The sequence below is a fragment of the Arachis hypogaea genome, chromosome 6 (genome assembly GCF_003086295.3).
Source record: "Arachis hypogaea cultivar Tifrunner chromosome 6, arahy.Tifrunner.gnm2.J5K5, whole genome shotgun sequence".
Lineage (NCBI taxonomy): Eukaryota > Viridiplantae > Streptophyta > Magnoliopsida > Fabales > Fabaceae > Arachis > Arachis hypogaea.
In genome coordinates this window covers 110,254,460-110,326,548 of record NC_092041.1, presented here as the reverse complement: position 1 = coordinate 110,326,548, position 72,089 = coordinate 110,254,460, and the positions used below count along the sequence as shown (strand labels likewise).

The 72,089-nt window shown below is 31.2% G+C and overlaps 4 protein-coding genes, 1 long non-coding RNA gene and 1 pseudogene across 10 annotated transcripts; 4 read left to right on the top strand and 2 right to left on the bottom strand.

The window, feature by feature from the left end:
* Positions 1 to 6,379: 6,379 nt before the first annotated feature.
* On the top strand, positions 6,380 to 11,234 carry LOC112755658 (E3 ubiquitin-protein ligase At1g12760). Its single transcript, XM_025803891.3, has 5 exons — positions 6,380 to 6,767; positions 7,204 to 8,066; positions 9,592 to 9,717; positions 9,804 to 10,089; positions 10,732 to 11,234. Exons 2-5 carry the CDS (start codon positions 7,354 to 7,356, stop codon positions 10,915 to 10,917), a joined length of 1,311 nt encoding a protein of 436 aa, XP_025659676.1. The 5' UTR covers positions 6,380 to 6,767; positions 7,204 to 7,353; the 3' UTR covers positions 10,918 to 11,234.
* Positions 11,235 to 13,204: 1,970 nt separating this feature from the next.
* LOC112755657 (molybdate transporter 1) lies at positions 13,205 to 15,264 on the bottom strand. The gene has a single exon (XM_025803890.3). The coding sequence runs from the start codon at positions 15,006 to 15,008 to the stop codon at positions 13,533 to 13,535; it is 1,476 nt and encodes a 491-aa protein (XP_025659675.1). The 5' UTR covers positions 15,009 to 15,264; the 3' UTR covers positions 13,205 to 13,532.
* A 21,056-nt stretch (positions 15,265 to 36,320) lies between these two features.
* Positions 36,321 to 38,670, top strand: LOC112754165 (uncharacterized). The gene is made up of 5 exons (XR_003178409.2): positions 36,321 to 36,460; positions 36,575 to 36,773; positions 36,871 to 37,007; positions 38,125 to 38,216; positions 38,417 to 38,670. It is a non-coding gene; the product is annotated as an uncharacterized lncRNA (long non-coding RNA).
* A 7,213-nt stretch (positions 38,671 to 45,883) lies between these two features.
* On the top strand, positions 45,884 to 52,450 carry LOC112755656 (sulfite oxidase). 6 transcript variants are annotated; one of them, XM_072197629.1, is made up of 13 exons: positions 45,884 to 46,023; positions 47,459 to 47,732; positions 47,837 to 47,952; positions 48,055 to 48,117; positions 48,190 to 48,226; positions 48,343 to 48,424; positions 49,230 to 49,343; positions 49,458 to 49,553; positions 50,363 to 50,473; positions 50,557 to 50,658; positions 50,815 to 50,862; positions 50,976 to 51,191; positions 52,079 to 52,450. In XM_072197629.1, the coding sequence occupies exons 7-13, from the start codon at positions 49,317 to 49,319 to the stop codon at positions 52,193 to 52,195; spliced, it is 717 nt and encodes a 238-aa protein (XP_072053730.1). In that variant the 5' UTR covers positions 45,884 to 46,023; positions 47,459 to 47,732; positions 47,837 to 47,952; positions 48,055 to 48,117; positions 48,190 to 48,226; positions 48,343 to 48,424; positions 49,230 to 49,316; the 3' UTR covers positions 52,196 to 52,450. The 6 variants fall into 6 exon arrangements, with proteins under 6 accessions (XP_072053730.1, XP_025659673.1, XP_072053729.1 ...); XM_025803888.3 differs by having other exon boundaries at positions 45,885 to 46,023; positions 49,230 to 49,348; XM_072197628.1 differs by having other exon boundaries at positions 45,886 to 46,023; positions 47,401 to 47,732.
* A 4,612-nt stretch (positions 52,451 to 57,062) lies between these two features.
* On the bottom strand, positions 57,063 to 58,214 carry LOC112757781 (pentatricopeptide repeat-containing protein At1g31790-like; annotated as a pseudogene).
* Positions 58,214 to 62,159, top strand: LOC112755655 (uncharacterized). Its single transcript, XM_025803886.2, has 2 exons — positions 58,214 to 59,883; positions 60,231 to 62,159. Exons 1-2 carry the CDS (start codon positions 59,808 to 59,810, stop codon positions 60,716 to 60,718), a joined length of 564 nt encoding a protein of 187 aa, XP_025659671.1. The 5' UTR covers positions 58,214 to 59,807; the 3' UTR covers positions 60,719 to 62,159.
* The last annotated feature ends 9,930 nt before the right edge of the window (positions 62,160 to 72,089 follow it).

Here is a 72,089-nt window from a genome sequence, read left to right as displayed (position 1 = left end):
GCTTGCCTAACTAAGCTTATCACTCAATAACTGTTGCTTAATCCATCAATCCTCGTGGAATCGACCCTTACTCACGTAAGGTATTACTTGGCACAACCCGGTGCACTTGCCGGTTAGTAAGTGTGGGTTATAAATACCGCACCAGCCGCACACGTTCTGTTTCTCAAATTTACTTGTTTTTCAACTATTTTACCTTCCCAACAAGGTTATAAGCTTCTATAACACCATTTTAAGACTTTTGGGCTTGGTTTTGAGTATTAGCAAATGGAGGCCTAGGTTTCTAGCGTACTAAGGATGGTTTGACGTTATGTGATGAATGGTTGATGTATGAGATGAGGATTGAGGAATTATTGAGTTCGGAACTGAGATGTGAAATTACAGTGGTTGAGATGAGTCGAGGACTCCGATTGAGATGATGGATTTTGTATACTGAAAATGCTTTTTGAAAACCACTGAAATAATGTTTTTACTGAGATTATGAGACGCTATGCGCCCGGCAGGGACGATGGTTAATCCCGCCTGTCGAGGTAGCGGCGGAGGCGTAAGAACGGTGGTTAATCCCGCCTGTTGAGATGTGAGGTCTGAGGCAAGAGTATTCCGCTCGCATCCCTTCGGATCTATAGGGCGTGCAGGCGCCGATACCTGGACAATGATTCGGGCACTATATCTCGGGGTTCCCATATGAGAAATCCGAAAGGCGACGTCTCCATGGAGATGTGTCGGGTTGGCAGTTAAACCGACAATGTGATATCACAGCCAGTAGGGCAGGCATTCATCATATGCATCTTCTATCTGATTGTATGCTTTGTTTACTTGAAATGGCTTGCCTAGTTGAATAACATGCTTACTTGCTATCTGAATTATTTTCCTTATATGCTTCTACTTGTGCTTTACTTGCATTGTATATTACCTGTGTTTTCTGCTGGGATTGAGGAGGTTCGGAAGGCAGTGGCGATGGAATCGCATGGAGGATAGGTTGGTGAAGGCTGTGGGACAGCGGTGTTTGGTTAGAGTAGAAATTCCCTAAGATAGATGACATAGTTTATTAAAGTTAATGTGGGTATATTATGCTTATCTGTTTTAGAATGCTTTAAGGTTGAATCTCGTGATGGATATGGAGCTTAGGATTGCCTTTGGCGTCCCGATGTCTTATATCCTACATCACTAGGCACTGTTACCATACTGAGAAACTCCGGTTCTCATACCATATTTCTGTTGTATTTTTCAGATGCAGGTCGCAACCCACCTCAGTGAGTTGTTGGATGGTGACAGAAGCAGAGGATCTTGGATTCTTTTGGAGTCTTTTGTTTATTTTGTTTATACATCTCTCACTTTTGTATTATGTCTTTGCCTAGAGGCTTGTATATGAGAGAACAAAACTTATATAAGCTGTTTTCAAACTGTCAGGTTTCTGTACGGTCTGTATATGGCTAGCCGGCTTAAACTCTGCGAGCCGTGGCTAGTTTCTTATCATATTATACACTTACTTTTTGTTATATTACCTTTATATCTTGTGCGTTAAGTTAGTAGCTTCGATAGTACGTTTGCGCTTTTGAAATCCTATTTTTGAGCTATATCTTTCATCGGACTTCTAGACTATACTATTCTTCTTATATATATATATATATATATATATATATGAGTTTAGAACTGTCGTAATCTCTGGTTAATCTTTACTTTACGACGCGAGGTAAAACTTAGACTAATTAGGGTGTTACAAATAATATTAATTATAATTTAATATAATTATTTAAATAATTAGTATAATTATTAATTAATTAATTATATGTTATATTTGTTAATTTATTTTTTTAATTAATTTGTCATGTGTCAACATTTTATTGGATTGCAAGAATTCTATTTTTATACCATTGAAGTTGCTCTTAGTGGAGTTAATATTTAAATTGATTCTTGAAATTTGATATTAAACTCAATTTGAACATTGAAATTCCAATAAACTCAAATTAGACACCAAAATTTATAATTATAACTTGCATTAACTCTGGTCAAGTTAGATTATGTTAAAGATGAGAATGCACTACAAAAAATTCACTGGATATCATCAAATTTATTGGCGAATTTACTTAAAAATTTTGCCACTAACTTAATTACCGTCAGAATAAATCTAATAGTATAAATTTTATTGGTAATTATTTACTAGTAAATTTTTTTTGCTGATAATTTTTACCGTCAAATTTGTTCTGACGGTAATATAATATTTATTAATAATTAAATTAAAAACTACAAACATATTTAATCCACCGATAAACTTAAATTTTATTTTATTTTTTTATAAATTTATACGCATCATCTTTTTCCTAAAACAGAAGAAAACAAAAGAATAATTCATACCAATCAAGTAAACAAATAAAAAAGATAAAATTAAAATAAAAAAATATAATAACCAACTGCACTATATAAAATAGTAACCCCATATTCTGCAAACAAATGACCACGACATTAAGATAAAATTAAGTTTCATAACCATTTTTCAATAACACCCTTGAGAAATTAAGATAATTCCTGTAGTAACACATTAACAATAATAAATGACCAAGGTATTATGACTGAAAATTTATAGAAAATATTCAATAAAAAATAACCCATTAAGATTTTAAAAGAACTGAAAATGGAATATAGAATTTAGAGACAATGTTCACTATATTAATGTTTGGTATCATTGCATGTGGCTTTGATTTTTTTTGAAAATAAGATATGAACATTAGTTTTATAGGCATAAACAACTACAAAAATGAACAAAAAAAGCAAAAAAAAAGGTAAAAAGAGAAAAGAACTAAAGTAAAATAGGCATAATCAACCAAAGATCTGTATCTTTAACCGGGACCTAAAAAGTTCAAGGATTAGTATTACATTATGTAGGGTATCTGACCATCAGGACTAAGGAGACATTATAAGGTAAAGCACTCTCATACTGTGATCAGTTAGAGTTGCAACCTAATAATCAGAATTTTAATACTTGAAATTTTTCACTACCATAAATTAAGTAAAATGTTACCTTTGCTAATGATGGATATTTCTGTACCATGATTGCACCATGATCTAATTCTTGGAGTATTCATGAGTGCTTACTAGCTAAACAATTTAAAAGATATAGATGAACTAAATCTGAAAAATAGTTAAATTTTTAATATAAACATTTTAATTATAAATTTTTTAATACGTAATAAATTAAAATTAAATAAATTAGAGTTTAAATTTAATTACTCAAAATTAATTAGTGAGTTACATAGAGTGACAGCGCAAAAGATTTTTTAGCGTGGTGGCAATACGAATAGCGAAGTGGCAGCGCCAATGACCAATCGGCACAGCTGCAGTAGAATTTTTTTTAAATAAATTGAAAAAAAAAGAAGACAACATACTTGGAAATAGGAAGAAGGCAGCTCTTACGATATAAGGAGTAACAACGACAACAGTGACGAGAGCGACAAAAACACAAGCGATAGAGTAACCAACGCAATGCAAAAGAGTCCACGTAGTCTTTTAACGCTGTTGGTGGTGGCTGATGTTGGTGGAGAGGCTGCCAGAGGTGGTTTGGGAGAGAGAGGGAGAGAGAGAGAGAGAGAGAGAGAGAGAGAGAGAGTAGGTCAAAAATGAGGGAGGAGAGGGTTCGCGATTCGAATTTAGGACAAGATTACAGTTAGATTTACCAGCAGATAAATCCGATGGTAACACTTTGTGAGTGAGTAAAACACAGTGTTGCACTAATTCAAATTATTAGCGGATTTATCCGTCGGTAATAATCGCGCCAATTTTTTTCTCCAATTATTACCAACTAATTTACCATTGAAAAACTAAATATAACGGTAATTTTTTACCCGACAAATTTATTGGCAAAGCCGTCGGTAAATTGATGGAGGGCAATCGTCGGTCTAAAATTTGCCAATGAGAATCACGTCGAAGTATAGTTCCAAACCGACAACTAGCTCTCAATCAAAGTTTAATTTGATTGTCATAAGTTCAACTCAATAAAATTTAACCGAAAGTATTACTCCCGGATCGTCCTCAAGAGAATAGACTATAGTGTGTATCAAAGTTGGTTAGAAATCCAAGGTTGAAAGACATAAGCATGAATTTAAACTAGCAAAACTTAACATGCAAGAAACTTAAATTGCAATAAATTAAATAGACTATAGTGTGTATCAAAGTTGGTTAGAAATTCAGGGTTGAAAGACATAAGCATGAATTTAAACTAGCAAAGCTTAACATGCAAGAAACTTAAATGGTAAGAAATTAAATCAAGACAATTAAAACAATATCTAAGTAAATGGCAATCTAACAAGACAATATATGAATCTAATTCTATTCTAGAACTAATTAAACAACTAAAACTAACTAAAGCAAGAACTGAGTAATTAGAAATTGGATTTTCAAATGTGGATTGTAAAAGAACTCTTGGCTAAGGCATAAGAATTGAGATCACTATTCTTGTCTAATAACCATATATTGACAATTGTGAGGGACCAATCCATCAAGCCTACTTCTATGCTTGAAGTATGTCAAATAAACTTGATCAATATCAACCCATAAATCTCAACCTAGCTACCAATTAACTTAGTATTAGACTAGTGTTAATGGGTATCAACTTGACCAATAAGAGTTCCCAAATCATCAATCCAATTAAACCTAATGACTCAAGATCACTCAATTCCTTTAGCCTAGGCCAAGACTATAGGAAACTACTCCATAACTAGTAAAAATAATTCATTAAACACTTGATGTATAATAGTCCAAGACATTACTAAATTACAAAATTAAATAGAAATTAAAACTACCAACTAACAATTATCAACAATATCAACTCAACTAAAATTATAACACATAAAAATCTCAATGTATCAATGAGAATTCAAAATTAACAAGATTCACAAAATGAGAAATAAGAGAAAACCAAGGAGAAAAACACAATACTAACAAAGGAATTAAGTAAAATTAGAACTAGAGAAACTAAAATTAAGACAATAAAATTAGAATTAACAAGCTCCAGAAATTCAAACAAAAGATTATCAAAAGGCACTAAATCTAGAGGGAAGTGAGAGTTTCTCTCTCTAAAAAACAAAGAACAAAAACTAGCTAAATTAAGTCTAATTGTGTGTATGCTTTATTGCCTCCTTTTTCCTTCAATTCTTGGCCTTTCTCCATTCAGAATTGAGTTGATTTGGGTCCAAGAAGGTCCAAAAATCGCTGACACGTGTAATTCTGATGAGATCACACGCTGCATGTCATGTGTACGCGTATGCATCGGTTGAACTTTGAAAATGTCACGCGTACACGGAAGCGACGTGTACGCGCGAGAACCAGCTTCTCAAAACTTCTATTTTTCATGTTCCTTCCATTTTTGCATGCTTTCTGTCCATCGTCTAAGTCATTCTTTTCCTATAAATCCTGAAATCACTTAACAAACATATCACGACATCGAATGGTAATAGGAGAGGATTAAAAATTAGTATTTTTAAGGTCTTGGAAGCATGTTTTTAACTATAAAACATAATTAGGAAGAAATCATAAAAGCATGCAATTTATATGAATAAGTGTGAAAAGAATTGATGAAACCCACCAAATTAAACACAAAATAAACTCTAAAATTGGAGTTTATCATAAATCCATCGCTAATATCTGACGTTAAATTCGACGGTATTCATCATTTTTCTTGTAGTGGTAGAAGAGTGTATTAAGAGACGTTGCTACTATAAATGATGATGACGATGAGATGAGATTAAGGACAAAAACAAAAACATATCTGACTACTTACAATTAACAAAGTTAAAATTAAAATTTATTTAAAAATGTTAAAAATAAAATTTAATCAAATTAAATATTATAAATACTTTTGAAATTTTTTTAAAAAATTTAAAGATAAAAAATATATTTTTATATATCTAATATATCATATATTAGAACTTAAATATTTAATTTAGAATATAATATAAAAAATCCTCTAATTAAAAAGTCAATTTTTTCTGACTACTATCAAGTATCAAGTATCTAACTAATTTTTTAAAATGATTATTTTATTATAAATTTTAAAGTCTAATAAATTTTAAATTCTAAATTTTAAATCTTAAACTCTCCAAAAAAAAATAGAGTTAAAACAATTTATCATAAATAAAAAATAAATTTATATTAACTAATTACAAATTAATTTTTTATACTTATATTTTTCTTAAAAAATTTACTATATTATACAAAAAAATATTAGATTCTCTATTTTTTCAATACATTATTTATCTTTTTTAACTAAAAAGAGAATAATAATAAACATATAAAGATTCACAAATAATTATTTTTATATAAAATTTATAATTAAAAATTATTAAATAATTTAATATATTTAATTAAATTATATTTAACAATTTTCATCAATCAACTTAACACAACAATAACATGCGCTAATAATGTAGGGAGAAGATACGGTGAGGCATGACCTGGAAGGGAAGCAGTGGAGGTGCGCTTGGCACCCTTTTGATTACGACACCTTCCCCTCTTTTCTTCCGTCACCACCTCTTACTTTATACGGCGCCGTTTAGCCCTTTTCTCTCTGTCGTTTCCAATCTCCATTTCTTGGTCCTCTACTCTCCGACGCGCTTTTCCCATCTCATTATACGCAGTCGTTTTGCACTCTAATTCGCTCCTAGTCAACGCCGCTTCTATCCCTCTCTTCCATCTCACTCTTCTCTCTCGAGTTTCACCGATTCATAAGTAAAAAAATTCAAGCACCGGATTCACCGCTTCCTTCACTTCTTCCTCAGGTATCGCCTTTTAATTTTTAATTTTTGTTACTGAATTTTGCTTAATTCTTCAACAAGATGAAAGACACGTCGACGATGATGAAAATTAGCGGTGGTATTTTGTTGAAAGAAATTCCTGTGTCCAATTTTGTTAATTTGATTTAATTTATTTTTTTAGGTTTTTGAGATGCAGAGAGGGTTTAGTATCATCTTTGTTATAAGATATTTATGAACTTTATGATATTTATATATAGCTGGGAAACATTAATTCGGGAATGTGCCTTTCTCCTTTTGTAAGCAACCATTAGATGCTTTATATTGTTATCTTATACTGTTTTAATTTAAATATCTTTTTTATGTGGACAGATGTTAATATTGTTAGTGTATATGTTATGTGTTGTGATAACAGAAGGCAACTATGGCTTTGGAAATTGACAATTTAATATTTGCTTAACAGATGGAAGTCTCAGAGTTGTGCTAATCAGAACGGTTCACCATTTGTTTCCACACAGCTCAGAGATTGTATTTGAAAGGTTCTGTACTTTGTTTCCTGGTTTTTGAAGTTTGATGCTTCATTGGCGGCTTCTTGTGTTGGTGCTGGAGTTAGATGCACGTTCTCGCACCAGAAGTGCATATTGAAGGTCCACCTGACACATCTCCGTTGTTGATGGAGCGGCTGGGTAGCTTGAACAGCAATCAGCATATGATCGTGCAGCCGGAGAGGTTGAATGACAATCAGCATATCATAGACATTAACATAGCTGGAAACGGTGATGCTTCCACTTCAGGCTCAGCTCATGATAGACATTCTAATGGTGTGGATACATCACAGCATGTAGAGAGAGCGGGCAGTGTGAGAGTACCTGTTTCGCAGCCTTCGGTTTTATCCAACAATGGATCCAATGGATCAAACTCCAGGAATTCTTCCTTCATCAGACGTGGAGATTCACGCCGGAGTAGGAGTCCAGTGCATTCGGGGTTGTGGATATCTGTAGAACTAGCACTCTTAGTAAGTCAAATTGTTGCATCAATTGTTGTATTGTCTTTGTCAAGGCACGAGCATCCACGTTCCCCATTGTTTGCGTGGATTGTGGGTTATGCAAGTGGTTGTCTTGCTACCCTACCTCTGCTTTATTGGCGGTATTATCATCATAACCAAAGTCGAGATCAAGATTCACCCCAAACTCGTCAAACATCTCCTCGGGTTAATGATCCTTCAGGGACATTTCATTCCAGTTCCAGAAGTAATGGAGGAGCAGATGGTCAAGGTGCTGCTTCAATGTCCAGAGGCAATCAAGCTTCACCATTGACAAACAGAAGGTAGTGAGTTAGTTATCGTTGCTCATCGTTTATGAGAACGTTATTTCATATCATCATAGAAAAATCACTAACTCAGAAATGAATCAGCAAAATAAATGGTCCTGCAATATTCTAGTCATGATAGTAAAAATGGATGTTTAAACAAAGGAGGGAAGGGAATTTGTAATAATATCTTTACCCACATCTCCATACATCTCCTTTAACCCCTTTTCAAATGTAGCTAATCTGATGTCCTGTTAGAGACTTAGTGAATGCATATGCTATATAATGATTGCAGTTGACACATGTAGTAACCAGATATTCAGGCAAAGTCTTCTCTGATGAAATATTGAAGTGAGAATTTTGTTATTTATTATTATTCCACATATTAAACACCAGACTTTAGGCAATGTGTTTTAAGTACCTAAAGTGGAAACCACACCTTAAAAGCTAGCTATTAAGGGGGAAGAACCAATCTCTTTAAATAAAAAATCAAGTATCCATATTACTTGATGGGGGACTTGGGGCACCTCATATTACCCAAGTCCCTAACAATACACTGGCCGAGAGCCGACGTCCATGGAGGTTTCACTCTTTCGACTTTGACCAGCGGTAGCCACTTGCTATTGACTACTAGTATTTAGTATTCACCTTAATCTAGCCTATAGGTAGTCCTTCGTGCTACCAACAACCTAGCCTCTATGCCATTGTTAGGTATCTAGGAAAAGTAGGAAGCCACACCTTAAAAGCTAGATATTAAACAGGAAGAACCATTTTTCTTAAATGCAACATCAAGCATCCCATATTACACGATATGGGACATTGGGCACCCCATATTACCCAAGTTGCTAACAATGTGCAAGGTTTTCCTATTATGTCAAAGCACTTGCATTTTCTTAACTTCTCAGTGACTCAATCTCAATTTAGGGGGGAAACGTTTCAGTAGTTTAAGTTCACGTGTTACTCACCATTGCCATGACCCAGTACTCTACTTTTGCACTGGTTCTTGAAATTGTTTCTCTTCCAAATAAACTCAGTTGCGTCCATTCCAATCATTATGCAGTATCCTAAAGTGCATTGTCTATGTGAGGGTCACATAGCCTCATTTGTGTCCAAAAACCAATTTAGAAATGTCTTGCACCTCGTAATTCTTTCTACCTAATTATTCAAATTGTATAACCTCAATGGGTATCACATGGAGAAAGTAGGACGTAACTAAATGCAGTTAAAACAAAGGAATATTTTGTCCAGTAATGGTAAGGTAGTATAGCTTTCCAACAAGTCTCCAACTTAACAGGTTGATCTACTTACGGTTATGTGTTTTGAATAAATCTTGACGTTTTGTTTCATTTAAGATTTAAGAGTTTCTGAATGTTGGCAACCTGATGGATCAATTTGACAATCTTTCTTAATTTAAGTAGTTGTTTTCCTCTATCATGCTTGTCATTGTTTACTCCTCCCCTATTTTTCTATGCTTGTAACTAAACCATGTAACTTGTAAGTAGTTTATGAAACTCCTAAACCTGTATTAATACTTGTTCTGCAGAATGAAGACACTAGTGGAATACTTCAAAATATCTTTAGATTGCTTTTTTGCTATATGGTTCGTTGTTGGAAATGTATGGATCTTTGGAGGACGTTCGTCTGCTGATGAAGCTCCTAACTTGTATAGGTTAGGCGTATAACCTTCCATTAGCTCTTGATTTCATCTGATTTTTAAGAGATTTCTCAACTAATTTCTGCTTCCTTTTGTTGCAGGTTATGTATAGTGTTTCTCGCCTTTAGCTGTATTGGTTATGCTATGCCCTTCATTCTCTGTTCAACAATCTGCTGTTGTCTCCCTTGTATTATCTCCATCCTTGGCGTTAGAGAGGATATGTCACAAAACAGAGGGGCAACTTCTGAATCCATAAATGCCCTGCCAACTTACAAGTTCAAGATGAAGAAAAATAAAAGAAGTGGCGACAGTAACTCAGCTGCTGTTGATGGGGGAGTTGTGGCTGCAGGAACTGAAAAGGAGCGAGTGATATCTGGAGATGATGCAGTAAGTACTGTACTACTATCTAATCTTTAATTATTTGGGAGTACTTCATGAAAATTCTGGCATGCTAGCTCTTTTTGTCTAGTTACACCATGTCCCTCTATGCGCGAAGATTTTATTCTTTAACAGATCTGTGTGTGTATATATATATGGAGGGAAGGCTAACATTTTCCTTGGGGTAAAGTTTATCAAGGTTCACTCTTTTATTGGACAAAAAGATACTTGCAACCTTTATTCCTTAACTTCGATGCAATGTCCATGATAGTAATTTACATATACTATAATTTGGCATGGTGTAATTTTTTAGTTTTATAAATATAAATAATAAGCTTGATATTGTTAAAAAATAATGAGCTTGAAAATTATATATATATATATATATATATATATATATATATATATATATATATATATATATATATATGTCACAATTCACAATTATCATACCTTAGCTTCTACACCTCTTCCCATTTATAAATCTTGTCTTATTTATTTATTTTTTATGGTATAAATGTTTGAGCGTTCATGAAATCAGGTAATCTACACTTGGTTTGGTTTGATGCTGTTGTTGAATTCTTCTTCATGTTATCCTGCCTTATCCCTTTTGGATCTGCTGCACCTTACCGGCTCTGTTGATGTCTGCAGGTTTGCTGCATCTGCCTGGCAAAGTATGAAAATAATGATGAGCTGCGAGAATTGCCTTGTTCTCATCTTTTTCACAAAGAGTGTGTAGACAAGTGGTTAAAGATAAATGCATTGTGCCCTCTTTGCAAGAGTGAGGTTGGTGAGAACTTAACCGGATCGGGTGCCGCAGAAGGTGCCAGCCAATAGAGCGAGCTCAGGGTTTAAAACCGATTCAAATGTCGGAGATTAATCTACTTGTATTCAATTTTGGGTCTCTCATTTTCCTTGTGAACTGGATAATCTCTTCCCTAATGAGTTTGGAAAAGGGAGACAAAAAATGCATATCTATAAAATTGGTGGACCCTGCAAAGGTAATGGTAGGTCCCTCCCCAATAAATTGTGTTTTCCTCTCATAATACAAGTTTTCAAGGGCACTGAAAGAATTCGAGCATTCGAGTCTCTTATATATGTATACATATTCACACTTTTATTTTTGTAAAGCTTCTTGTATGCTTTCAGCATCATCAGTTTCTCTCTTTTTTTTTTTTCTTACTACTTATTTTGAGGGATGTTTGATTCTGACTTCATCCTCATTGATGTATCCTTTTTTATATTTTTTTCCCGTCTTGTTATAACTGTAAGTTGGTTGATACATTTCATCGCATTCGTAGTCTTGTGAGTTGATTGTTCAAAGGATGCTCATCACTGGCCATATGCTGCGTGGTGCTGCCAATTAGAAGTAAAAAACACATCATTTCATGTAAATGGATCAATCTCAGAAATATATTAAGTGAAATTTCTGCGAGTTTCATTATGTGTCTTGGGAGATATTTTGGTAGGTATCTCACTATGGAATGGATACTATCATTTGGCCCCCTTTTTTTTATATATAAAAAATGCTATTTCTATAAAAAAAAAATCAACCATCAAATCAGGTACATTGTGTGTATAAATATATGTATTTGTTTAACTCATTGTCAAATATATATTTTATACTAATGACCGATTTCGTAGTTTATTTTTGGTGTGCAAGTAGCATAGTTGTTTTATTTATGTTAGTTATGTTAGATGATTATTAAAATTTCAAAGAGATTAGTTAATAATTAACACCGATAATTGAGGGTTTTAAAATCACATTTTTATTCTAACTATTAAGTTGCAATTTTGCAACTAGTAGTTGTTTTTTTTGCTATGCACAATTTTAACAAAGTGCTTAAAATCTATTTTCTAAAGTCTTTCTCTAGTAATGTATTTTGTGAGTTTGAGGGAATTAATTAGGAAAGTGAGAGCTTTAGAGAAAAAGAAAAGTGAACAAGAAGTTCAGACTTTATATTGATTAGAACTTTTTCTAGTTGCCAATAAAATAGACAAGAGGAAAAAGGAAATAAATTCTTTTTGCTATATTTTTTTATATTTTATGTTTTATTAGATGGTGTGAAGTTACCATAATTTGACAAAAATAGAATTGTACTAATTTTGTGAATCTTATTAAAATACCACCAATTTTAGAAACTAGAAAATGTATGCTTAGAAGAATTCTGAAGGGTTGAAAAAGTTCTTCCAAATAACAAAAAACATAAATAAGGTTCAATTTTGAAAGACTTTGCATTTCTCTTTTTCTCTTATAAATCAAATTCATGGAGACACCTTGATAATAGCAGAAAGAAAAATAATGAAAAGGACAAAGAAATTAACTCTGCTAAGTGCTAACAATGGGATGACAAGTTCTTTCCCGGTTGTTGGGCATATTATAAATGTTGGAATGGAGTCACACCACAATTTAATGTTGGATAAAGCTATGCACATTATCAAACAGATTACTCTTCTGGAAAGCCTTTGTCAAACTACACTCAATTATGTAACCAAAAAATAAAATACACCCTTTAATCAGGCTTTTAAATCTGCAATTTTTAGTGGAAAAAGTCTTATCAGATTACCTCAGAGAGGAACTGTTTGCTTTTTTGACTATTTGTTCTTCTTTGATCCTATCATGGCAAAAATCTACCCTTAGACAACATGCACATAATTAAACATGGTGAACCCATTGAACATAGACACAAATAAGTTCATATAACACAAAAGAAAAGAGACAAGATTTTTAAGTGATACCTCATATGCAGTCATCTTCATATGAAGTTGATAGTTGAGAATCATTTGAGGACTAAATTATCTAAAAAAAATTTTAACTATCAACTTCACACAAAAACCAAAGTGTATGTAAGTTTTTACTATATTTTTAATTGTTATAACTGCACTCTTACATAATTTTGTGAAATAAAATAAAGAAAATTTTTTATACATACAAATACATATATGAATTTAGTATGATTTATACTCACGTTACACACAATTTGCATTAAGTACAGAAAATTGTGCGTGTGAATCATCATATTTTGTACCTTTTATATAAGTGTTGATTACACGGCTTAAAATATGTTGTTCTAGGATGAATCTTGATATGAAATACTATGATTTGGCTATTTAAAGAATATCATACATTAATCAAGCATCTTTATTCTCTTATATTGATTGTACAATAACCACGCATACACTATGATGTACGCTAGGATTGGAACTACCACTATGCTTACAATCTTAGAATCTTGATACAAAGAAAAGAACAAAACAGAAAACTGAAATCCATACAAATTAAACACACCAAGTAGTATTTACACCTAAATAATAGCACCGGATAAGCAACATCAAGCAATCAAATCTCGTCACACTTTTTTTTTCTTAAAAAAAATGTTACGTGCACACTCAAACGACCGTAAATTATTGTCTAAATTGCCAATTTTAGTGTGCAAATAACATTACATACTTCAGAGTTGGTCGTCATGTTTTTGCATCCAAATGGTAGAAAGTGGTTTATCCTTAGTCCAATTCCTTAGCCTAAGAATAACATAAACAATCATCCCAACCAAGAATCCAAGTGCAGCACTAGATCCAACCAAAGACACTGCAGTGCACATAAGCATCACAAAAGAATCTTCTTTTGTGTTCATGTCTCTAGAACACATAGCCAATTCAATCCCAGCAAACAACAACAACACTCCCAAGATTCCAACCGGAAACTGGTTCAATACATGTGCCAAAGAAGTCCCCAACACCAAACCCAACACCAATTTCGCGGCGCCGAGAAGCGCCACGCACCCGCCACTCCTCCCTCCAAATTTGTACTGCCCGGCTAGCCCGCCGGCCCCGTGGCACATTGGCATGGCACCAAACCAACAACCAATGAGGTTCATCAATCCAACCGTTACTGAAAGTGACGTGGCAGTGAACTCTCTTCCAGGAAAAAGATCTGATGATAACTTCACAACCGCCACAACAGAATTCAAAAGAGTCAAAGGAAGTTGAGGGATTGTACCTTTGATGAAACCTTTTTTCCATGCATGCTTTGAGAATTTCACCACATCTATTGAAGAAGGTCCAAACTTTATCTCATGCACCACGTGATGCCTTCTCAAGAATGCTAAAACAACACCCAATATAAACACCAAGAAAGCTGAAGGAAGAGAGAAAACAATCCTTCTTATTCTATCTGTCTTGTTCTTTTTTATAGTTGATCCTCCGTTTCTGTCCCGGCCTAAATCTTCGTCGTGGCCTAGGTCGCCACAACAACGATTTTTTTCGCCGGCGCCGTTAACAATCACAATGAATACAAGACAAACAATTGCCAAAATCAAGCCATCTAGGCCAACCCAATGTCGTTGGCCTAGAGACTTTGATTTTGGCAAGTCTTGAATTTTTTTAACATATTTGACAGCTGTCAATGCAAAAGATAATCCTTGTGCCAGTTGGATTCCCCTCACCACGCAGAGGGGAATCAACCGGTACACAAGTTGCATAAGTCCTGTCACGCCGAGGACGAATACTGTGCCTCCGGTAAGTATCCCGGCGGCCATGATCTCCGGGACGCCGAAGCCTGTATCAGACAAGGCTTCGGCGGCGATGGACTTCATGGGCTGGACTGGCATGGGAACACCATAGATGGCCCCAGTGATGATGTTATAGACACCAGTGAAGATCAATGTGGTGCCAAGGTTGAGGTCCCTTGCAAGGGTCAAGGCAAGAACTATGGGTATGTATGTTCCAAGATCACCCATGGCGCCATTGATTTCAGCCCATTTTGAACGGAAAACCAAGTTAGTTTTCACTTTCTCAACCACCCCTTTTGCTGAGTAATCTGTTCTAGTGGTTGCAGATGCTACTACTTGACCTGCTTCAGGGTCTAGTGAGATTGGAATTGTTGAAGACTGGTGATCATTATTATTATTATGTTCTTGTTGTGACATATTTGAGGATGTTTGGTTTGAAATTGAAACTCTTTCTTAGGACTCAACGCTAATAATTAAGAAGTGTGTAAGACAAAAGAAGAATCTATATATGAGGTGGATGGAAAGAGTAGTAGAGAAGATGAATGTAATGAACGAGAAATGGGAATTTTGTTTGTGATTTATAGCGGTGTGATATGAGGTGGTGGTTAGTTCCATAAAGTCAATGTCTGTTTTGGAGTTAGGAGCAAGTTGTGTTCGATGAAAACAAAGACAATGCCACACGCTACACTGTTGACAAATACACTCATTATGTTTATTTATTCAAGACAGAATTTAGTGAAAATTCAGGTATAGTTGGTTTTACTCAAGTTGATAAATGAGAATTGTTAAATAGTTTAATTAATTTGATTAAATTTTCATGTAACAGCTATCAGCTATTAATTTCACATAAAGTCGATTGCGTCGACCCTAGACATAGGGCGGCACGCCGCGGGTGCACAAGGCACAACTCCACCACGCCATGCTCCCTAGGTGGTGCCTAGATGGGCCGTGCATGGACACGCTATTAACTTCACATAAAGTCGATTGCACTTAAGTTTTCACTGCATAATAAACTACTTACTTTTCAAACACAAAAGTTGAAATTTTGAAAAATTTACTTATGATGGTATAAAACTAATTCTGTAACACTGAAACTTGAAAGAAAAATAAATTACCATTCCATTTATAAAAATTTAGTGTGTCAACAAATTTATTATGCAAAATTAGTTTAATTAGATTTATCTATATTTCAATTTTTTATGAATAAAAATGATAATTTATTTTTCAGTATAATATAATATAATATTAGATATATTTTGTGTACAATACGAAAATATAAAAAAAATATTGTATTGCATTATATATATCGTCGTACTACATATATAAAATAAATTAGTCGCTGATTTATTGGTATAAAATATTTATTAAAATATAATATATATATATATATATATATATTAAAAATAAATTAAATAATATATATTTATAAATAAATATATAATAATTAATTGTTAATTTTTTACGCATATAATATTTTTTATATTATATATGCAAAATCAATCTTATAAAATAGTACGACATAACAATATAAAACTATCATATAGATTACTTCATTTAGAGGATCCGTTCTCCATATAATAATTACTTACTGAGGGTTAACTATATATAATTCCTTTCATAAAATTAATATTTAATTTTGTTATATTAAATGTATATTAAAATTAGTTATTAAAATAAAATATATATTAAAAATAAATTAAATAATATATATTTATACATAAATATACACAAATAGCATTTTTTTAATTTAAAGTTAGGAGTAAGTTGTGAATTTTTTTTAATATTATATTATTAGGAATAAAATTTTTTATAATAAACTAAATTGTGTGTTAAATATTATTATAGTTATATATAAAATATCAATAATATTTTATATTTTTTTAATTAAAATAATATTTTATATTATAATAATTAAAATAATATTTTTTATTATAAAACATTAATAATATTTTATTTTTTTATAATTAATTTTTTTATTACAAAACGTTAGTATCACCATAATTTTATAAAATACTAAAATAATCAAATATTTTTATATTTCACATTAAAATTATCCGTATATAAAAATTTTAGCCGCAAGTTGTCATCGACAAAACCAAGAGAATGTTACACGCTACACTGTTGACAATACACTGTTTATGTTTATTTATTCAACGTAGAGTGAACTATTTTTTAGTCATAAATTTAGAATTATGAAAAGTTTACTTATGTATAAAACTAATTTTCTAATACGAAAGAAAAATAAACTACTATTTCTTAGAATGTTGACAGATTTATTAATGAATAAAATTAGAGATTAGATATTTTTATCACACACAGAATATTTTTTATATGTACAAGATTAGTTTACTAAGATTCGTCGGTATTCCAATCTATCATGAGTACAACATAATAATTTACTTTTCAATATAATATAATATATATTCTGTGTACTTTAACATATAGAAATTAAAGTATTATATTATTAAAGAAAATTAATTAAAAACATTTTAAAGTGATCTTATTTTTTATTTTTTAATGACTCCTAAAATAATTAAATAATATTATATTTATATAAGTGTGTGATTATATATATTAAATTAAATAAAATAATTTTAAATTATTATCTTTCTACCATTAGCGTTATATTATATATGCAAAAATAATCTAAATAAAATATTATGTTCTCATGCAACTCAACAAATATAAAAGTGTATAAAACTATCATATAGATTACGTAATTTAGAGGATCTGTTCTCCATATAATAATTACTCAACGAGGGTTAACGATATATATGGTTGAGTTTTCGTGGACTAGAATATATGGCAATAGAATATTTTATTATTGGGACAGAGAATAATCAAAGCCTATAGACATGCGGTAAAACTGAGATGTGGAAATGAAATTATGAAAATGATAAGAAATTAAGAATCTCATAAATTAAAAGGAATAAAGAATATAGATCAACAATTACGTCCGGAAGATAATTTCCAGTTTCCACTACTGTTATTATAGTGAATAACTTCTTCTCATGTTTTATTTCAAATTAACTGTTCCATAATCAAAACGTGTTTTGAAACAACATAATTTATAGTGCAAAGTAGAAATTTTCTTTAAAAAATGGCAAAGGAATTTTTCTAATGTAAAAGTTTATTTAAACATTTTTTTTAGTTTTCTGTGCTCCTTTTAGTTATATATTATCTTATATGTATTAGAAAAAATAAATCATTATAAATATTAGGAATTTTTACCCATTTTCTTAATTTTTATAAATAAAAATTAATTTTTTCTTACTTGTTTTATGTTTTCAAAAATAATATATATTTAAATTTTTATTTATTTAAATATTAGAAAATGAATTAAGATTATCAGTCACTATTTTTTTAAATAAAATATTATTTATATACTAAAATCAACAACTAAAATTAGTTATTATATATTTCTGTATATAAATATATTTATAGTTTAATTAATTTTTAGTATATATTTTATATTTTTATATATATTTTATACTAGTGAAATGGTGGTTGAATTTAGTATAACTTGTAAACCTAACATAGTTATTTTATTTTTATATACACCTAGTATTTATTTATTTTTTACGTTTAGAAAACAAATTAAGATTCAAATCAGCGTGTAAAAGATTCAATTAAAACGGTTAAATTGAAAACAACAAATGCAATTGAGTACACAATCTAATAATTAGTCTATCTTTTGGGAATAAGCATTACCACTCTCGTTTTGACAATAACACTTTTTTTTTTAACTTATTCCTCGAAATACAATGAAAACAAGTTACTACAAGAGATGTGCAAATTTGTGGCAATTTTTTTTATGATTAGTAGCGGTTTAAAATCATCACAAAATCAAATGTCGTGGCTAAAAAAAAGTCTTAGTTATTGGCACGGAGATTAAGTTTTGCGACAGTTTTCAACAATCGCTGATATAATTGCCACTAAATTAATATTTTACGCCATCTGGTTAAAAAACTGCCACTAAATAAGAGTGTCATGATTTTGCGTCACAACTGCGATGGATGACACGCGCTAGAGAGGCGGTAAATGGAAGATCGGCTGCACATAAAGAAGGGTGGCCGAAATGACGGAATGACGGTGAAGCAGATGTATGGTGCTAGCTGTCTTTCCTGCGCGAACAACGGATGAGACGGCGGCAATTGATGCAAAGAGATTACGGTGGAGGCACGACGAACGATGCAGTTGCGGTCTTTGGAGAGAAGGCAGTGCGGCATGGAGGGTTATGGTGGAGGCGCGACTAACGAATTGGAGAGAGGGCGGCATGGGAGCTTGGGAGAGAGAGATTAAGGTTTCAGGGAAGTGAAAATGAAAATGAAATTAGAGCAAATTTTTATAAGTGATAATTTAATTTTTAATTTTTAAAATTATAAAATAAATATTTATTAATTGGAGTTGTTTAAAAAGTTAGATGGTTTAAGTTGTCTATCTGTACTTTTTCATAACCAAATTATAAAAATCAAAGTGACAATATCCTCTCGAATAAATAACATAAACAAACCAAATGGCCTCCAATATTATACCAATATTTTTAAACAAAATAGTTTACATGGATGTCTTGAATCATTCTATTTAAATCGAATCAAATTGATTCGATTTACACTTTTTAATAGTAAATCGAATCTAATTGGTTTGATTTACTACTGAACAACACATATATAGTAAATCGATTTACTACTTGTACAAAGTATTGACATTTACTATTTTTAAGTTAATTATATTAACTTTAACATAAAAATGTCAATAAGGAAATACCCATTTAGATTAAAATAAAAAATCAAAACAAATAGGAATAGAAATTCAACTTTTGTGTTTTAGTTCAAATTCCAGAAAATTCATATTTTTTATAAACTTATGAATTTAAAATAGAATAATAAATGATTTTTAAAAATTCAATAAAAATCATCATTTGACTCATTAACATCTAAAGAATTATTACCGAAACTAATTAATTCAATTTACTATTAAAAAGTGTAAATTGAATCTAATTAATTTAATTTTTATAAAATCATTTAGAATATACATGTAATCTATTTTATTTTAGAACATTAGTATAATATTAAAAGTCATTTGGTTTATTTATGTTATTTACCCTATCCTCTCTTCATCTTTTGTATATTTTATTTAAGGAAGTTATCTCATTTCAACTCTCATCGAATTCCCTCCTCTTATAAACACCTTCTAGTAATTTTGCTAAAAATATTAAAATCCAAAATTGTTTAGTTGCATTTCTTATCAAACCTTTTTATTATCTACGAGATTAATTAATGGATAATAAAATTAAAAATCAGTTTGACACCATAAGCAATTAGAAGTGGTATATATAAGCCTCAACTAGGGAAGAGGTGATAACGTCACATATCATTTTCGCAAAATGTCAACAATAGCACAACACTAGAAATGGGTATCTGGTCCACTCAATCAAGTGTTTTTTTTTAAAATAAAAATAAAAATAAAAATAAAAATTCTAGCTGCAATCGTTTACCTAATTTACCATGGCTCATGGGAACCAAGTATCAAAATAATAGACAAAAAAAATTAATGATTCTTTTGTATATGAAAGAACATAAAAGTAAAATAAAATAAACGGTTAATTATCAAAAACGTCTTCGAATTATTCAAACGCCGACAGAAATATACCTGAATTTTATTATTGACAAAAAACCTTTAAATAATTTAAAAACATAACAATAATATCCAATAGTAAATATATATTTTAAAAAAATGCCTTAAAAATTGAATTTTAATGTAATTTTTTACAAGAATAATTAAAAAAAGATATTATTATTCTTAAAATTTCATAATTTTTTCTAAGTATATATTTTTTTGTGATTTTTTAAAAGTATTATTAGTTGTTAAAAAAGTTACAAAAAAATATATACTCAACGAAAAATCACCAAATTTTAAGGATACTAATATCTCATTTTTTTAATAATACTTGAAAAAAATTGTATCAAAATTCAATCTCTAATGTATTTTTTGAGAAATACATATTTAATGTTAGATAATCTTGCAAAAAAACTAACATTAAATATGTATTTCTCAAAAAATACATTAGAAATTGAATTTTGATGCAATTTTTTGCAAGTATAATTAAAAAAATAAGATATTATTATTCTTAAAATTTGGTGATTTTTTGTTAAGTATATATTATTTTGTGATTTTTAAAAATATTATTGGTTGTTAACAAAAAACAATTATAAAAAATTATATATTTAACAAAAAATTACTAATTTTTATGTATAATAATTTATTATTTTTATAATCATGCTTGCAAAAATTGTATTAAAATTTAATTTCTAAAATATTTTTTGAAAATATATATTTATTATTATATTTTTAAATTATTTAAAAGCATTTTTATCGATAGTAAAATTCGAATATATTTTTGTCCGCGTTTGAATAATACGAAGGCGTTTTTTATGGTTAACCCTAAAATAAACTACAAAGTATAAAGAGAGAATGGCCGTTCACATTCGTATAATTAGAAAAATCGTTAAAGAGACTATTGATCCAATGATCAATCATTAATCAATAATTAACTTTTGGAAGCTCGTTGCTTTTTGACTTTTGAATGTATAATTAGCTTTACTTTAACTGCTTTTATTTTTCCTAAATAGGTATTCTCTTAATCTCTTCCGTGAACGTGAAACATGATTAATTAAAATAAACCAAATGATAAAAAGTTGTGTCAAATATATAGGACCATATATCTAGTAGCATTTCGATTTTTCCTTTATTGCTAAAGAAGTTTGTTTGTTTGTTTGTTCTTTTTTATTTTTTACTTTTTAGTTAAGGTATGGAATGAAAAGGGTGCCTTCTTCTAACTCTAAGATTTCCTTTTCACATCGGAACTAATTAAGCTTTTTTTTTTTTTTCATGCATACTCATAATTTGAATTGTATTCTTAATAAGATTCTTCCAATACCGTCTACACTCTACAGAGTAAATAACTATTTTTACACTCGAATAATTTAAATTTTAACAAAATAAATTCTAAAAATAATAACAAAAAAATAATTTCTAAAAAAATATATTTTATTTAACAAAATTATCTAAATATTTAGTCAATAATTAATTTACTTAGTTAACTATTAATTATTTATAAAATTAGTTAACTATCTAAATCCATGGTGCACCTGGGAGTAAAAAGTTTTAGCTTTGAGCTAAAAGCATGAGACTTTTATCATTGCAAATAAATTTTATATTTTTAGTTATGCATCTTAGCTTTTCAATTGGTGCCTTACAAAAAATGCAACTATTTGTATAAATAATATACTGTGACAAGGATTCATGGTTCAATTGAGTATTTCTACTGTAGAAGAGACTATGAACTTGGAAAAAGAAAATGCGAAAGGTTAGTTTAGATTAACTTTCGAAAAAAATATTTATTTTTTATTTTTTTAAAAAAATATTTTTTATTGATAAAATTATTTTATATTTAAATAAATTTTTTAAAAATAATTTTTAAATATTAAAAACATTTTTGTTTTTATTTTTTTAAAACAAGGTGTTGTTAACTTTTAGAAAAAGCAAATAATTTAGTGTTGGTTTAAATTGGTTTTTTGAGTAAAAAAGAAGTTTTTTTAAATAAAGTATTCTAATTTAATTTAAAATCTATTTAAATACGTCTTTTAAAAAAATTATTTTTATTAAAAAATAAATTATTTTTTTTAAAGTTAATAATATCTTATTTTAAAAAAACAGAAGCAAAAGAAATTTTTAATATTAAATTTTTTTAAAATATCTATTTAAATGTGAAATAATTTTTATCTATTAAAAAATATTTTTTTTAAAAATAAAAAAAAAAATATTTTTTTTAAAGTCAATTTAAAATGATCATTATTTTTTTAATAAAAATATTTTTGGTTTAATTATTTTGTTGGTCTTTATAGTTTTGCGAAATTTTCAATTAGGTCTCTATACTTTTTTTCCTTTTAATTGAGTCCCTATACCATATTAAATTTTTTAATTAAGTCCTTATTAACGATAAAAGTTAAAAAAACGTTTATAAAATATAAATTTACAAATTTACCCTCACACCTTCTCTTCTTTCTTTCACCCTCACCTCCATCATCTTCTCGCACTTTTTTTCTATCTCTACCCTTCTTCTACCAACAAGCTCCCTTCTTTCTTGACAAAAATGGTCATACAACACAAATTCAAAACTAAAATTTTTGTCATGACATAATCGTTTAATTACAAACAAAACACATAATCAGAACTCATAATCAGAATTTTTTAACACAATCCATTTTGTTTAACATAATCATTGGGCAGAAGTAAAATCAATTCAAAAACAGAAGTATAATGAAGCAAAAACAAAATGAAGCTGAAGCAGAATGAAGCAAAAGTAAAATGAAACAGCAAAAAAGGTAAAAGCAAAATGAAGCAGAACGGAGGTTGAATCTGAGACGACAAACAACGACAATGGACATGAAGGAAGCAGCTCATCGATAAGATCTTCCAACAACGATGACAGCAGCCGTGTCACCATTCGCCGCCTCGCTCTTCTTCAACCCCTTTCTTGCTCCTCACAATGTGATATCTCTTTTGTGGTCTCTCTATCGTATTGTCTTTCTCTCTTTTGAGGCGTGAAGGGTGGTAGAACAAGGATTCGACGATGCTCCTATTCGATTGACGCAACAGATCTAGGAAGGTGGAGAAGCCGAATGTGACGGTGTTGGAGGCCGTCTCAAAAGTCGACGCAATAGATCTGGGAGCTTTTATTCAGTGAAAATCTTAGCATAGTTCCGAGAGCTTTTCTTCAGTGGAAAACGCATGGGTTTGGACCTTTTTCATCGCCAACATCATCGCCACTCAGTCGCATTGACATTTATGAACTTTTCCAAAGCGATGAATTTCCATTGAATGTTCTCTTTCGCCCGCAGTTTCTCCAATTCCTTCTTCCCTTCAACCCCTTGTGTTTCTGGTCATTGAATCGAGTTTGGGAGGTGGAAAGAGAGGTTGTCGGGGATGGAATTGGAGTGGAAGGAGGGGTGCGGTGGAGGTGGAGGAATGAAGATGAGAGAGAGAGAGAAGCAGGAGCAGATGAGGGAGACGCATGGGCGCAGGTACATATAAGTAAAAGGGGGCAATGCCCCCCCCCCCCAAATTTTATTTTTTATTTAAAAAAAAAATTAGTTTGGTCCCCCCGTTCTTTATTTCCCAGCCCCCTGCCCCTCTCTTTTTGTTCTATCTTTTCCAACCCCTCCCTCCCCTTTTAATTCCTACAAAAAAAAATTCAGCCCAATAGCCCATTCCCTATCCTTTTTTTATTTCCCAATCCCTATCCTTTTTTTATTTTCCAACGTCAGTTTTCCCATCCCCTTTTTTTATTTTCCAATTTCCAGCATACAACCAGTCTCTCCCTCTCTCCCTTCTCGCTTTGGCTTTCCAAAATTGTAGGTAATAACTTTTTCTATTTTTTTTCTTTATCTCTTTAATCTTCTTATCTTTTACAGTTTTACCTCTTTGACTCTTATTTTTTTATTTTTTTACAGATTAAAAAAAAGATAATAGTTTAACAAGTGATTTTTAAATCTTTTTCTTAAAAAAAGTTCTATTTTTATTCTTTTTTATATATTTAGTTATTTAATTAATTAGTTAATTTATTATTATTTGTTAATTAAGTTTATATTATTATATGTTAGTTTGTATATTTAGTTTTTTTTTATTAGTTAACTATTTAAATTTAATTACAATTTTATATTATTTATAATTATACTAGGATGTTAGTATTATTGTTCTGAATTTTAATATTTTATTTTAAATTGAAATATAATTTTTATATTTTATAAAGATTTAGACTGTAATTTACACTTTTTGCTAAATATATTTTTAATTATAAGAACTTATTTGGCCATTTGAATTATGAGTAAGTTCAAAATCATTGATACATTTTTTAAAAGAAAAGATCAAGAGAATGAATATGCTTCTACTATTACTACTCCAATACTTGAGGGGTCATCAAATTTCATTACTTCAAGTTATTCATTGAATAGCTCAAAGCGTCCATGACTTCTTCCAAATCAACTGGATGATTTTCGTTTGGAAAGAGATCATGGAATGCGACCAATGATTTGGAAGTTTCCTCCAAATAAAAGAGATGAAATCCGTCGGGTTTATATTAAAGTTAGGGCAAATCAACTAATTCTTGATAATTATCCATTTTCTGGTGATAAAAGTCATCGTCGCTTTCAAGCTTCATGGTTTAAATTGTTCCCATCTTGGTTAGAATAATCTATAGAAGATGATGCTATATATTGTTTTCTGTGCTTTCTTTTTGCTAAGGAACCTTCAATCAATACGGATTCAAATGCTTTTATTGAGAATGGTTTCAGGAATTGGAAGAAAGTAAATAGTGGAAAAGAATGTGCTCTTTTGAATCACATTGGCAAAGGTCCTAACTCATTCCATCATAAGGCGTTGAAATCATGTGATGATTTGATGAAACAATCACAACATATTGACAGACTTCTTCATAAGAAAACATCAGAAGAGATTGAAAAGAATCGAATTCGACTAGGAGCATCTATAGATTGCATTAGATGGTTGACATTTCAAGGTTGTGCATACAGAGGACATGATGAAAGCCAAAGTTCAAGCAACAGAGGTAACTTTTTGGAAATATTAAAATTTTTGGGATCTTACAATGAAAGAGTGAAAAAAGAATGTTTTGGAAAATACTCTAAAAAATGCTAAGTATACTTCAAATGATGTCCAAAAAGAAATTCTACATATTCTTGCTACTAAGGTGAGAAATTCAATTAGAGAAGAGATTGGAGATGCCAAATTTTGTATTATTGTTGATGAAGCTAGAGATGAATCTAAAAAGGAGCAAATGGCCATTGTTTTGAGATTTGTTACTCTAGATGATTTTGTTAAAGAGAGATTCTTTGATCTTGTGCATGTCACTGATACTTGTGCAACAACTTTAAAGAAAGAATTGATTTCTGTCCTTTCTCATTATAATCTCCAAGTTGAAAATATTAGGGGTCAAGGGTATGATGGTGCTAGCAACATGCGGGGTGAGTGGAATGGTTTGCAAGCTTTGTTTCTTAAAGATTCTCCACAAGTATACTATGTGCATTGTTTTGCTCATAGGTTACAATTAGCATTGGTAGCAGCTTCAAGAGAGATACTTCAAATTCATGAATTTTTTACTCAATTAAACTCTATTGTCACTATTGTTAGTGCTTCTTCAAAAAGACATGATCAATTACAAGAAGCTCAAGCAATTGAAAATGCAAACTTGGTTGCTCAAAATGAATTAGAAACAGGCAAAGGTGCGAATCAAATAAGCATTTTACAAAGAGTTGGGGATACTCGATGGAGTTCTCACTTTAATTCTATTTGCAGTTTGGTAAAAATGTTTCCTGCTACCAATATTGTTCTCAATAATATCATTGAAAACGGGACAACTTATGCACAAAGAGGTGAGGCTTATGGTGTTAGTAAAATATTATTGTCATTTGAATTTGTTTTCACTTTGCACTTGATGAAAGAGATTATGGGAATTACTAATGTTCTTTGCCAAGCACTGCAACAACAATCTCAAGATATTCTTAATGCAATGCATATTGTTTCTACATCAAAGTTACTTCTTCAACAATTAAGAGATGTTGGATGGTGCAATTTTCTTGCAAATGTTAAAGATTTTTGTGAAAAACATGAAATTGAAGTCCCTAATATGAGTGCACAATATGTTTTTGGAAGAGGTCGATCTCGTCAACCAAGTGTGACAGTTGAGCATCATTATCGAATAGATGTATTCTTGGCAACAATTGACTCTCAAATACAAGAGTTGAATAGTAGATTTAATGAGCAAACAATAGAGCTTTTGACTTTGAGTTGTGCTTTGGATCCTAAGGATAATTTCAAATCATTTAATATTGAAGAAATTAGCAAGTTAGTAGAGAAGTTTTATCCCCTTGACTTTCCTTCTAATGAGCTAAATATTTTGAAATCTCAGTTGCAACATTATCAGCATGATATATCAAATCATTTGAAAGGCATTGGTACACTTTGTGAATTGTGCAACAAGTTGTAAGAAACGGGAAAATCAAGAACTTATCACATGGTTGATAGATTAATACGTCTTGTTTTGACTCTACCAGTGTCTACAGAGCTTTTTCAGCAATGAAAATTGTTAAGACAAGACTCAGAAGTAAGATGGCTGATGAATTTCTTGCAGACAATTTGGTCATCTATATAGAAAAAGAATTAGCAGCTATTTTCGACACAAATTCAATTATAGATGATTTTGAAAATAGAAAAAAACGTCGAATAGCCTTTTCATGATACAAAATTGTAAGTAGTAATTTTTATAAATTATTGTCTTACTTTGATTGAGATTATATATATATTTTTTAATTTTATCAATAGAAATAGTAATATAAAATATAACACCGCCCCCCTAAATAGTTAGCCTAGCTCCGCCCCTTGGGGAGACGGAAAGGTGGAAGAAAAATAAAGAGTTAATTTTGTCTTTCTCAAAATAAAAAGGGAGACACAATTTATGAATTTAGAAAAAATTGAGGGAATATTCAATTTAGGAATGGAATATTCTGTTAAATCAAATTGTTTTGCTATAGTAGGGACCTAATTAAAAAAAAATTAGTATAAAGATCTAATTAAAAAAAAGAAAAATATAAAGATCTAATTAAATATATTTTATTTAAAAAAAATAATCAAAATCAACACTAAATATGTTAGTAGAGCTTAGTTCAATTTTGTGACGATTTGATGATGATGATGATGAGGGGGCAGTGGCAGAGTGGGGTTGATAGCAATGGGATGAGTTGATGCAGGGAATGAAAATAGGATGGGACAAGAGTGATAACAAATTGACAATAGGTGAGGCAAGAGAATGAAAATGGAGTTGGGGAAGGTTCTCACAGTGAAGAGAGAGAATATTGGGATACATTAATAATTTTGTAAATAATTGACTACTGATAGAGAAAATTAATTATTGACCAAATATTTGGATCGTTTTATCAAATAAAATATATCTTTTCAAGATTATTTTATTGTTATTATTTTTTAAAATTTATTTTATCAAAATTTAAATTTTTAAAATAGTTATTTACTCATGGTCTATATTCAATATTTTGATGTATCCTCAATAAATAAATAAAATATTTGTATAAGAAGTTAACAACCTCATAAGAATACTTTAATTTTAGGCTAGAGTCTTTCATCTAATCCTAAATAATTTTAAAACAAATATGAGAAACACACACACACACACAAATGATCACACACACATATACCAAACTTATATTTTTTATTTTTGTATTATATTATATTATAAATATTATGGTCTTAAAATTATTTATTGTTAAAAATTAAGTTGAAGATACTATTTCTTATTATTTGTATTAATTTAAATACGGATATTATGATATATAATTTTATTGACATTGAAAATTTAAAAAATGATAAAAACATTTTATTTTAACTATTTTTATTTATATTTAAATTATAATTAAAATTTTACCTATCATTTTCATTAGATTAATTTTAATAAATTTTACTATTTTTAAAAAAATTAAGTAGGCTAGACTATTGATTCATCAATCTCTCATAAAACAGTACAAATTAGTATTTTAAATCTATTTTATTTTGATAAGTTGGATTAGACTGCTTCACTTTTGAATAAATTTTGGTGAGATAAAATAGAGCAAAGTAAATTATTCGCTTTAACATCCCTTACTTTTAAGGGTATAATTTTCACAAAGTATTTCGACTAATTTCAAAATTATTATATTATTATCTGTTTTTTTTTTAATTAGAGGTGTAAGGTTAAGTTCCTTTTTTTTTTAATTAGAGGTGTAAGGTTAAGTTCCTTTTTTTCTTCCTCCTAGTATCACTCTTAAACATCATCGTAATTTCATCTTTTACTGTTTTTCAACTGTTGCTACTGCCACCACTCACCACCAGTTACTTTTTAAATATTGTCACCACTGACTACTCTATCTTAAACCCTAATTTGTATATCATAAATTTTAAATCTTAAATTCTAAATTTTCTAAAAGATGAGAGTTTAAAATATAATTTTACGAAAAAATTGATTTGACGTTGATTAATTTAAAATTAATTTTTTATATATTTTTATTTTGATTTTTCTTTTTTATTTACTTGAATACAATTATTGACATTTGGATCTTCTTGTTATTAAGAAGTTAGAACAACTAACTTAACCAACAAAAAATTTTCCTAAATAATGACATAAAAAAATCTTCAATCATTTTTTTTTCTATTCTCAAAAGTAATTAAGAAACTAAAAATAGTTACCATTTGATGAGATTCCCAAATGGTATGCTTTCACACACTACTACTATTGACTATTGAGCATTGCATAATTGGGGACACCATAATACAATTTATATTCCAATTCCAATATTCATGATCATGACCATTGCATAATTATTGTATGTGGACAAGAGCATATTCATTTCCCACACACACCAATCTTGTCACCAACTTATTATCAATAACCACACTCATTAACCAAAGAAACTCAATTCTAACTTTGACCATTTTATTAATTAATTCAATCCCATTTCCACTCTCACCAGGGATGGGGGCAATAATTATAATCTCTTATTAATTGCTCTCAATCTCATAGATTATTGATGAACAGAACACAACAATCAACTTAGTGTCGAATCATTTATCCCATTTAAAGTAAGCTCCACTAACCTTCAAGTTGATGCGCAGAATCAAAAATAGCAAGTTTTCCATACATCATTGTTTTACTTTTACCGTTTTACGTGATTTTTGTTGATTAAACAAATAGAAATTTGATAGTGTTGCATTTACTTCGTAATCTCCATTTTTGTTTTCCTTTTACATAGGTATTAGAAATAAAAATATTATTCGTACATTAAAATCAGTAACTAAAATCAACCACTAATATATTTGTGTATAAATATATGTGTAGTTTAATTTAATTTATCTTTAATATATATTTATATTCTAATATGTATTTTATATTAGTAACTAACTTTAATTGCTAATTTTAATATACACTATACGTATAAAAAATATAAAATATCCTCGTAGTCTTATTAATTAGTAATAAAACTTTTTCAACAATATAATATAATTAAATTAAATTCACATTCATGATAAAATTTTATAGAAAAAATAAACAAATTTCATAAATAAAATAATTAAATTTGATTCAAATTTATAATCGAATAGTACAATATAATACAACAATAACTAATTTATTATGTTCATAAAATAATTTTGAAAATAAAAATAAAAATAATAAAGAATGGAGAGCTATTTATGATAGGATGTCTTGTTATGTACACTATCAATATTGTATAAGAATATATTTTGCTGCCTTTAAGAAGCCTTTTGCTATTTGAAATTTTGGGGGAAAAACAAAAAATTAAAAAAACGGTTTGTAAATTGTAACACGTAATTCAAAATTTTACAATGCAAACCTTTTCTTTAACTCCATTTTCGTCCAAATCTTACCACATTTCAAAGTTTTCTGCAATCTTCCGTATATAATATTCTTTTAGACTATGATTCAACCACCCTAGTAGCTAGGCGCTCTTCGAATTTCCTACATTTTTTTTTATTTTACAATATCTCTTAATCCGGTTAATTAAAAACTAATCTGCACAAATCGAAATTTCATTGGCTAATAAATTCGAATCTTCAACACTTATTTAAATACAATAATAAACTAACCACTAAATTAACATAACTTAACTTTTTATATTATTTTATTATCCATACAATAATGTCTTAATGAATTATATAGCATATCCATCAATCTTAAATTTCGAGTGATAAAATGAATCGAAATTATCGGACTAGAATTTAGAATTTGCCAAAACAAAATAAATCCCACGGCAGGAAGAGTCGAGGCAAGCCAAATGTTTTTTTATTTTTTATTTTTTATTAAATAAAAAATAATTAGTGTTATAAAAGTTAATAATTATATAATTTTTAAATTAATTTTTTTATTTTTTATTTTTAGTTATTAATTTTTATTTAAATTATGTGATTTATTTTTTAAAATAAAGATGATTTTATTGACGAATATTATTTTGAATAATTTCATTAAAATTAAAAATTTAAAAAAAGATAATAAAAAATTATATTATAATTATTCTAATTTTTTATTTGTATTTAATTTTTTTAATTATTATTTTTTATATATAAACATATATAATTTAACTTATTTTTAATATGTATTTATATTTTAAATTTTTAATATATACTCTATTATATATAGTCCAAATAAATAATTAATTTTAAAATTAATTTCAGTACATATCTAATAAACTGATTAATTAAATAATACACATCATCATCATCATTAGAACTACAGTTTTTTTTTTTGGTGACTGAAATAAATTAAACAAAGAAAAACAAAAAAAATAAAACAAGGAACTGCTTAAATAGAGGGACAGTCCCGTTTAAGACTACTCTTAAACTCCTCCCAAGGTGAAAGAAGCTCCACATGCGAAAGTTGTAACTTCATCGCCATCTTTGCCATAGTATCTGCCACCGTGTTTGCATCTCTCATAATCAAACGAAAGTCAACACGCCAATTCCAATGCATGATATCTCTTATTTTGAGCACCAGTGGATCAATAAACCCAAAACCATCTTGAGTAACAAGATTAAATGCTTCCACACAATCTGTCTCACAAATAACATCTCGTTGACCCACATCCCAAGCTAAGAGATATCCTCTCCAAATAGCAAACAATTCTCCTTGAAGAATACTATTACTCTCAATCATTCCCAAACACCCCCTTTGCCAGCTCCCATTACAATCTCTAATAACACAAGCAAAACCAACACTATCACCCGAACCAAAATAACTAGCATCACAATTAATCTTAAAAGTACCAATGGATGGGGGATTCCAAAAACCATTTAGAGTAGAGGGAAGGGACATACGTTGTAATTCAAAAATATTTCTAAGCTCCTTTTCTGAAGTTAATGCCAGACTACGTACTAAACCATTTTTATAATTTAAAACTTAATTCCTCGCCGCATGCTTTCTTTAATTAATAAAGTGCTTTTCAGTTTTATCAAAATAAAAGATTTATTAAACTGCTTAAATTTGACAAATGAACATAAAAATGCTCTTTTTGTTAACTTATATTATAATGTACAATTATTTTTTCTTTTTGGTTATAACCTTATAAACTTTATTATAAAATATAAAAACACTTTTTTATGGTAATGGCTATAAATAAAAATTTTAAACGAAATTAATAATTTATTATCATTCTTCAATTAAACAATAATTGATTTTCTATATCTAAAAGTAATTTAGTCATGTTAATACACCATCAATTAAATAAAAGTGATGAGTAATACATCGTTAGATATAGATTGAAAATAAAATGTCTCCTACTAGAATGTTAGCTGGAATAACCTTATTTCTATTCTAATTTTTCTCTTTTCTTTTTATTTTATATATAATGTATAATAATATACATCAAAATCAACCACTAAAATAAAATAAGTTACCATATTTTTATATATATGTATATAAGTACAAAAGTTGAAAAAACTAAAACATTTTTTTTAAATGAAGCTAAATATCATAATTATTAAATTAAAATTAATCCTCCTTCCCATGTCATTGTATATCTCAATATCTGACCAAGAGACAAGTTTATTACAACTATGTCAAAAAACCAAAATCTTAGTCAACGGTGTCAAAAACCAGCAAAGTAATGCACGCACTTTCAATTAAACACGATAATACTCGAGTTTATTACAACTACATTTGTTATTAATAATTAATACACTATGCAACGTTCAATAATTAAATTACTAAGGTCACCGCATTATTTTATTTGGTTATAGTAGTCATATACTACTAATTATTTACATTGCTTTATTCTAAAGTAGTTTACATTATTGATCTTATAGAAGGTTGTTATAAGACATATGTAATACTAGATAACAATGTGTCAAAAACTATGTATTTGTTTTTTTTTTTTGTCAAGTGGATTGGACAATTCCAATCTTAGGCATTACACTCATGTATTACACATTCATACACACTATATGGAGGTACACACAAATGGTTCAATATTCCTCCAAGAGGATTTGAACCCAATTGCCATCTGACCAGGCCTCGGCTGCTATTTGTTATTCTATTTAATTTAATATAAAGGCTGCTATTTGTTATTCTATTTAATTTAATATAAAAACAAATCAAATATGCAAACTGTTTCGGTCCAGCCCAATAAAAATCAGAGGTTTATTCTAAGGACTATCAATTCGATGGGTCTTCAACCCATACACAAAAGCAGGGACGGATTTATGCATAAGTCAGTGGGGGTAATTGCACCCAGTCAAATTGTAAATAATAAAGAGTAATTCTCAGTGAAATGTCAAAATTGCCCCCATTATATAATGACTTTTGCCCCCAGTCCCAACCCAAAACCCCAAATCCTTACTGTTCTACTTCTCCCTTTCTTTCCAATTTCAAATCCCTAACTACTCCAGCCTCTGCCCTCCAACCTCCAAGCCCCAGAAGGTCAGAATTACTGCCGCCAGACAACTACTCGGCTACTCCGCGTTTCTGCCACTCCGTGGCTCCGCCAGTGTGGGCTGCGTGGCTCAGCGATTCTGCTCCCTGAGACTCCGTGGCTCCGCGACTCTTTGTATCGCCGCGATTCTCCTGCGTGGCTCCGTCACTGACTCACCATCCTCCATCGGTTTCTCCTTGCATCGCCACCACGACGCATCTAGTGGTTCTCACTTCTCAGGCTCTACCTTCTTTTCTGTCACTGCTTATGATTTGTGTGGATCTGTCATTGCGTTCCTTCTTTTGGCACTCAGCAATTCGACATTTGAATGACTGAATCTGATTTTGCGGACTGCGGTTCTGCCTTCTTCTTCAACAAACATCAATTTCTTCTAGACCTCTGGAGTTCTGGTTGACTGGGTCATCCTCCTGGAGTTTAGTTTGCCTCTTAGGGTAAACAACAAAAATTTCTCAATCCTGTAACCAATTAATTATAGCATATGTATATTATAAATAAAGAAGCTTTTGGAGTGGGGAATGGCCGAATGGGGGTTTAGAATAAAGGAATGGTTTGTGATTGAATAAGAATCAATAGTTAAGAATCAATAGGTTTTAGATCAGGAGGTGGTATTGTGTATTATTTGTGTTGGTTTTCTTGTTAAGTTGAAACAAGAAATTATGAGCAACTAACCAAATTCAAGTTCTGCTGGAATATTATATTTTTATGTGGCTGAATAATAATCAATAGTTAGCACTTAGCACATAGTTTATATACTTAATTCACTTAGTTGCTTCATTTATTTTTTCGGTCATTTGTTTCATTGGTTGATAAATAATCATTTGGTATAGTTGGTTTAGAAATAGTGAATTTGTGATTGAATTTGTTCTTATGTAATTGATATTTTAGTTTTATTAATTTGTTTGTTAATTATTTTTGTGTATTGAATTATTTTGAATTAGAAATTTGGGATATTATTAGTTGCTAGTTTGCTGCTGTTGTTAATGGATCAATTTTTTATTTATATTTGTATACTGAACTTCTCAATTTGAGAGGAATTGTAAATTAATTTTATTAATTAATTAATTTAGGTTTATAATTTTATTCTATTAGTAATGGAGAAAATTTCAAAAGAACTTTATCATTGGAGATTGGATCCCCAAACAATTCATCAACCTCTTCTAACAAGAGGAGGTTTTTAGAATTTGAAGTAGAGAGTCTCATAGCTGATCCAGGACAACGACCAAAGATTTCAAGTTATCATCCGAATGACAGAGACAAAGTTAGATGTGCATATTTGCAAAAAGGTTCTTGTCAACCAAGGACTCATGATTTTCCGCAAAGTGCTTGTGGTTCTTCTTTTCGAAGATTTAATCCTAGTTGGTTTGATGATTATGGCAATTGGTTTGAGTATAGTATATCAAAGGATGCTGTTTTCTGTCTTTGTTGCTATCTTATGAAACCTGAGAATGAAGGTGGTGATACTTTTGTAACCAACGACTTTTCAAATTGGAAAAAAAGGAGAGATTACAAACTCATATTGGGATTCATGATAGTGCTCATAATCAAGCTTGGAGAACATGTGAAGCACTTATGAAGCCAAAACAACACATTAGTGCTGCTATTGAAAAATAATCTGAGCAGGCTAAAAAGAATTATCAAATTCACTTGATAGCCACAATTGATTGTATTAGATTTCTTTTGCGACAAGGATTGGCCTTTCGTGGTAATGATGAGACAGATGATTCTGTTAATCAAGAAAATTTTTTGGAACTTCTAAATTTTCTTGCACAACATAATGAAGAGATTGATCGTGCTTTTAAAAATGCTCGTGGGAATCTTAAACTAAGAGCTCCCTCAATTCAAAAAGATATTGTAAGAGCGGCTGCAAATGAAATGACAAAAGCTATTGTAAATGATCATGGTGATGAATTGTTTGCTGTTTTGGTTGATGAAGCTCGCGATATTTCTATTAAGGAGCAAATGTCAGTTTGTTTAAGGTATGTGAATAAAGAAAGGCAAGTTAGAGAGCATTTTCTTGGTCTTGTTCATGTTTCTAATACTAATGCTTTATCTCTAAAATTAGCATTGGAGTCATTATTAGAAACATATAATTTAAGTTTATCAAGAGTACGTGGCCAAGGATATGATGGTGCAAGTAATATGCAAGGAGAATTTAATGGTTTGAAAATTTTGATATTGAAAGAAAATTCTTATGCTTTCTATGTACATTGCTTTGCCCACCAACTTCAGTTAGCTCTTGTAACGGTTGCAAAAAAATAAGAAATTGCTTTGCCTTTTAATTTGTTAACCAATTTGTGCAATGTTGTTGGAGCTTCGTGTAAACGAAGAGATATGCTTCGTGATAGTCAAATGACTAAGACAATTGAAGCATTACAAAGTGGAGAAATTTCTAGTGGACGTGGTTTGAATCAAGAAATAGCTTTGAAAAGAGCTGGAGATACTAGATGGGGTTCACAATATGAAACTATACTTCGATTAATTTCTTTGTTTCCTTCCGTGGTCAATGTTCTTGAATATGTTGAGAAATATGGAAATAATTCAGAACAAAGAGCTGAAGCATGTCATTTATTGAATGTCATTCAATCCTTTGAATTCATTTTCAACTTGCACTTGATGAAAAATATCTTGGGAGTTACTAATGAATTATCTCAAGCGTTAAAAAAGAATGATCAAGACATTGTAAATGCTATGACATTGGTTAAAGTGTCTAAGTAACGGTTGCAAACTATAAGAGATGATGGTTGGTCTCTTTTACTTGATGAAGTCTCATTGTTTTGTGACAAACATAATATTACCGTTCCAAAAATGGATGATATATTTGTGTCACAAGGAAGATCAAGATGCAAAGCTCAAAAGATCTCAAATTTGCATCATTTTCAAGTTGAGATATTCTATCAAGTAGTTGATAGACAACTTCAAGAACTCAACGACCGTTTTACAGAGATGAATACCGAATTACTTCTTTGTATAGCTTGTCTAAATTCAACACTACAAGATTTCTACTTATTTATGGGATTTTTTTTGTGGAGGTTTTAGAAAACCTCCATAACATATTTTATTTATGGCAAAATATGAAACCCCATTGATTAATACTAATTTAAATTTCTGAGCCCATTTGTCCAAACAAATAATGAGTCCCTAATCTACTCAAATCAAACCCAAACCAATTTCAGTCCAAAAAAAAACTTGTCCAAAAAATTAAAAAAGGAAGAAGAGGGAGATCTAATGAAACCCTAGATCTACTTGCCGCATCTCTTCGCCATTGTCACCGTCAAGCTTGTCATAGTGTTTGAGATCAGAGGGAGAGTAAGCTCGTCGTGCCATTCATCGTCGTTGCTGCCATTCATCGTCGTTGCTACTTTCCAATTCTTTCAACTCTTCAACTACATTAACACTTAATTTCGCCGTTTTCAATTGCAGCGCATGAATCTCACCGCAGTCAAAGACGCCGACGAAGTCATGGAGAGGTACGTCGAGGACACGCTTGCAATCCTCCCTCCTCTTAGGGATTACTACCGCACGTGCTGCGGCGGCGCGCCGTCACATGAGAAGCTTAGCCTCGTGGACGTTGGAACAGGTGCTGGTCTTCCCGGAGTTGTTTTTGTCATAGCTTGTCCAGGTGAATTTTTCGCTGCTTTTTTTCCTTGTGTAATTAGATTCAATTCCTTTTTTCTCTCAGATCTAAAGCTTGAGCCTAATGTGGCTTTCGTTGGTAGGTTGCATCTATGGATGATCGGGGTCTGTCAGCCTGTTCCCTGTCCAATGGCACCATCTTCTCCTTCTTTTTCTCTCGCTTCTTCTTTGTTGCATGTCTTTGGTGCTTCTTTGCCGCCTCTTAACACCGTCTCCATTGGTATGCGCCGATACTTTCCTCCTAATTTTGCTTTGTGCTAGGTTGTTGCTTTGATTATTTTTTATTCTTGATCTTTGTTTGGTTAGATTTTTTGTTCCATTAAGATCTGTTATTGAGTTCTAAGTTTGTTGATCTTTGTTTGTGTTCTTTTGATTGCGAATCCACTTGATTTAAAAACTCCAAAATTTTCTTGATTGTTGTTTATCTTGGAAGATTTATTATACAGAGGTGCTCTCCATTGAAACCTATTGTTAGCATCTTTGATAGAAATCTAGGGATTTCTGGTTAAATTATTTGGTGTGGTTTATTTGGTTTGGGGTTTGTGCTGTGCTAATTAGGAATTGAGATAGATTAATGGTAACTGATTAATGTTGGTGCATCTATATTTTTGGATTTCCTGAAATTGTATGATAAAATCATTGTCCCTTATTTATCATTTATTCTGAATTCATTGTGCTCGATTTTTATCTTTCATTGGAACATTTGATCTCTCTTTCATTGAAATGTTCCAATGAGTCCAAACATGAAATGCTAGAAGCATCAATGCCATTGCAATGAGTCCAAACATGAATGCTAAGCCACCAAACAGGTACGGAGTTGGAGATGAAATGTTTCTCAAACTTATTGCACTTCCTCCTACTGCATCCATTATGGAGTACTTTAATTTCTTGCAAATTGCATTAAAGACCTCAATTATACGAATTTATTTCATTAAAGAGCATATAAATTTAGTGTTCCGTTGCTTTGCTTTGAGGATGGGTTTTAGTTACTTGTAGTCGTGTTATTGGGATATGGCATAGAAGCAAAAGGGATTTTTATTTATTTATATATGAATTATTGAATTATAAGGTGACTCACATTCATATTAATGGACCCACTCATGTTGAAATTGTGATGAATAGAATTTTTGTTGTTGTTATTCGTTTCTTTGGATAACATAGGCTAATGCATGAACTTGTTCATGAATTTTTCTTGTTGTTATTCTGTTATTCAGTTCTAGGTTTTCCAATCTCTGTTTGGGTTTCTTGGATTGCCTGTCTACTTGAATTTAATAGTTTGAAGTTTTATAGTTATTTGATTATGATATTTATATCTCTCTTTTTGCGTTCTTTTTCAGGTTTTTATGATTGTTGTTACTGATGGGAGCAGAGTTTCGGGACTTGGTGATCTTGGGAGTTCATGGAATTGGCATCTTCATTAGGATGCTTGGTCTGTATGTTGCTTTTTTTTTCTTACTACTTGGTCTTTGTATATATTATTGGCTGCATTAAGCTCTGTTATTCAGTTCTGGGTTTTCTGATCTTTGTTTGGTTACCTTCGATTACCTGTCCATTTAAGTTTAATAGTTTGGAGTTTTATAGTTAATTGATTATGATATTTAGAGATCTTTTTTTTACATTTTTTTCCAGGTTTTTATTATTTTTGTTACTGATGGCAAGAAAGTTTCACGCCAAGACATTGAGCTTGTAAGCAAATCTTACTAGCTTGTCAGAGCTTGTAAGCAAATCCTACTAGCTTGTCAGGAAGCTAATTTATATAAGTGAGCATTGGAGGTTTTCCTTGCCATCTATTCATTCTTGTTTATTCTTTAGTTTTACCACACTTCTGCTTTTAAAATTTCACACAGATGCACAATATTCATGTATGTGTTGGTTAATACTTAATAGACGCAAGTGTCTTGTTTTATATTTTAAATTATTTTTGTGTTAAATTTTGTTCAAATAGGTAATATTTTAATTTTCTTCTAAAATTTTAATGTGTCTTATTTAAAGATTTCTTTTAAATGATAATTGATTAGTAGTATAATAATATAATTTTAGTATCTAGATTAATTGTTTAAGAATAATATTGACATGTTTTGTGGAGGTTGAAACCCCACATGAATGTGTCTTTTTTTTTAAATTGGAAATTCTTTTTATGGGGGTTCTAAACCGCCACAATGATTAACCAAAAATTGCCACAAAACACTAGCATAGAACCCCCACAAAAGGGTATAGGAAACCGCCACTGAATGGAATTGTGGGGGTTGTGAAAAACCGCCACAAAGGAGCTCGTGGCACCTCAAATTTTGGAGGTTTTTGAAACTGCCACGATCCTTTTTGTGGGGGTTTGAAACCTCCACAAACAAGAAAAAAAACCGCCACAAATAAACAAAATCCTTGTAGTGCAAGACACTCATTTCTTGCATTTGATAAGGAGAAATTGATCCAGTTAGCTCAATTCTATCAATTAGAATTTTGTTCTACTCAACTTTTGGCACTTGATAGTCAACTTGAGAATTTCATATTAGATGTCTGTTATGATGATCAATTCTCAAACTTAAATGGGATTGGTGTTCTTTCTTATAAATTGGTTGAGACTCGAAAAAATATTGTTTATCCATTAGTGTTTCTTCTTTTGAAGTTAGCTTTAGTTTTGCCTGTAGCAACTGCATCAGTTGAAAGAGCTTTTTCTGCTATGAACATCATAAAGAGTCGGTTTCGCAATCGTATGGGAGATGAATTTTTAAATGATTATTTATTGACATATATAGAAAGAGAGATATTTGATTGTATTGACAATGAAAAGATTATTCAATCTTTTCAACGTATGAAACCCAGAAGAATGGAATTTTAAATTATTTACTATTGTAAATTATTCTATTGTTTTAATTTGTTAGTTAAATAATTTGAAGAATAATCATATTTTATAATACTATAGTATAATTATAAAATTATTATTATACTATATATATTTTGCCTCCACTGATAAAATTTTCTGGATCCGTCACTGCACAAAAGCAATCTGCGCGCGTCACTTCACTTCTTGATAAAAATTAGGGGTGTGCATAGGTCAGATGAAATATATATCGGGCCTATTTATCAGACCTAAATCCGACCTGAACCTAGACTCGATGAAATCTATACACTTTTGGGATACGATTATACCGGATAAAAATCGGGTGAAAACCGGGCCATTAACATTACATTATCTTGATACCTTCTTATAAACTAGCATGTGAAAATATCCAAATTTTTAAGATTTCAACCATTATTTGATATGGTAAAATTCACTTAAAAAAATACAACAAGAACCAACTCTTCTCTAAAATTAAAGCATAACCATAATCAATACTAATATTGTCTAATAACACTAAATATTTAAATCAATATAAATAACACAATATTATACGTTAATTAGTCTAAAATCTTATGCATTTTAAACATAAAGCATTAACTTATAGTCTTATAATAACTAGTAACACAAAATATTAAGGTTTACAATACTTAAATTTCACATAAGAATAGACATCATCCATCACTAATAACACAAAATATTAATTGTGTATGATGACCAGGCCACCGGGCCGATTTTGGGTGACCTGAGCCATGGCCTGGACCCGACCCGAACTAATGAACGAGTCTATTTTTGAGACCCTTACCCGATCTTAGAACTGATGAAATCACATCAAATTAGCTCCTAAAGTGTTCGAAATCGGGCCGGGTCTTCGGACCGGGCCGAGTCGGGCCATGCACACCCCTAATAAAAACCTGGATAGCTGACAGAAGTTTTCAGGCAGATGAATCCAAGGTAAAGAGTCCACTTGAGTACAAAGTATAAATGGGAAGGGACCTACTTTTTCCTAGAAGTAAGTCACTCTTTTCTAATTAAACGTCTTATCGTACGGACACTTACTTTAGCATCAGAATATTTTTAGAGATGATTCCACCGGTGAATCCACCAACAATTGGGACAGCACTTTTTCATAAAGCTCACGCTCCAGTTCACATACACCCTCATTTAATCCGCTATTTTCGACCCAACATCCACCGATCCACCATTCTAACGAACAATCGAACGCAAACTAAATCATGTTACCCAAACAACGTAAACTAAATAACAAAATTATCTATCATTAAAAACTAGTTTTTAACTATTAACGTAGTCAAACGCACTGTTTACCATTACATTCCTTACAAAAAAATAATAAATGTTTCCTTCAATTCATAAATATTAAATGTGAAACAAAAATATGACTCATTTATTAGTGTCTTAATGGAAAAGCATACAACCGAACGTAATTGTCACCGAGGTCGCAATTTTAGAATTTTGCACGTTACTTGCTTTTTTTTTGTTTCTAACACCTTTTATTTTATTATTTATATAACATAGTTTACTATATATGTTGCTTTCTTTCAAATAAAAAAATAGGTCTCTTTGGTTAATTAAATATATACTACAATGCCAATCTAAAATTCAAATTATTACTGCTGCTAGAGACTGTTGTACCAAGAAAAAGTTAACTAATGCTGAACTGTTTTTAATAACGCGTTAATCACGCAAAAATGACTTAATTAATAATTAATCATAAAACTAATCCTTTGTTTCTCTTTCAATTGGATGGAACTCATCAGATAGCTGTCAGCTGGTTCAATCCGAGGGAGCACATGAATCTTCAAGATTCCTCCTTTGTCTGACTAACTTCCTCAGATTCTTTACTTAAACAAGAGTTTGCATACTATGTTTTAGAAGAAAGTTTAATTAAAGTATAATTTATTATCATGTACAAAATTAAGTTATTATACTATGAATGAGGGAATTAAAGTTATTTTACATTAATTAATACAAATACTTAGTGATAATGCCTGAGATAGTTAACGAGATTGCAATGCACTTTTAACTTTCAACAAAGACAAGAATATTTGTAACACTAAAAGATTCTATTCAATTGAAAAAGAACAACACAGGTCAAAGTAAATGAACCTCTGCATTATATACTTTAATCAATCAATAATTGCGTCTCCTTCATCTAGCTAAACTGTAACCTTAAGCAGTTTCAACTAATTTAGGATGCAGATTAAAGCTTTCACGATGATGAGATTAAAAAAACTACAATAATAAAGGTGAAGAACACGACCCCTTATGCTAAAAATAATTTCAGATGTTACATATAAAAAGCAAAATGACTAATATATCCCTAACTATGCAAGAGAAAATTAATATATTGTTTCAATGTATTTTTCTTGAGCTCACCTACCTTTATCTTCTATGTTTCCTTTCACTTGCTCATTAAATCTTCAATTGTAATGCTATCATTATCACTGATTTATATGTTATAATTTGATCAATATCAAAAGAAAAAATAAAAATCTTTAGTATTTTGTCAAAATTCACCTTCATTTTCAAAGCTATGTTCATAATAATATTATCTTCACTAAATTATTTCTTTTCTCTTTCTAAAATTGCATAAAATACAAATTTAAAGTTAGACGAGATGAACCTAAAATGAAGTTCATAGTATCATATAATATCACCAAAAATTCCTACACTTTCTTTATTAATCTCCATTCTTCTGATGGACAATATATATTTGTAGCTTTATCTATCATGTTTAGAATGTCAAATGCTTTTTCAAATATGATTGCATTTTTCAACATCACATACGTTGTATTCCATCGAGTTAGAACATCTAACTTTAGACCAGTACATTCTTTAATCTCTACTTGTCGTATGCAATTTTTAAATTTTATTATTCTTCTATTTGAAGCTTTTACATATTTTGCACTTTCTATGATTTTAAATAAAACATCTCCAATAGTGTTTAACTCTTCTTGCACATTCAAATTTAAAATGAATAGGATCAAGGATTAATGATCGGCGTTTTATTTAAGGGGTTGAATTTATAGACTACGAGACTTCTTTATTATAGTTATGAGCTAAGGTGAAAGAATAGTTTAATACGCCCCGCAAGCTGATGGATGGAAGATGTCAATAATCTATAGCTTGAATAAGTTCCGGTGAAATTATTGAGGAAGACATGTTTGACGTGGCGACGTAGAGGAAGATGCGTGCGGCAGATCTAGAGCTGCCGACGACAAAAAATATAAAAGGAGATGCTGTGCTTGAAGAAGAGAGAGCACAACACTGCTGACGAATGAGTTGCTGCATGCATAAGGCAGAATTTAAACTCCTGACTTAAGTGGACTAGTGAGATTCAATTTGATTTAATAAACATCAGTTTCTTTAATTTCTCTTTTTCTGTTGAATAAATTTGATGAACATATGATATCAAAGTGTTTCTAGCTTTTTCTTTTTGTCATAAGCGGCAATCTAGCTTCCATTTTTGTCAGAATCTAGCTTGAATCACTTGCAAAATGAGTATGGGGCTGGCCCATGGGTATGGGCCACGTAATTTCAACCCACTAATTTTACAGCTGGGGCTGAAATAAGCTCCGTAGCATAGGATATGGGCCACTTGTTAAGGTCCCGAAGACTGGAATTGGGGTAAATTTTGGGGGTTAGGGGCCGAAATGACTCGGGAGTGGATCCTCTTCAATAAAAAAAATTGGATGATGTGCAGTGTTTAATTTAACTATTTATCACATTTTTTTTTTATTTATTTTTGATCCTACTTAAAAAATTAAATGTGAGAAATCATACTATATTCTGTCAAGTATTAAAAAAATTAGAGAAGATCCATTTTCAACTGACTCTAAGATGGGATACTTGAGCAAGAAAATTAATAATATATTATCCAAAAAAAATTAGTGAATTAAGCAAATAATATTTTCAAAGGTGTTAGGTGAATTAGTCTTTTTTTTTATAATTAACTTTTAGTTAAATTAGTTCAATAACTTATTCACAAATTCCTCTATTTTCTAAAAAAAATTATGTGATAGTTTTAAATGATTGTTACAAAAAACTTCTCTTAAAATAAAAAATAAAAATATAGAAATTTCAGTAATGTGATAAGTACGATTTTGGTTCCTAACGTTGAGGGTCTGAAACCCTAACGTTGAGGGTCTGAAACCCTAACGTTGAGGGTCTGAATCGAAATCGTCCCTCTTCTAATTTTCGATTTAGAATCGTCCTTAACATTTTTTTCGTATTAAAATCGTCTTTTTATTTTTTTTAGACAAGAATACCCTCACCACTACCAACATAATTACCTCTTCACCACCACCACCAACTGTCACTCCACCACCATTATCAGCATCATCATCACCATCATCATCATCATCAACACCCACTTCCACTCCACCACCACCAACACTACCGCCGTCCCCCTCCCCCCTTTCCCCTTCCCCTCCCCTTCCCCCCACCCAGCGTCCCCACCCGTCCCCTCCCTCTCCCCGTATTCCTCTCCCCCACCCCCAATAAATCAACAAGCAGAAACAATAATATTCAACAACAAATTAACAAATCAGCAACAATAATATTCCACAACAAAAGAAGAAGAAATCCAAAAATTCACAGAATTCACAGAAGAATAAGAAGAAGAAGAAACGGGTGGCAACGCAGCGGCGGGAAGAATAAGCGGCAGGCGGCGGTGCGGCGACGGGAAGAAGAAGAAGAAGAAGAACAGGCGGCAGTGCGGTGGCAGGAAGAAGAAGAAGAAGCGGCGGACGGCGGGCGGCGGTGCGGCGACATAGCGTCTCCCTTCTCTTCCCCCTCCACCCTCCCCCACCCCCTTTCTCGGCCCCCCTCCCCCTTTCTTTCTTTCTCTCCCCAATCCCCACCCACCCCGCTTCTCCGATTCCTTTCTTTCGTTTTTTTATTTTATATTTATTTTATTTTAAAATTTTATTTTATTTATTAAAATAGGAGTAATTTAGAAATTAAATTAAAAATTTTATTTAAAAGGACGATTTTAATACGAAAAAAACGTTAAGGACGATTTTAAATCCAAAATTACAAGAGGGATAATTTCGATTCTGACTCTCAACGTTAGGGACCAAAACAATACTTATCCCTAAAAACATAAAAATTATGAAGTTGAGTAAAAAATAAATATATAGACAAAATAGAAAACACAAAATTTAATTTAGAAAGAGAAATTTTTACTATACATGCACATAATTTTGAAAACATAACTCGAAATTATATATTCTGCAAAAATTAAATAAAAAATTACGTTATAATAAATATAGATGTCCAAAATTATATTTTAAATAAAACTAAATTTAAAATTAATTTAAAAATATTAAATATAAAAATTATAAATAAAGATATTTTAAATAAAAATTTAATTATTCTTAACTTAAGATAATAAATTTTGTATATAACAAAAATTATAAATTTAATGATAATTATTTTTTTTATTATTTTACTATTTTTTTTAAATTAAAAAAAATGCTTTACCGCTTGAAAAGAGCTTGACGACGAAGGGGGTGAGGGTTAGTACTTACTACTTAGTAACACATTTGCATGGTGGGCCCGTAGAAACACTCAATTTTCTACTCTCTACATTCCACTCAGCCAGAAATACCATGGGCTTGTGTGTCACGATTCAACTATGAACTTTGTTCTTTGCCTCATCCAAAATTTTGGTGGCAACTACGAAGTGTAATAATATATTGGGTCTGTCCTACTGTCCAAGAAGAAAAAGCACAACAAAATACAATAACCATTTAAAATAAAAAAAAATAGGCCGCCTTGTACTCTTGTCTATGCAGTAATTTATTGGACAATTCTTAAATAAAATTTCAATTCGCAATCGAACTAATTTTTGTCTTATTAAATTAAAATATTCGATAAATTTTTTTTGAGTATATTAATAATTAAAAGATCCATGTAAATAATTTTATATAATAATTCAATCAAATTTATATATTTAATTAAATTTATGCTAACATCGTATTAAAAATATTAAAGATTAAAGTAAACAAGACACATTTCCAATTTAAAAAAATAAAACTCAATCAAATTAGGAGAAGTTTTATCATTTTTTATGGAAGACAAATTTTATACATTATAATAATTTTTAACCACAAAATTAATACTATACACTTTATTTTTTATATATATATTTTTGTTTTACAATAATTTAATTATATTCTTTTAAATAATTATAAAAGAATAAAAATCATTTACTGCCTCAAATTAAATCCTTATTAAAATGGGATGTAACAAAAGAGGCAGAAGCGTATTTATCATACATCATACTCTTCGATGCTATCAACTTATCAAGTATCGATCAAAACACTGAGCTTTTCATTCAGAAGCTTCAATTCTTATTCGCATTATTACTCTGCAGGTACGCCATCTTATAATTATCAAACACTTTTCTGTGGAGATTTTTTTATGTTTTCTGAAGTTTCTTCGTCCCTGTCACCAAATTGAAAATTGTGTTGCATGAAAGTCCTCTGTTGTTGAAATTCAATCATTCATCTTATTATTTTTCTTTCTTATACAATGTGCGAAACACTTGGATTTCAATTTTATCTATATATAGCTTGAAGAGGCTACTGAAACTTTTTCAGTTTCACCATTGTAACGCTGGTTTAATCTATTTCCTCTCATATTGTATGCATGTTTGTTTATTCTGTTTGGTTAATTGTTTCTGGAACCCTAGAATTGCACATTCTTAATTAATCAGTGTTCTAGCAATTCAGTGGAATTCGTTGAACCCTTGTAGATATAGATGGAATTGAACTTCTAGATTATGGCTTCTCTTAATCACTTATTGCAGCAGATAAGTTTATCTATGCAGAAACTATAGTATTAGGATTATTTATTGCAGTATTATTCTCTCTTCTGTGATTTGGAAGTTGTAGAAGTAGTTAGGTGATATATTAAGATCGAATATTACATTTTCACAGACTTTGCTGCATTACTTAGTTGTGGAAAAGGAAAGTTATGGGTGCATTTGTTGCTGATTCTCAAAAAATTGCTTTGACAACTCTGATTTCAGAAACTGGAAACAATTTTAATTAGAAGCTACTCTATTTAGTTTTCTGGAAAAGGTTAATTGATTTTTTCTTTAATCTATACAATTATGTCAAAAATGATTTTTCCAGTGTGTATATATTACTGAAGTTTTGTCAGAAAAGGCTAAAACAAACGCATCCTATATACATCTTTCATAATCCAGCTAACTTTCTTTATTAGTCAAATGAAGATATCTAGCCTGTGCAGAACCTGAGGTTGTCATGTTGGTTCCCTTTCTCACGATTCCATCTAATATTGTTTGTGCTGCTTCATATTGTAATTGTTGCACTTAAAATTACTGTTAAGTTTCTATAAATTTGAGCTACGGATACTTTGAACATGTGTAAAACTCTTTGATTTGTATTGTTTCATTGGGAAATCTGTTGACTAGGAATTTTAACTTGATCATATATGCTTTAGCTGTTGTTAAAAGCAATATTTTTGGAATATCTTCTCTTGTGAACTCTTATATGGAGTTTAAGTTTCAACTGTGAGATGATGCTGATTTTAAGTTTATTTATTTTAGAATGGTTATTTTAGGTATCCGGGGACTGATTGTTTCCATTTTCTCATGAACACCCAAATATTTAACATGATATGATTTCACTTATTATAGACCATAGACCACTGTGACTCCTTTTTAAATATTTATAGCTCTTCCTAATTATTGTGTCCTGTCATATGGATTTGGATGTTTTATTAGCATTTATACTCTAGCATTTGGATTTTATCCTCGAGCGCTCAAACAACACAAACTGCAGTGTGACAGAAAGAGACAGTACGCTGGGCGAGTCTCTCATCACCTCCATATGGCCTAAGACTAGAAAATCTCTCAAAGCCTCACTCCAGTTCCACTCCTTTCTTCTCTTTCCCCTTTCCTTCATCCAATCCTTTCTAATTCCTCCTTTAGACAATCTCAAACTGACCCCTTATCCTCATTTAAAAAGACAGAGAGCAGAAATGCCTGGACTCACCGCACCTTCAGATTATTCTAAAGAGCCTCCTCGTCACCCTTGTCTAAAAATTAACTCCAAGGCAAGCCTTTTAGTTATCCTAATTATTCCCAGGTATCACGTGGTTTCATAAATATTTCATTTAAGTTTTGTAGATTATCATGCTTTCATTTTCTTATTTGACAGGAACCTTTCAATGCGGAGCCACCACGTTCTGCACTGACATGCTCATATGTCACTCCTTCAGATTTCTTTTACAAGAGAAACCATGGCCCAATTCCCATAGTTGAAGATATTGAAAGGTTCCTTTTTTTTCTCCTTCTGTTTTATGACCTTCTTTTCAGCCTAACTATTAATGGAAAATAAAATTAACTTTGTCTATGACCTACTTGGCTGAGGAGCAGATACTCCGTAATGGTATCAGGTTTGGTGGAAAAGCCCAAACAGCTTTTCATGAAAGATATCAGGTTAGTGCGCTGATTGATTCTATGGATTTGTCAAATAGGAATTGGTTATTGACCTGGTTGTTTTGGTGGCAGGATGCTGCCCAAGTATAATGTCACTGCCACATTACAGGTTGGTTTCAAATTAATAACAAACATAATTTATTTCCTTTTTTCTTTTCGAAGGTGTTTTTGTTTTTGGTATACATACTGCAAATGAATTTGATTTTCACTTTTTGGGTTCCTAAGTGTGCGGGAAATAGGAGGACTGCCATGAGCAAGACCAGAACTGTCAAAGGGGTTGGCTGGGATGTTTCTGCCATTGGAAATGGTTAGCATATGTCCTTTTCTGAGTGACTGATATGAAAGTTAAAATTGCTCAAGGATTGAAGGAGCTATATATATGTGCAAGATAGGCATACATACCCGTATCTATGTGTGTTAGTCTTTGTGTGTGTACACGTGTGTATAATATTGGACATTTGGTTAGCATATGTCCTTTTCACATAAATGATCAAGAGCAAAAGATAAGTCATGTGACCATTTTAAACGATCATATGATCTTTTGTTAACTTTGATTATTGACTCTTCATATGAGGTTACTCTTGTAGTTTGGTGGACTTCAACCTGACACCCATCTAACATGGATCTCTCCTGAGCTCGATATCATTGTATTTTGTAAAATATAACAATAAACACAATTGTAAACATAATTTTGCCTAGGAAGGTCAATTTCACTGAAACCATTCATGCTGAATTTAACCAAAGTTCAGGGAAAGTCAGTGTAATTGCTTTATAAGATGTAATGGCTAAAACTTTTATTATTTCACCTCTTACATCAGAACAGCTCTCTCATTTGATATGAACTAGAATCCTGTGCTAGAACTTAAATGTCTAGAATGATGTGACATTATTAATGACTTTTGATGATTTTTGTTCTTTATCGCTATGTTTCATCCAAAAGTGCAAGCAAATTGACATGGCTAGAATTGGGTCTCAGGATCAAGTTACATGGGTGCTACTTAACCTGAGGCTCTTATTGTTTGTGTTCCTTGCGTAGTTAGCTTATCAGTTGAGATATTTAACAGAATAGATCCTGAATTCTGATTACTTTTTAATTAAACTTTTTGTCTCAGCTGTTTGGGGAGGTGCCAAGTTGTCTGATGTTCTTGAACTAGTTGGAATACCAAAGTTGACCAGTAATACTCAATTTGGTGGAAAACATGTTGAGTTTGTTAGTGTTGATAAGTGTAAGGTACCACTATGACGTGTATTTAAATTACACATCATGGATTACTTCTTGATTTTAGTTTTATTGATTGATACAATTCTGTTGATTTCTTTTAATCTCCAAAAAACTATAGGAGGAGAAAGGAGGTCCTTACAAGGCATCAATTCCTCTCAGTCAGGCAACAAATCCTGAAGCAGATGTTCTACTTGCTTATGAAATGAATGGAGAAGTATGTAAATTTGACCTTTATATTTTTGCTATTTTCTTACTGCACCAAACAATTTAAAGGTTCTTCTAACTTGCTTTAGTTACCAACTAAAAGAAGCCAACAGTGAAATTATTCTACTACGGTTATTGTCTCAGTGCAAATATATTTTCTTAATTTGGCACAAATATGCAAGACAAATGGTTCCCGTGTGTGTGTGTATTATCGTCACTGTTATTTTAGTTTTTGATACTTAGGAATTTCCACTTTCTTTGAACCTAATAATTCTTCTTAGTGTGTCCTCAATCCTCATGTGATTCACCGTAAAATGTTCTATCAGAAAATTGGTTCCCACTACAACCATTATTACATTTCAAACATGTGAAGGCATATTCTGTTACACTAGCTTCTCTAAAAATAATGTATTTTTTGATGAATTCATCAAGAGGACATAGTATGGTTACAGTTATAGAGGGGGGAAAATTCTCATGAGTACATCAGCTCAAATTTAACATTTAGGTGAATTAACTACCTGTAAGTTAGTCCCACCTATCAAAATTGAAAACAAGTAGCATGTTCAAGGATGGAGGTAAGCATTAGAGAGAAGGGTACAGCTGAGAGATGAACTTATTTTGACGTGCATGATTAGTATTAGTAGTTTTTCTCAGTTCTCATCCATTTCAAACACTAACCCTTTTAACCTGTTCTGTCATTTCTGAAAAATCTCTGCATAATACTCTAGTCTTAGTTTACAATTCAGGTTTTTGTTTCCTTTTCTCTTTTTTGTGTGTACAACGATCAGGGTAGCTTAATGTTTAGTTGCCTTTCTTTAGACTCTTAACAGGGACCATGGGTATCCATTACGTGTGGTTGTGCCTGGCGTCATCGGAGCTCGATCTGTTAAATGGCTGGAAGATATCAATATTATTGAAGAAGAATGCCAGGTCTGATACGTGATGTATAATAACTTAAAATATCAAAACTTTCTTTTCAGAATGTTCTAGAACTTAACATTATCAAATTTCAGGGCTTCTTCATGCAGAAAGACTACAAAATGTTTCCACCATCAGTGGATTGGGATAATATTAATTGGTCAACCAGGAGGCCCCAAATGGATTTCCCTGTTCAGGTACACTGATTATTGTACTTCCTGCTGTACATAACTTAGTTTGGGTTACAGAGAAAGATATTTTCAAATCCACGCCCTAATCCATCATACAGAATAAATTTATGCATTTTCCAAGGAATACTTTGGTACTAATAAGTAATGATTTCATTTTGGCAGTGTGCTATATGTTCTCTAGAAGATGTGAGCACAATAAAGCCTGGGAAGGTTAGTTTATGTGATCGTGTACATGGGCTACTCATGCATAAACATGGTTCTTTTCTTGATCTTGTTTTACATTGCTTGAATGTTTGGGTTTAATACTCGGATATTACATTTAGGTAAAAATTAGTGGGTATGCAGCATCAGGTGGTGGCAGAGGCATTGAGAGAGTCGATGTTTCTGTTGATGGAGGCAAAACCTGGATTGAAGCCTCAAGATGTCAGAAAAGTGGTGTCCAATACATAGCAGATGGCTTCAACAGTGACAAATGGGCATGGGTGCTATTTGAGGTCACAGCTGATATTCGTCAGAGCACCGAGATTGTTGCAAAAGCGGTATGTAATACATCTTCTGCTCATTCTCATGATTCTAGTTACTTGTCTTATGGAACTAGCAAGATATCCTAAATACCTGTCATCTATTGATGTATACATCGAAGAGATAATAACTGGATATGGTTCATACAAAATGTGACATTGTTGAAACTGTTGTCTATTCCAATTTCCAGATTATTTGCACCAATCCAGTTTTACAAACACTAACATCTACTCACAAGTTGTTGAGTGTCAGTCTAAAGTCCTCCATGAGTTCAAATAATACTTTTAACTTTATTGTGTTTTATGTACCAGTTCATGTGAGTAAGTTTGTTTTATAAAGTAATTAGATTAATTTGATGAATGAAGTTGTATGAATGAGTGGAATGATGTAAATGATATTCATTATATGATGATGGATAAATTATACTAATAGATAATTGATGAATGTTGGAGGAGCCAACAACAACTTTCATGGCTAAGATGATAGTTGTTCTGACTTCATCAAATGTGCACTAGGACTTTCTTCACTGACTTCCAATGTCAATTAGTTAAATATGTGTTTTTTTTAGTTATTTGATTTTCTAGGGTTTTCTGATATTATATATATACCCCTTTCTAGCTATTGTCAGTATTGCGTATCAATTTTATCAGACTATTTGTAGAAATGACCATGGCCTTATTCTTTTTCTTCTTAGAATCTCTCTGTTTCGGCGGTTAAAATTAGGTTCGAAATTTTTCATGAGTTTCACATATAATCTTACATGAAATTCTGCACCCATTTTTACCCCTAAAAACAAAAAAAAAAACTCTTATTATTAATAAAAAAGGATGTATAGCCTCATAGATTGATGCTACATGGCTTAAATTTCTATATATGTTCCTAATACTGCTGGCTGATTTTGCAGATAGATTCAGCTGCAAATATCCAACCTGAAAAGGTTGAAGACATTTGGAACTTGAGAGGAATATTAAACACTTCATGGCATAGGGTGAAAGTTCAAGCCAGTCACTCAAACTTATAAAGTAAAAAAAAAAAAAAAAAAAATCTTGTCACTATGCAGCCTTGTTTTTTTTCTTTTGGCCTTCCTTCTCTCCCAACTACAATAATGCTTGAAGCTTCTTACTTCACAGCCAAAACTGAACACATTTTAGTCATGATTTGATAAAGGTCCTTGTGTCTAAGGAGAACGAGTAATAACTAAATGCTTACATTTCTCTAGGATTGTCAAAATCTTGGTTTCTTTGAGTAATTATACTGTGTTTTTTTTTTTGTCTAATTATACTGTGTTTGGTTCTACTTTTTTTTTTTTTTTTTTTTTGGACGGGACCCAGGCCAACAGACCAGCCCGGATCCATTACAGAGATCCATGCCCTACCCAAACCGACCCGTTAACTCTCTGACCCGACCCCTAATACCTAACTGAAACCCACCCTTGCCTCTTTCTCCTTCGTGATTTCTGCTCTGCAACTAGACGAGCAGGCTTCTGCATGTTGAGGATATCTCAAATTTGATATTTTTTGATTGGTCAGAAATTGATACTTGTTTGGTTTTTCACACTGTTCGTTTTCAAAGGTGAGTTTGGGCTTTGAAAATAATTCTAGCTAAAAGCAATGTGTTTTTGTTTTTATAGTAAAGTTTTGTTCCATATCATTAGAAATATTTTTACATCTAAACCCCCCCCCCCCAAAAAAAAAAACTTTAGTATGAGATTTTACTTAAATGGAACAATTGTAATATATGAAAAAATTAGGAAAGTTTACATATTTTAGTTTTTATGTTATTGAAGATTTTGGATAAGAATATTCTCACGATCAAATTGAATGACTTTACGAAGTTTGTATTTTGAGATTTTTACCATCGATAATTATTTTTGTTTGTCTAGAATAAATTACGTCAATGGTATAGTCGTATAGATGTGAATATGACCATTTGAACATGAGATCTTAATTTCTTTTTCCTTTTATAATGGATTTTTTTATTTATAAATAAAGTAAATATTTTATTTATCAGTATGCATATTACTGGGTGTATTTATGTTTTTACAATTTACACTATTATTACATGAGTGTATTTATCTTAATAAATGAACAAATAAAATCCGTACAAACTTGTTTTGATATCTTGAAGAACTAACTCTATGCCATTGATGTCCTTTTCGTTAAAATTGTTTAGAACTTTGTATAAATGCATAACATAAACCTTGAATGTCCATGCAAGTTTTTTTGGATTAACATTCTTTAACATATCATAACATGGAGTTGTCTATTGTGGGAAAGGTAGATATTGGGGTTAATAGTTAAAATCGTTCCTGAAAGATACTTCAATTTTTATTTTAGTTCTCGAAAGACAAAATTAATCGAAATCGTCCCTGAAAGATATACGACTTGATCACGTTAGTCCTTCCGTAACGTGACACGTGGTATGATGACGTGGTGGGTTAAAGCCACGTGACACGCCACGTGTCACTTGACATGTAAAAAAGTTATTTATAATCAAAATAGTCCTTGAAAGTTCATACGTAAGTCGTTTTCATCCCTAAAATTTTAAAAATTAATCAAATTAGTCTTTATATATATTTTTTATTTTTTCTTGATAATATTAAATTTAAAATATTTTTTGATACTACTAATTTTAATAGAAATGCAATTGACAAACAAAAAATTAGTAATTGTATCTTTTCTTTTTAAAATTTTTTCAATAAAATTATCTCTCTCCTTTAATTCTTCTCAAAATCTCTCTTATTCTTTTCTATTCTAAAACCTTTTTCTTACATTATTATATTTTGCTGGAATATATATATATATATATATATATATATATATATATATATATATATATATATATATATATATATATATATATATATACTTAAAATTGAAATGTATGTATTTGTTAAATAACAAAGTTATATGCTCAAAATCAAAATTTATGTATGTTAACCTAAACAAAATTATACCACTATTTTTCTTCTATTACATCTTTTTTTTTCATTACGGTATTACTTACATATAGGATGTAATGGTAGTGATATTAAAAGTCAAAATTTAAGAAGATTCACAAATTTTGCTTCAATTTCAAACTTTACAAAATATTAAAAATTTGTTGTTTAGTTATTATTATTATTATTATTATTATTATTATTATTATTATTATTATTATTATTATTATTATTATATATGCTAAAGGAATTACTTTTTAAGCATACTACATGTAAAGATCATAACTTTTTTGTGTGTTTCATATATTTGAGATAGATTATATAAATTTTCTTTTAATATCATTACCATTACATCCTATATGTAAGTAATACCGTAATGAAAAAAAAAAGATGTAGTAAAAAAATATTGATATAACTTTGTTTAGGTTAACAAATACATACATTTCAATTTTGAATATATATATATATATATATATATATATATATATATATATATATATATATATATATATATATATATATATATTCCAGGAAAATATAATAATGTAAGAAAAATGTTTTAAATTAGAAAAGAATAAGAGAGATTTTGAGAAGAATTAAAAGAGAGAGATAATTTTATTGAAAAAGTTTTTAAGAAGAAAAAATACAATTACTAATTTTTTGTTTGTCAATTACATTTCTGTTAAAATTAGTAGTATCAACAAATATTTTAAATTTAATATTATCAAAAAAAATATAAAAAATTATATAAGGACTAATTTGATTAATTTTTAAAATTTTAGGGATAAAAATGACTTACGTCTGAACTTTCAAGAACTATTTTGATTATAAATAACTTTTTTACATGTCAAGTGCCACGTGTCATTGATTTGACACGTCAACTAATCATCTTGTGATACGTAGCATTAACCCACCACATCATTATCTAACTGACGGAAGGACTAACGTGATCAAATCGTGTATTTTTTTAGGACGATTTTGATTAATTTTATCTTTTAAAAACTAAAATAAAAATTGGAGTATCTTTTAAAAACGATTTTGACTATTACTCGTAAAGGCTGATTCTTAGAATACCTGTTTGGAATATGCTAAAATTGTGGTTATCGTTCGTACATGAAAGTGCTATATAAAATGTTTACCCCAAAACTTTTGATAATACGTTAGGTGCCCCATGTGATTAAGGAAATAAATGATGATGTGGCGGCTGTTTAAAAGAGTGGTATTGTGTGGGCAAGGAATAACAGACTGGATTAGCGTTGGACATGTATAGAATCGGTAAGGCCCATGCAGTGCTAAGCTCATGGCACCCCAAAAGAGCCAGCCCGTCATAAAGAATGGACCCAAAAAAAAAGAGTTTTCTTATGAATTTGAAGTTGTACAATGTTAAAATATTAATTCAATAATTAATAGAGATGGTTGTGGTTATTTTTAATTTTTATAGTCGTCGTTATTGTCACACGGTTACACCATTAGTGCATTATTATTATTATTATTATTATTATTATTATTATTATTATTATTATTGTCGTCGTTGTTTTTTTATGACTAACAAATTTTTAACGAAAATATTTTAGATTTTTTAATTAAACTGTTTTTAAAAATGAGTGATTTAAATTTGTAGTGTTTTTTTTATTAGTGTTGTCGATATGTGTGTATATATATATATTGCCATATTTTAAAATAATTTTTATGTTTTTCATATATATTTTTAACCTATTCTGATCCTTTAAAAATTTTAAAATATTTTTTTACGATAAAAACGTCCTCATAATATTCTGCCATTTTTATGTATGTATGTAATTAAAAAGTAAAAACAGACTATTTTTTAAGAGGTAACATTCTTAAACAGCTAAAGACATCACATAAAGACTAGAAGTAATTTACATATCAATATATAGGACATTTTGAAATTTAAAGGTTAGGGATAAATGTTTTGCTACGTAGATTTAACAATATTTTAATCTCATTTGCTGTATTATTTTTGTGGATTCACGTGGCATGCAATGGGAGTATGCACTTTTCGAGCAAATAGAGTTCTATTTGTTAAGCAAAGAATTATTTACTACATTTTTATTATTTTTATATTATATATATACGATAAAATATTTTTTTTAATTTGTTAAAAATTTTAAAAATAGTACTAAATTTTATTTTGTTTTAATTTTATTTAAAAAAATTTTAATTTATATTAAATATATATTGACAGTCAATATTTCAAAATATTTAAAATGAATGTAGTAATAATTTCATAAAAATAATTTTTATCACAAATAAATTAGATATAAGTGTTATATATTATTGTTTGATTAGTTTTAAATTTTTTAAAAATTTAACTATAAAAAATATATTTGATATAAATAAAAAATTTTAAAAATAAAAATTAAATAAAATAAAATTTATAAATATTTTTAAAATTTTTAATAAATTAAAAAAATATTTTATCCTATTATATATTAATAGAAATAGATTGGTCCCTACTCCCTACTCACCGTTGCACGTAGAAGATAAATACAAGTGTTACTTAATTGCTTAGTTGGGTCAACAATCTAGAAATGTTGGATTCCTTTACCAAGCAATCATCAACAATCTTACAATGATTGACCTTGTTTTTTTAAATTTTATTATTCAACGATTTAGGTCTACATAAGATATCAAGTCATGTGTGTCACGACTCACGAATGCATTATTGAGGAATGAGAATTATTGACAACGTAGACCTTTCCACTTGTCTATAACTTTAGCGGCTCATTATTTTTAGAGTAAAAAACAAATAAATTTTTGAATTTTTAATCATAAATATTTAAGTTTTTTAAGATTAAAAAATACATTTAAATTTTTTACTTTTTAAAATGCATGATAATTATATTCTTCCGTAGAGTTGAAGTTAAAAAATATAAGGGAAATTAATGATATGTCCGTTATAATAATGATGTGAATGGTTAGTAAAAAATAAGGAAAAATTCTAGGGACCAGCAGTTTTATTGAATTTTGCCCAGCATGTAATCAGCAGAGAAATGTGAACCATTGGATGAAATCTCACACCATCAAATTATCATTGATGGTTAGTTGATGGCTAACAATCACAAAAATGACTGGTCCTAGCATTGCTCAAAAAATAATCAGACAAATAAGTCTCCCACGTAAAACCGCCGTTTTGACGGTCCCACATTTTTTCCATACACAGCTATCAAACCACACTTAACATATTTATCTGAGACCATCCCAAATTTGATGGCATTAGCATGGAGACCTGTTCGCCACATTGTTCGCGATTCAGCATCTTCCCACATGCCTTGAGAACATTGGAAAATGTGAAGCTATCCTTCTTCACCCCTTGTCTTCCCATCTCCTTGAAGTCGCAAAGAACCTCAAAGAATTGCTTTTCTCTGCATCCACCTACAATCTTAGCGGACCAAATCATGTTGTTGTGTCGCGAAGCGTGGTTGAATACAGCATTCGCATCTTCCAGACGCTTGAATTTCCCATAGAAACTTATCAAAGAACTACTTAGAACCACGTCAGTACAAGCTCCTAACTTCAACAACCATCCATGAGCTTGCATACCGAGATGGAAGTTCGCACTGCAGGCACATGACTTGAGAAGGCAACCTCACATCCACGCAAGGAATTCCAAATCTTCCATACCCAAATCTTCAACCATGTTGACAAAAACTCTAGCTACCTCCGCATAATCAACATTATCATAATAAGCAACAAACAAGGTTGCCTAAGTGTTGAAGTCCCTAACAGACATTAAATCAAATACATAGTGTGCATTGTCCAACAAGCCACATGACACGAGCATGATGAGAATCCGATTGATGAAGGGAAACGGAGCCTTAATCCCACTGTGGGTTATGTGATTGTTCAAGTGAATAGCAGTATGTGGGTCCCCAAAAACACTGCACTCTTTAACAAGAGAGGTGTTGATGTTAATGGGTATGGGATTGTAGAGAGCTTCCATTAAGCACAATACATCCAAGGTTGAAGACCCATTTTTCTTCTTCTTCTTCTTTCTCCTCTTAATGCTGTCGCTGAAGTAGTAGTGGTTTGTGGAGAGATAATGGTCACTTTCTGAGATTAAATATGCTACAATGGAGTTTAATCGTTATAGGCTTGTTGAAAAAGGTGTTTTAGAAACGGTTTACAAAAGGTCACTTCAATGTGGTGGAGATGTTGCAGTGAAGAGGTTTGCCAATGTTGATGGTTTGGATTGTTTGCTCAATCCTTTCGTCATCGAGTTCGCCACCAGGTGAGTTACTTGAGGCACAACACTTTAGTTCAGCTTAAGGAATGGTGCTGTGAGGGGAATAAGTTACTTTTGGTTTATGAGTACTTACCAAATGTTAGCCTCAACAAGTTGCAGGAGCATCAACAATGACCATGGCTTCAATACATTTGGAAGAGATAGGGTTCACCGTCAAAACGGCAGTGTTTCACGTCGGGGGCCTATTTTTGTTTGATAATTTTTTACCAATCATCCACATCATCACCGAAATGGATATCCGTTACGTTTTTTAACTTCAACTCTACTGAGAGACATAATTGTCACACGTTCTGAAAGGTAAGGAATTTAAATATATTTTTTAATTATGAGAGACTTAAATATCTACGATTAAAAATGTCAGGATCTATTTATCTTTTACTCTTAATTTTAATATGACAATGAAATGTGTGTATTGTTGAGTTATAGAGGTTTGAGGGGTTGATGACATTAGAATTTCAAAGTTAGGAAGAAAAAATCAGACCGTCCGATTTCTTTACGACAGAAAGGAGAATAAAAATTAAACAGTCCGATTTGTGTGTGAAAAAATTTTTGAATATGATAATCGGACGGTCTGATTTCATGCATCCTAAAATTTTTAATTCGTATGTTACTAAAATCAGACGGTTTGATTTTATGCATGCTATAATTTTAAATTCGTATATGACAAAAATCGGACAGTTCGATTTTTGTTCTTTATAAAATTTAACCCGGTTGAAATGTGGTCGGACCGTCCGATTTCTGGTTTTATATATACCTAACATTAGCTGAAGTCTCCATTTCTTCTTCGTCTCTCAATTCTCTCTTCTGAAATCCCTTTGGTTCTTTCTTCTTCTTCATTGTTTCAACAACAACTTCTTCTTCATTATTTCAACAACAACTTTACTAAGATTGAGAGCGTAATGTGAATATATCATAATGGATGATATAGTGATGTTAAAAGTTTATTATCATAGTTAGATTTTGTTACAAACAACTGAAGGAGTGATATTTGTGTGTGCAAATCCGTTAGATATCGTTATTCCATTCACATTGTCATTTGAAGAATTAAAAGGTGTAATTTGTGAGAAAATAGATTCTTAAATATCTAGGAGAGTGTCGTGCATTTTGTACAGGTATACTATATCTGTATTTGGTGAGTTCATTCAGTTTCAAACCAAATATGTAACCAATGAAGTGAGCATGCAAGATATGTTTTCAGTGTACATGGAAACTCGCTCACAGATATCGTTCATCGAGCTGTATATTGAGTTCGAACAATCTAAAGCAGACCGAAATATTGAGTTGGAAGATTATAATAGTGATAGCGAGGCGGAGTTCGAAAGTAACTATGAGGTCGGTGATCCGAGTGGAGACGAAGATCAAGTTGACGGCACTATGCAGACAAATGTGGCGGAGGTGACAAATGCACTAGTAAACTAGCATTCATTTATGGAGCCTACTTTCATGCGCTTGCTGGATTTGGAGGCCATGCATGCACCGAAATTTTCTCAGTATATGAATGCAGGTATGTAGTTTTCATACAATGTATGATAGATAGATATTGCAGATTAATTAGGTAGTATGACCAACATGTGATCTGTAGAATATCAATTGATCATGTAAGGTTTTTTATTTAGTAAGTAGCATTTGATTGATTAATTATTTATGTATATTTTATAATTTATTATATATTGTGGTTAATAATTTATTATTACTTATTTATATTTATATTTTGGAAAACGACAAATGTTGATAGATTTTATATTTATATTATTAGTTATTTATATTTATATTTATTTTATTACTTATTTATATTTATATGTGTAATTTATAACTGTTAATCAAAATACATATTTTGTGGTGTGAATGTAGGAGAGCTTCCTGTTGTAGCGGATGATGAATTTATCATGGGAATGGAATTCAGTTCTAGGGAGGCAATGATTAAGGCGATGAAAGATTATATAATCCGTCGAGGCGTAGATTATCAGGTGTACGAGTCAGAACCAACAACATTCTATGCTAAATGTACACAATACAGCGCTGGTTATGACTGGCTGATCAGGGTTAGTAAAATGTGCAAAAAGTACTGTTGGGAGATAAGGAGGTACAATGGTAATCACACGTGTACTAGAGCAACCATTTCTCATGATCATTCGAAATTGGGTTCCAACACAATTGCAGAAGCAATTAAGCCCTTGGTAGAAGTTGACCCATTTATAAAGGTGAAATCAGTCATTACGGAAGTACAGTCGAAGTTTAACTACACCGTAAGTTATCGCAAATCATGGTTAGCAAAGCAGAAGGCAGTAGAGTCAATTTTTGGCCGTTGTGAAGTTTCGTATGAAGCTTTGCCCATATAATTTGAGGCCATGTGTCATAAAGAGCCATCAACGGTCGTTCACTTTGAAACAATGCCGGCGTACCAGGGCGATAACTTGGTTCCTGATATTCGTGTTTTACATCGAGTCTTCTGGAGTTATTACCCTTGTATTAGAGCATTCAGACATTGCAAGCCAATAGTGCAGGTAGACGGAACTCATTTGTATGTTAAATATAAGGGTTGTTTGTTGGTTGCAGTTTCTCAGGATGGCAACAACAATATCGTGCCTATTGCATTTGCGATAGTGGAGGGAGAGACATCTAAGGCGTGGCACTTTTTTCTCAGTAACTTGTGACAACATGTGGTGACACGTGACTGTGTGGACCTTATCTCCGATCGACATGAGTCCATCAACTCAGCTATTGCTTGGAGTAACGGAGTCTGGTCTCCTCCTAGAGCTTTCTACATGTTTTGTATCAAGCATAAAGAGTCGAACTTCCTGAGAAAGTTCAAGGCTCCGTACTTACAGAAGCTTATCGTCAACATATATAAATTTGAATACTGTTGATGTAATGGAATTGATGGTGTAAAATAATTCGCGGGCTGAGTCTGAGGAATATATGACTGAGGCTCTTGTTGTGTTTCTGGCTGAGAAACTGGGGGTGGCAATGGGGGCGGTGATGGAGGCGGCTGTGGTTGCTGCTGTTGGTTCTCCTGATCATTCACTGGATTGTCCTCCTGATTCTCTTGAAATGCGAGATCAGTCAATTGCAAGTGGAAACCATATGTACCTCAATACCAATGCATGTAAATATCCAAAGGATAATGTAAAGGCACCAGTGGATCAGCAAGAATGTGACTATATCGATTTGTCCATTGCATCACCCAGAATGAGTGCACATCGGACCAATCTTGATTCTTAGGTCCAGTCAGTACCTCGCCGTGTGCTACACCTAGGTCCCACTCTTGATGAGGGACGCCCTGACTCAATCCAAACTTTCTCCTCAACCTATCAGACGCATGCCACTCAATGCATTCAAAAGATATCAACGGCACCGTTGCACTCCAAATAATCGAGTGGTGGCGGATGTCAACCGGAATCACGCCTGCCTCAATGCGATCAACTGTATAAGCCTCCCAAACAAACTGAACACATTGAAATTAATAGAAGATTACACACTAGATAATAATACGGATAAACAAAAATATAAAATAATGGAATATAACATACTTGTCCTTCTTGCAGATCGTCCAATAACCTCCTAAAGTGAGCAAGAGAATGATATCTGTAAGGCTAATAATCACGCTCCTAATTACGCCAGCTCACATCAAACAATCCGTTATATAAATTATTATCATAAAAATCTCAACTAAAATGTGCTACATGATAAACCTCAATTTGACGGTTTATCTTGTATTGAATTTAGAGTATTTTGTAGACCTTTTCTCACATTTACCCAATGAATTAGCATGGTTTTGTATATTCTCCTTTAATTGTGCTTAAGAGTGAAAACATGCTTTTTAGGTCTTAAAATAGCTAAATCTAATTCTCCTTGATTCCATTAGATGCCTTGATATGTTTGATAAGTGATTTAAGGTTTAGGAGGCAAAGATTGGATCAAGGGAATGAAGGAAAAGCATGTAGAAATGGAGAACTCATGGAGAAATAAAGGAAATGCAAAAGCTTTCAATCCGACCTCTTCGCACTTAAACGATCATAACTTGAGCTACAGAGGTCCAAATGATGCGGTTCCAGTTGGGTTGGAAAGCTAACATTCGGGGCTTCGAAACGATATAAGATTTGCCATAGTTGCATCGCACATAGGGGCGCGCACGCGCACAGTATGCTGACGCGCCGATGGTGGCACATTACCCACTTAATGCAACACGTGGCCAGCGATTTTAAAAGCCTTGTGGGCCCAATCCAACTCATTTTCTGATGCTATTTAAGCCAAGGATTGAAGGGGGAATGGGGACACTTTTCATACTTTACATACTTTTGATTATTAGTCATAGTTTAGTAGTTAGAAGTAGTTAGAGTTAGAGAGAGAAGCTCTCTCTTCTCTCTAGAATTAGGATTAGGAATTATGGTTAGATTAGGATCTCATAGTTCTAGGTTTAATTCAAGTCTCCTTCTACTTCTACCTTCAATTGATGATTGCTACACTTTGGTTCTTCTTTCTATCCCTATCCTCTTGTTGTAATTTCTCTTATTTTGTTTCTAGGTTTTGTAATTGAGATATTTTTGTTCTTTTGTTTTCTTTTAATAATGCAATTTGAGATAATTCATATGATTGTGATGTTGTTGATTGTTGTTTTGTTAATTCTTTGTAATTGTTAGTTGTTGATTCCTTTTATTCTTACAAATAAAAATGCTTTCTTTCATTACCCTCCAAGTGTTTGATGAAATGCTTGAGAGGATGTTAGAGTAGAATTCTATGTTCTTGGCTTGAGAAGGTGACCTAGGATTTCTTGAGTCACTAGTGTCCAATTGATTGATAGTTGATAGCCATTAACTCTAGCCTTCATTAATCCAATTAGTGGAAAGCTAGGATTTATGGACTAGGATTGATATTACTCACTTGACTTTCCTTTGCTACTTGATTAAAGGATGACTTAGTGAGATTAATCCTTGCAACTACCATGCTTGTGGCTAGTGATAATGATGAAGACCCTTGACAACCAAACCTTGCCAAGACCATTTTGTTAATACAATTTCATTACCATTTGCTATTCATTTTTCTCATCTAAAACCGCAAAATAAGTAAATCCATAACCAATAACAAGAACACTACCCTGCAAGTCCTTTGAGAGACGACCCGAGGTTTAAATACTTCGGTTTATAGATTTTAGGGGGTTTGTACTTGTGACAAACAAATTTTTGTATGAAAGGATTATTGTTGGTTTAGAGACTATACTTCGACGAGATTTCATTTGAAAAATTCTAAACCGTCAAAAATCCAATCATCACTACACTTATTCAAAGCAGATGATGATTAACTTTACATGTTTGCAATCGAAAAGACTCGAGGATTATCGGGAATTAGCGAAAGAAATGGTAAACGGATCCAAGCTCAGGTAAGCAAAAGGGTCCGTGGACCATCAATCTCCTTGTAGTCGACACGAGTGGCCCTACACAATGCTCTATACAAGTGTGCCATACATGTCGAACCCCAACTAAGTTGTATGATCCCGCCGAAGTTACGGAGCAACGGCAGAAATTTTCAGTGTACTGATGCCCCAGACTTGTCCCCAAATAGAATGGTCCCAAATAATAACATTATGTGACACTTTACGTACCTGTGAATCCGAATATCATTACCTAAGACTAAATGATCCTTCAGTCTCCGAAACCAGGTCAACTTTATGAAACTTCCTCTACAATCTGTCCTCCTAGGTGCAACACCAAAATGATGCAAGCATTTGACCTCTAAAGCCTCATAACTACTCAGAGTCGGTCCTGTAACTGAAAGACCATTTGTCGGAAGGCCAAGAATTATCGCCACATCCTCCAATGTCACGGCACACTCACCAATTGGAAAATGGAACGTATGAGTCTCAGGCCGCCATCTCTCGATCAGAGCATTAACCAATGCCGACTGACATTGGAAAACTTCAACCTGAGAAACGTGATAAAAACCAGTCTCCCGCAAATGTCCCTCCACAATTGAATTGTACGGATCCCGTGGCAAATAATGATCACATATTAACATCCGTAAACCCTACAAAATGTAGGCATATATCACATTAATCAAATATAATCATAGTTAATTAACATATAACATTTAACATTTTTCCATTCTCATTATCATATAAGAAATATAACATAATTAATAAAACTTAAATAAATCTAAAAAATAAATCTAATTATTATCATTACATCCATTAAAACTATATTTTCTAATAGCTAAACCCTATTTATTTCTTAATATTAATTACTATTCGTTTAGTTATATTTACATATAACTAGAATGTTAAACTTAAATAAATCTAAAATATAAATCTAATTATTATTATTACATCCATTAAAAATATATATCCTATTTAGTTTATAATAATAATTATTAATGATTATTTTATATTTATATAACTAGACTATATAACATTAAACTCCTCATTTTTGTTATATATATATATATATATATATATATATATATATATATATATATATATATATATATATATATATATATATATATATATATATACTGTACTATACTGCAATTTTTTTTTTAATAATCATACATAATTTAATAATTAACTTTATTTTTATAATTTAATGTTACTAACATAATTAACTACCTAAACACTAGGCTAAATTAACTAACTAAACTAACTGTCACAATAATAATAATAATAATAATAATAATAATAATAATAATAATAATAATAATAATAATAATAATATACCTAAGTCAATTAATCAATTACTTACTTACTTCACTAATTATACTTAAACAACTTTAACATTTTAACTAACAAGATACACTAGTTAATAATTAAATATTTAAATAACATATTTATAATTCCAATTAATTTAATTATTATTCAAAGTCTTCAGAATTTATTTTATTCTATGGTTCTCTTCTAACAATTAATAACTATATAAATATTAATATAAACCTACATTGTAATCCACTTAATAATAATTACTACAATAAACTAATCTTTAATATTATTATTACTATTTACATTAAATTAAATTATTTAGTAAAAAAAATTTACATAATTAAGATGATAAAAATAATTAATAATGTATAATTCTAAACGATTAACATATTTTATTTTTGGTCTCCTTAACATTATTGATTTTTGTTTCTCACTCCATCAATCTTAGTGCTCCAATTACTAAATAATTTGTTGTCCTTCCCCCACCTAGTGTTTCCCCACTACTTGCACTCCTAACATTAGGTGCACCTTATTGAAAGATAATCAACAATTTCTTGAGTTTCTTTTTTTGTGTTGTGATATATAGATACTTACTGATAGATATACAATTTACGAAGAACATAGATTTTATACAATATTAACATTGAGTTTCTATGGTACTTTTGTTGTCTATACTCAATACTTGGCATATATATGTATAACATTTCTCATGTAAAATTTTTATATGATACTCTAATAAGGTGACGATTTCACTTTAGTATGATGTGAATAAAGATGTTTGTCATCAGACGAATATCAATAAATTAAAAGTTTTGCATATATTACTTTTGCATTGGATTTATGCATGTCACATCTTATTGCTTTGGATTTGATCATGAATGCTCCTTGTTTAGTTGAGTTTAATTCTTATGAAATCAATTAAGTGTGACTGATGTTGTAGATTGAGATTGGTTGGATTTGTTGAAATTGTAAAGGTGGATATATGTCTAATTTTAGGGGAGGTTATGTATAATTTTTTAGGAAGTTTTGTTGAATGATTTGTGTAGTATATATCTTGATTAATGTTAATAGTATTTATGCTGATTTATGTTAATAATATATTCTCTTTGCAGAGATGACGACAGGTAGCAGAGGTAGATCGAGTGGGTCTCTTGGTCATGGTAGATTGAGTGCTTCCATAAAATCTTCGGGAACTATTCAGTCATCGCCCTCTACCCCGACTACCTTGTCGACCCCCCATGACGTCACAGACGGGTCCAGCGGACCAGCAGTTCATCATGGTCCCAAATCCAAACTATGTGCCTCCCTCTGCTATGTCGCCTGAAAATTGAGCGACAGATACAGCGGTGGGTAATTCCAATGCACCCTAGTAGAATGCCCCTCTACTACTGTCTATCATATAGCTGAGGATTTGAACCGATGGCATGCAAGCGTGAGTACATACAATTTTTTAATCTTAAGTTTGTTAATCATAAGTTCATTTGTTTCTATATATTTGTTAATGTTATGTTTTTTCTCTAATAGGTTTGCACCAAACAACAATGTTTGCACATAGGAGATATTCGAGGTCATTAAGTCAATGTACGACCACCTATGGCCGAGCTACACGAAGATCTCTGCTAAGACCAGAGAGCAGTGGTTTTAGAAGTGATAGGTAAGAACCCAATAATGTTGAATTAATTAACTGTATTTAAAGTGTATTTTATTCCAACTAACTAATGTTATTGAATCACTTTGAGCAGTTAAAATTCATATAGAATGCAAAACATAATCTTATGATCAAGAAGATATACGACCACCGGGCAGCTAAATGACTTCAGCAGATAATGAGCGATGTTCGTTAGGGGCGCGACCACCTAACGACTTGGATCCGTCCCTCCATCAAGAAGGAATCGGAGGCCCATTTTAAAAATGACGAGGGGTTCAAGCATCGCCATTTGACAAATGTTGCTAACAGGAAGTATACAGGTGGGTCAGCGACCTTCATGAAGACGAAGAGTAGACTGGTAAGTAGTTTGGTAATGTTTAATTTTTTAGTAGTTACTTGAATTAGTTGTTTAATTTGTTTATTTATTTTATTGGTTGATATAATTTGTAGTCTAAGTCGTTGGATCGCAAGGCGACACTGGTGGAGACCTACAATTATATCCATATATTGAAGGCCAACAAGAAGAGATTTGCTGACAAATGATCTGCGGCCCATTACGTGAGTTTAAATTAATTCTAAGTTTCAAATTTATTTGGTTTAAAGTCAATTAACTGTTATTCTAATCACAACAAGTGTGACACAGGAAGACTACATGCAAAGGTTGGAGGCTGCAACATAGCAATCTCAGCCGCTTAGTGGGAATGACGAAGCCGGCTCCGAGACCTCAATGGTAGATCTTGATAGGTTTGGCACAAGACCGCCTCTGAATCCTACAAGAATCACTGTTTTGGGTTGGAGTCGTTCTTTGTCAGTGGCCTCTGATCTTCCATGTTGGTGGCTTTCTCTGTCTCTACCTCTGCCACTAGCCCTGCTGATCCCCAGAAAGTTGTCAACTTGAGGGAGGAAATGCAGAAGCTAACACAGGAGTTTCACCAGCAAGCGGAGCAGTCTGAGTACAGGTACAACAACCTTTGTTGTTGCCATCAGCTCGGACCTGATGGAGCAGCTGGAGCAGCTAGATCGTTTGCGAGAGCAGATAGATGTGTACAACTAGCAGATGCGCATTCCAGCGATGCTGCTAGTTCCAGTTGTAACACTGTTGGTAGGGTATCAACATCAGCACCTACTCCACCGCCTCATCAAGGGGACCCCAACGACGATGACGACGATTACTGGGATCTATAGGGTTTAGGGATTCATTTTTTTCTACTTCTTTATATTCTACTTCTGTGATATTTATTATATTCTAACCATTTATTTTTAATAGAATAGTTTATTAGTTTCTGGTAATTTCAGATTTCTACTAACAATTTTGTTAAAAAGAGTTTTAATTTGACTACTAATTGTGGCTTAACTGTGCCAAAAAATAAAATAAAATAAAAAACTACTGTAGAATTTACTAGCGGATAAATCTAACGGTAATCATCAACTCAGTCTCGACAAATCTATTGAAAATACCTACAAAAAATCCATCGGTAATTAATGTTTGACGAAAATAATTCACCGCTAAACAGTTTCTGGCACCGTTTATACCGTCAACTCTAGGACAACAATAAATCGGATGGGTACTCAGCATTTTTTTTGTAGTGACCTCACACTGTACCATCCTCCAATTCATTGTTTGCCACTTGAAACAAAAACCAACAATAACTTACAAAAGTTTAACCAATAACACTAGAATCTAAACCTCCTTAACTTCATGCATTAATAACTTCTACCTTCCTAAGTCTACCATGTGCATGAATCAACAATTCTTCCTGACCCACATTTAATCCAGTATCATTACACATATTCTAGTACAACGTATTTGAAGTAAATATTTGCAACCCAGAATACATACTTATCTCTTCAAGCAAACCACCATCACACCCCTCGACATGCCCACATCAATATGAATAGATCTGTTCTTGTAGGCACCATTAATATCAGCCATCATGAACTTTGAGTTTCACCTTCTCGAGGAAGTAGAGGATCTTGATCTCGTTGTCGCCACGGTCAAGGACGTTGCCGACCTGGACGATGGTGGCAGAGCCCCCGACGACTCGTAGCGATCAGCAGCTGTAAGATCCAAAAATTTCAGAAAATCTTACTAAGAGCTAATTTTGATTTATTTATTCATTAAGTAATTTAACTTCAGAAATTATTTTATTAAAAATAAATTAAAATAAATTTTGATTAATTGAGTTTAAAGTAATTTAAGGTTTTATCTGATTTTATAATTATCGAATTATTTTTTATATTTAAATAATAAAGTTTAATAAATATAAAATAATAAGAATTTTATATGACTTGGTTTAAGTAATTGAGATTTTGAAATTTAATACTAATATTTTTATAAATAAAAAAATTAATTATATTGCCTTATACTTTCAATTAGAGTATTTGATTTCAAATCAATTAGTATTTTGATACAATAAATAATATTTTAGAATAATTTTAGAGATTTAATTAGATTTCAAATTAACCCAAAATCCCCAATTTTATCACAAAATCCTAATTCCCAAATCAAAATCCTAAATCTCCAAAACACAATCCTAACCTTAATTTCCCTAATCCTAGCCGCCATACCCTTTTCCCCACAAACAAACCAACACCTTCGGCTTCAGTAAGTCATCCATGCTTCAAAACTCTTTTAGTCGCTGTTCTGTTATGTAGCTGAAGTTTTGCGATTATATTTGCTATTTGATTGAGTTTTGGTTATTTCTTGTTGCAACTAGAGTAGCTATGGTTACTGCAAAAGTGGTTTGGAACTGCGGTTGTGGCTGCCGCTGTGAAGAGCTGAGGGAAAAAAGGGATTCAATGCGTTTAATTATGCGGATTGCGAATAATTGAGGTAGGGGTTTTTTTTAAAATTTATTTTATCTTATAGAGTTGTTATAAATAGATATTAATGTGAGAAACATATGTCTGTGATTATGATTGTCTTATGATTGTGGTTGTTTGCTAGACTGAATGACTGATTACTTGATTACTTGAGTGGTGCGTGATTGTTAAAAAGAAATTAGTTTGAAAAGTTATTTAGTTGATTATTATGAAAAGTGATTTTTCTTGGTTTTGAAGTTAATTTGATAATGTAAATAAATCTGCTTTGGAAATGATTTGAGATATGAAAATGAATTAATTTTGGAAGCGGTTTAATTTTGAATTAGTTTGATTTCATAAATGATTTAATGTTCAAGCTGGTTTAATTTTGTAAAAGATTTATTGTTGGAAATGGTTGGATTTGAAAATAATTTAATATTAGAACTGGTTGAATTTTAAAAATGATTGGAATTTGGAAATGGTTGAGAAAGGGTTTGAGGAATGTTTGGATTGGACCTGAAAAGGGTGGTAGAGTCCGAGTTTTAGAGGAGATGTCGTCGAAATTTTATAAAATTGAAAGTTTCATTTGAAGTAATTATTTAAAAAGATTTGGTTTTAAACATTATATGTTTTAAGATTGATTTATTTAGAAAAGAAAGAATTATGTTTTGGATTGGGATTGTTGATGAACGGAATGGGAAGAAAGACGATGAGGATTGACTTTGAAATATGATTTTTGAATGAATTTGGAAATGAGATATGGATTGACGAATGATGATGATATTGAGAATGACTTAGATATTGATGAATGTTGAATGAATTATTCATATGGCTTATGAATTTGAAATTATCTGAGACACGAATTTTCCTGGGTAGACGCAGTGGCTTGCCACCACTTTCGGGTTGGTTGTATAACCGACAGATGAGTTCATTAGCCATAGGACAGGCATGCATCATACGCATTTGATTTGCGTGGTTGGTTTCTGAATAAGATTTTCTTATAAGAAAAGAAAGGTTTGGATTTCTGGATATTTAAGTATTGATTTTCGAAAAGGATTTTTGGATAACTAGTTGTTGGTTTTTAAAAGATTCAAAGGACGAACAATAATCACTGAGCTTAAAAATAGATTTCTCCTTAAATATCTTATTATGACAACTCTGAAACTCTGTGATGAGACCATGTGGTTAGGTTCTCACTCCGGACAGCTTTATCTTTTCAGGAGACGGATGAAAAAGCTCACAAAGGGTTGTATTGCGTTTCGCTTAGTCGATAATGCTATTTAGTCTTTATTTATTTACCCCTCGGCATCAATATTATATTATGTAAGAGGGATATTGAGTTGTATGATTTGTATGTATATAATATGTATAAGTTACTTGAGTAAGAAGTTTTGTACATGTATATGCTTGTTTTGTTTTATTTAAAAAGTATTCTTTCTCCGGTTTATAAAAAGAACAGTGATACTATTTCGAGTCAAAGGCTTCTATTTTATTATTAAGTATATGAAATCGTCGTAATACTTCTTTCTATCAGAGTAGCGCAACCAGAAGCGTGACATTCTAATAGTAAGGGTGTTACAGCAGCTCGGAAAGAACAGTCATGTGAATAATGGTGGTAGGGAACAGGAAATTGATAGGTTAGGGATGGTAGCGATAGCATTGGACTCGGTACTTGCTCCCCTCTTAGCTCAATCATTTAGTAAAGGAAATCCAAAGATTTGGAGTTTGAGTTTGGAAAAATGACAAGGATGTTTTTAAAATTTAAGAAATATTGAGATATTTTTAATTAGATTTTGTACTATTAGATTTAGAATATTTTTTTTTAACAGAATATTCTGTTATTCTAAATTTTTTTATGGTACGGATTCAATTAAATATATATATAGTATAAATACTCAATTAAAAAATATTTAAAAATTTAATTAAAATTTTAATAAAATTATAAAAATTAATAAAATAATTAAATCTAAATTTTAATGATTCTTAGTATTATTATATTATATTAAAGTAGTGTTTGGTAGAGAGATAGAGACTGAAAGATAAAGACTAAGAGGGAGAGACTGAAATAAGTCTTAGTATTACGTTTGGTGTAAAGTGAGAGACAAATATTGAAATAAGAATGAAACTCTAATTTAATTTACACAATAAATAAAGTTAAAATTAATTAATTAAAACAAAGATATTTTATGTATAAAATATTATTAAAGTTTCAGTCTCTATCCTAATAAAAAATTCTAATACTCTATATTCTTACTTTTTAAAGATGCTGAAATAATAAAATTTTAATATCAGACTTAACAAACATAATATTGAGTATCAGACTTTTCATCTCCATCTTAAAATCTCAATGCAAAAACTACTTAAAAAAATATGCATGAAAACTATGGACCAACCAATATACATTATCTTCCTTTTATTGTCACGTAAATTCGTCCTACATATTTCATGAATTTTCACTTCGTCCACTGCTTTATGGATAAACTTTTGAAATAAAGAAAAAAGTGTATCAAATAATAAGTTGCACATTTACATGTAAGGAGATACTTATCCTTTGTTATAAAATAATAATAAA

Bases quoted from the DNA above. Each gene is read 5' to 3' on its own strand.
- LOC112755658 (XM_025803891.3), top strand. From the start codon at position 7,354: ATGCACGTTCTCGCACCAGAAGTGCATATTGAAGGTCCACCTGACACA. The intron at 8,067-9,591 runs GTAGTGAGTTAG...CTTGTTCTGCAG, and splicing joins TCACCATTGACAAACAGAAG to AATGAAGACACTAGTGGAAT. The intron at 9,718-9,803 runs GTTAGGCGTATA...CTTTTGTTGCAG, and splicing joins GAAGCTCCTAACTTGTATAG to GTTATGTATAGTGTTTCTCG.
- LOC112755657 (XM_025803890.3), bottom strand. From the start codon at position 15,008: ATGTCACAACAAGAACATAATAATAATAATGATCACCAGTCTTCAACA.
- LOC112755656 (XM_025803888.3), top strand. From the start codon at position 47,658: ATGCCTGGACTCACCGCACCTTCAGATTATTCTAAAGAGCCTCCTCGT. The intron at 50,659-50,814 runs GTACACTGATTA...TCATTTTGGCAG, and splicing joins AAATGGATTTCCCTGTTCAG to TGTGCTATATGTTCTCTAGA. The intron at 50,863-50,975 runs GTTAGTTTATGT...TATTACATTTAG, and splicing joins GCACAATAAAGCCTGGGAAG to GTAAAAATTAGTGGGTATGC.
- LOC112755655 (XM_025803886.2), top strand. From the start codon at position 59,808: ATGGAGCCTACTTTCATGCGCTTGCTGGATTTGGAGGCCATGCATGCA. The intron at 59,884-60,230 runs GTATGTAGTTTT...GTGTGAATGTAG, and splicing joins TTCTCAGTATATGAATGCAG to GAGAGCTTCCTGTTGTAGCG.